The sequence below is a fragment of the Coregonus clupeaformis genome, unplaced genomic scaffold (assembly GCF_020615455.1).
Source record: "Coregonus clupeaformis isolate EN_2021a unplaced genomic scaffold, ASM2061545v1 scaf0135, whole genome shotgun sequence".
NCBI classification, from domain to species: Eukaryota; Metazoa; Chordata; class Actinopteri; order Salmoniformes; family Salmonidae; genus Coregonus; species Coregonus clupeaformis.
The window spans coordinates 543,392-615,480 of NW_025533590.1; the positions used below are offsets into that span (position 1 = coordinate 543,392).

A 72,089-nucleotide genomic window follows, 5' to 3' on the forward strand; every position below is an offset into this window, starting at 1 on the left:
CTACCACTACCTTGTCACAACACAACCGATTGGCTCAAACGCATTAAGAAGGAAAGAAATTCCACAAATTAACTTTAAACAAGGCACACCTGTTAATTGAAATGCATTCCAGGTGACTACCTCATGAAGCTGGTTGAGAGAATGGCAAGAAAAAGCTGTCATCAAGGCAAAGGGTGGCTACTTTGAAGAATCTAAAATCTAAAATATATTTGATATGTTTAACACTTTTTGGTTACAATAACCAGTTAACCCTTTTATTTTAGTTATGGTTCCTGCCTGTGCAGGAATATACATTTTAATCCTGTCTATATCCCTTCTATGTCTTGTTCTTCTGCTCTTTACTATTATCAGTACCCCTTTCCCTCAGGGAACTAGTCAAGTGCAGAGAAATCAATGATGGGGATATCTGGTGCGTCTTGAATGTCTGGAATATCTCGAAGATCTAGAAGGTCTTGAAGTTCTCGAAAGTCTCGGTGGTCTGCCCCTCCGCCGAGGGCATCAGCAAGAACACGTAGCTCATCAGTAATTGCCATTCTCCCCCATCTGATTCTCGCCAGCATCCTCAGCTCTCTCATCTCTCAGTCATCGGTTCCCTCACTCTGGTACAATGGTTTAGATGATACCAGGTCACGTTCCCCTCTATCCGTACCCCCGTTGGTGTAACCTGGATGATGATATATGGTCACTTTAGCTGTTAACCTTCTTCCGTCACTAGGGTCTCCGGATCAGCCAGAGTCCCTCTCAATCTATCGACATCGGTCTGCGAAGAGTGTCCTATCAGCCTACCCATAAGGAAGCTCGGAGTTACTGCTGTAAGGACACACAAGCACAGACACACACAAAAGACAACAATGCTACCCAATGGTGGGGCCATCTTCCTCTCCTGGGGTTGGAACACTCCTATAGTGGGAAGCATGGATCTAAGTATCTGTCTCTGCCACTTTTTACCATCATTGAGGTAGCCAACACCACCTGGTACGGGCCCCTCCACATAGGGTCTTTCCAACTCTTTCTTCCGTAGACTTTGACCATCACATAGTCTCCAGGGCGCAGAAAATACTCAGATTATCCTACTCCGTTGGCCAGAGTTATCTTCACCCATGAAAATAATATAATAATATCTTAAGAACATTGTTAGGTTAGGTGAGACACAGTATGCTACTTATGTCCTTTCATCCGTCAGGAGAAGCCTTGAGATTATGAAGCGCACCTCCTTCCAGCTTGTTGTAGTCCACTCATTTCATAGACAGACCCCCTCTACACCCTGCCTCCTATCACAAAAACAAAAAAGATTTAACCTAACCCATAACACATTATTACTACTGCTCATATCCTTAATACAATTTGCATATTTTACCACAAAAACATTAAAAACATTAAAACGCCTGTAAGCCCAAAAACCATTAAAACCATTAAAACCCCTGTAAAACCCCTGTAAGCCCCCAAAAAAACCATTAAAATCGTTAACAACTTCCCCCCCTTTGGACACATGCATCACATCGTGATTCATGTGTTCAAAACACAAAACAACAACAATATTGCTTGTTAAACCAAAAATAATAACTGAACTTAAAATGATGATATCTTAACCCAATTGCATTCCATAACATTATTCAAGGATATCTCTCCTTCAAGACTAACTCTCTCACTTCATCATTGTCCTGTTTGAAATGATATATAGGAAACTAGATTTCTCTCTCCTTTACGTTAGTAAATGAATATCCACTTACTATTAATTATTCTCTCCCTAATGCATGATTGGGCTTTCCCTTTCTCCACCAGCCTTAGAAGCTTCAAACGACCTAAAATATAGTCCCTTTCCTTACACTTTCTCCACAAAGGAAAGGCTATTATTTACAGGATTTATTTTTGTTGACCGATCACCCACACAGATAAGCAGCCACTTGTGCTTAAATGAATCACTGAATGACTCACAGCCGCTCAAGCTAACCATTCACCCATACGAGATGAGCAGACCTACTCTATCTTATTATTTCTCTATACTTTGAAGCCCTGGTGGCGTTCACAACCGTTCACCTACTTGAGATGAAAAGCGCGACTTCCAATTTATGGTGTCACCTACTCAGGATTACCTACTTTTTTACCTGATTAGCTGTCTAATTTGTGCATCCCCTCATCCAGGATAATGCACACCTACTCCGGACGAGCCAACCTACGTATTAGCTTGCTCGTCCACTAGCTTGCGTGTATGCTAGCCTGCTTGTCTACCAGCCTGCGTCTATGCTAGCCTGCTTGTCTTATTTACATTGCTCTTCTACTAGCCTGCGTCTATGCTAGCCTGCTTGTCTTATTACATTGCTCTTCTACTAGCCTGCGTCTATGCTAGCCTGCTTGTCTTATTTACACTCATTTACATTGCATGCATGCTTATTCCTCATTCCAACAAAAACTATGTTTCTTCTGCTAAATTTGGTCCTTAAATTCTGGAGAGAACCCTTCCGTACCCTACCCTCAGATTCAGCTTGATCGAAACACACAGTTTAAGTTTGAACGTCGCTTACCTTTGTTTAAACAGTGGCCACTGATTGTGTGATTCGTCAAAACCTCCTCCGATGGCAAAGCACTCAAAGATCTCTTATAACCAGTCCCTTCGTGGTCGCCAATTATATTGTGGAAAATAACCACTATACTTTATTACAAATAAGGTCTTACAGAGTTTTTGTTGCATCAAGAAATTACTTTATTAGAGTTTCAACAAAGCCGATACCAGTCTGCAGAATGGCACCCTGCCTTTCACTCTCCCTCCATCTTATATAGTCCCCTCTTCAGTTTTCTCGCTCTTTTATTGCTCCGCCCACTTCCTTTGTCTCTGAGAGCAGCTAAACTCGACTTTCATTAAGTTCAGAGTACTACAATCAATCAATCCTTATCTTGCAAAAACACTCATGTTTAGTTTAAACTCTGTTCAACCCCGGCTCTTTTCACTGTGTTTGAAGACAGAAACAAAAGGCCCAAGCCAGTTTCAGTCTTTGATATGATAAGACAACCATGGATCTAAGTAAGAGCAAGCAATCTGACCCTAGGTCAGATTCCCTCTTTACCACCACACACACAGTGAAATGACCCAATAACATTCCTGGCCCAGTAACAAATAATTCTAACTCTATGTTCGTGATTAACCCAGTTTTATCTGATAATCCATTAAAAAATACACATCACTGCCAATGCTTGTCTATGGAGATTGAATTGCTGTGTGCTTGATTTTATACACCTGTCAGCAACGGGTGTGGCTGAAATAGCCGATTCCACTAATTTGAAGGGGTGTCCACATACTTTTGTATATATAGTGTATCTCTAGCTTAAACTGACAGATTTTTATGGGGATTTTTTTATTATGCTAAATAGATTTCCATAGACTACACTATGGATGCAAGGACTGACCATCCATGACAACAAAATTATAGTTTTAACCATGTTTTTAGGCTATACAGTGGTTGTTTACATTTACTTTGTTTAAAAACATTGTAATAAAACAAGCTTAAATTTTGGGTTCTGATGTGGTATGACAATTTAACTAAGCTCATGAGGAAAAATTTGTTATATTCTTCAAGAATCAATGGGTACATATCATTAATTTATAAGTCAAATAATGTATGTAGAAACTAAGGATTGCCTCTTTAATTTTCAGTGACTTTCATATAGCAGAACTATGTTGCATTTGAACATGATCCCTTAACCTGCCACCAAAACATTTATTCTGTCAACTGTCCTGCGAGTGTACCACAAAATCGTTCCCTTGTCCTGCATTTGGACTTTTTGGATGTGGTCATCCTAATTCCACCGGTGGAAACATTGCTACTGCAACATGTTAACACCATATTTTCATATGTGAGGAGAATAACATTATTTCACCCCCACCTGTGAAAATCTGTTTTCACATGTGAAAGTTTTTAACATGTGAAACTGCAATTCACCTGTGAGGTGAAAACATGTTATTCTCCTCACATGTGAAAAGGGGGTGTTAACATGTGAACTGTTGATTTAATACATGTGAAAATATGGTTTTACACGTGAAACTGCAAATTTGACATGTTTTCTTGTAAGGGTGGCCACAATTATTTATCTCACTGTAAAATCTGTGTGTGTATCCTCTCTCAGGTTACGTTGCCGTGGGAGATGGCTGGGCGGGCGTGGCCCAGGTGTGTTTTGACTCTTTGAACAGCGGTGGTGTAAGGGTAATATCCACAGCCTCAATGAAGAGATTTCACTCGACAGGTTTACATATTTCTGTGACTAGGAGAAACAGACTACGTTCTCTCTTAAAAAATTAATAATGGAGTGGAATTGAAGCAGAATCTTTGTCAATGCTATAATCACACAGAGTATGTATATTCTACACTTCAATGTAGCACACACTGATTCATAAGAGGCCCTGTTATGCTTTAGTTGAGGTCCTTTTCTCTATCGAAAGGCCTTATTTTAACTAGAGCCAGTCTGTGCCATAAAGCCACACTCATTATTACTGGAAATAATGTTTAATGCGTCAGTCCCAGAGAGTTAGAGAGGGAACAGAAAATGTCCATCTGACGTGCCATGGTGCCAGACTAGGAGCTAGGAGCTATCCTACCACGTCAGGCCAGCTCTGCTGCCAACCATGCAAAGAACTACTGGAAAACTGCAGAGACCATTAACATACTGTATGTAAACACACACACACAAACATACACTCAAACAACCACACAAACATGTCATGAAAATACACAAGCAAGGCCTCCCTGGTATCTGTACCCCGCTATGTAAACCACCATCCACAAACATACATGCATACATGAACATAAACAAGCTTACACACAGAACGAACACAAATAAACATACCCTTAAATACACACACACATACATATACAAACACCCACACAGACACACATGATAGTCCATGAACATAAGCAAACATACACTCAAGCACACACACACTCAAGCACACACACGCTCAAGCACACACAAAGAGAGACACACACACACACACACACAGAGAGAGAGAGACACACACACACCTCAGGCAGATAAAAACTGTCACCGAAAGTTCAAGTGCAGTGGTCCTGGAATGCACTCTCTCCTCCATAGAGGGAATGTAAACTAGGAGAGGTATGTGACAAAAGCCCTAGGTGTTTCTCATAATCACGCTAGGGATCACTCTGCTCTATGCTCAGGTGAAGGTCATGACAGAGTGGAACGATAGGGTTTGCATCACAAATGGCACCCTATTCCCTATTTTGTGCACTATTTTTGACCAGAGCCCTATAAATTGTACACTATATTGGGAATAGGGTGCCATTTGAGACAAACCATGGGAGAGGCGGTCCTCTCCTCTGGGGTCCGTCTCAATCCAACAGGATGTCCCCCATCCACAGTGAGTGCGCTGATATCATTGTTCCCCCTTCCCCCTGTCCCGTAATTTGTTACTCATTAAACCAGAGGAAGCCCTCAACACCGTTCCAGTGGTTCCACATTAGGACACTGGTCCTCTGGGGACCACTGGAAGTCCTGGAATGCGGTGGCTTGGTGAATTCATCGAGCGTTCACAGAAAGGAGCAACCGAATATAATGCAAGCCACAGGAAGGTCAGCGATGATGCTTGTTGTGGAGCCTTACAGCGATCGTCATCCCAGGCATTCATCTGTTGGTCACATTAGCAATACAAAGGAATGGAATAATATGCATGGGAAAACAATAGCTGTGATGTTGTTAGTAGCAGGTGTATGTCCACTTGGGTCTATGAAAAACAATGACCACATACCTTGTCATTTAGGCCTATAACTTCGTACCATGCCAGTGGGACAGCGTTTGTGGTTAGACCCTGTTTGTCTATTTGGTTGTTCACTGGACATTTTTAAACATACAAATACACATTTGGGCACAAAACTGCTTTTTTCACTTCAAAGAGATATTTATTCCCTTGTCGAAACACTTATCATGATGACACTAGTGCATGGAGACTGTAGGGTGCATATTTGAACATGCATATATGTGAACATGCAGTCTTACAGGTTTCAGTTGTTCTCTAAAAGATACTGTGTATTACTGTATGTCACCAAAGTGAACCAACACATGTATTTCTCCCAGGAAGAGGTGTCATACTACTGTATAGTAAGGGCCCAGGGCCTTGAGAGGTATGCTACAGTAGCGCTGTCAGGTATTGATGAGGTGTTAATACCTGGGGTTATGCCTAAATGGGGACCAATGTGGCTAATTGGCTAAACAGCAAAACCTTTCCCTGTAAATTTACATTGTTATTTGGAGGTAGAGTTGCCAGTTAAATACTGTAATTTTGCTTTACAGCAGGGATGCTGTAAAATGTTTTACAGTAAGAAAATAAGTGCTGTATTATAAAAAAAATTACGGTACCAATACTCTTACTGTAATCTTTTTACAGAAATTGTAATGACTGAATGAATGAATGGATCAATTAATGAATTACAGTTTGTTTTAATCACTTTGGTGCAATTCTTACAGAACTCTAATCAGATCATTAAAAATAAATCTTGAAATACATGTTTCACATTGCAATACATGTTCATGTAAAACATTTTCCTTTCACAATGTAATGCTCACATTACTTTTGATATTATTCTCTTCTATTTTGTTAAAATAAATGTTACTATTACTTAATCCGATTGCTCTTAATTGATTATCACTTAAAGTTTTGGTAAACCTATAGATTTGACATGTAAACTGGTTTGTCTACTACAGATTTAGAGAACTACATAATGAAAATGTGTTCACACTGCTTTACTAAAATTACATTGGCCAATACAGTACTGTAATACCATTAGAATGGCTCTGGAGTTAGAATGGCGCCGGAGGGGGTGGCTGCCATTTTACGGGCTCCTGACCAATTGTGCTATTTTGTGTATTGTGTTTTTGAGCTATTTTTAACTTTTCTTGTACATAATGTTTCCACCATAGATTCATTTGAACGAAAAGAGCTTCTGGGCATCAGAACAGCAATAATTACTCACCTCGAACTGGGCAAGGATTTTTTCTGTAACGGGTCGGATGCGAAGGATATACTGCTCTTCCCGGACAAGGCTCAAATTCCCGTTATTCATATGAAGCGGAGACACTGTTTCAGAGGTCGAAGAACCGGATGCCTGGCGAGACTGCATCGACGAGTGGATAATCCACCTTTACCCTCCGTTCTACTGGTGAACATGCAATCACTGGAGAATAAACTGGATGAGTCTCTTTGTCAACAACAGCTGGTGCGCAATCTCTAATATTAAGGAAATCTCAAGGTTTTGCTCGCCTTTTTATTTATTTTATTTTATTTCACCTTTATTTAACCAGGTAAGCCAGTTGAGAACAAGTTCTCATTTACAACTGCGACCTGGCCAAGATAAAGCAAAGCAGTGCGATAAAAACAACAACAACACAGAGTTACATATGGAATAAATAAAACGTACAGTCAATAACACAATAGAAAATCTATATACAGTGTGTGCAAATGTAGTAAGTTATGGAGGTAAGGCAATAAATAGGCCATAGTGCAAAATAATTACAATTTAGTATTAACACTGGAGTGATAGATGTGCAGAAGATGATGTGCAAATAGAGATACTGGGGTGCAAATTAGCAAAATAAATAACAATGTAAATAACAATATGGGGATGAGGTAGTTGGGTGGGCTAATTACAGATGGGCTGTGTACAGGTGCAGTGATCGGTAAGCTGCTCTGACAACTCATGCTTAAAGTTAGTGAGGGAGATAAGTGTCTCCAGCTTCAGAGATTTTTGCAGTTCCTTCCAGTCATTTGCAGCAGAGAACTGGAAGGAATGGCGGCCAAAGGATGTGTTGGCTTTGGGGATGACCAGTGAGATATACCTGCTGGAATGCATACTACGGGTGGGTGTTGCTATGGTAACCAAATATCTAAGATAAGGCAGGGATTTGCCTAGAAGTGATTTATAGATGACCTGGAGCCAGTGGGTTTGGCGCCGAATATGTAGTGAGGGCCAGCCAACGAGAGCGTACAGGTTACAATGGTGGGTAGTATATGGGGCTTTGGTGACAAAACGGATGGCACTGTGATAGACTACATCCAATTTGCTGAGTAGAGTGTTGGAGGCTATTTTGTAAATGACATCGCCAAAGTCAAGGATTGGTAGGATAGTCCATTTTACGAGGTTATGTTTGGCAGCATGAGTGAAGGAGGCTTTGTTGCGAAATAGGAGTCTGGAAGGAGAGTTTACGGTCTAACCAGACACCTAGGTATTTGTAGTTGTCCACATATTCTAAGTCAGACCCGCCGAGAGTAGTGATTCTAATCGGGCGGGAGGGTACAAGCAGCGTTCGATTGAAGAGCATGCATTTAGTTTTACTAGCGTTTAAGAGCAGTTGGAGGCCACGGAAGGAGTGTTGTACGGCATTGAAGCTCGTTTGGAGGTTTGTTAACACAGTGTCCAATGAAGGGCCAGATGTATACAAAATGGTGTCGTCTGCGTAGAGGTGGATCTGAGAGTCACCAACAGCAAGAGCGACATCATTGATATACACAGAGAATAGAGTCGGCCTGAGAATTGAACCCTGTGGCACCCCCATAGAGACTGCCAGAGGTCCAGACAACAGGCCCTCCGATTTGACACATTGAACTCTATCTGAGAAGTAGTTGGTGAACCAGGCGAGGCAGTCATTTGAGAAACCAAGGCTATTTAGTCTGCTATTTAGTTTGGGCTGAGGCTAAACAGATAAACAGGATGGGGTACCGTGTAAAGGAACAGTCCAGCAGGCATTAGCTGTGTAGCTGAGTGATCATAAGGTCCAGTGAACAGCACTAAGTAAGTCCGGGAGCAGATCGTAGGCTGCTAAAGCACAGGCGAGCAGGAGGCACGGCTGTTGATTGCGCATGCTAGCGGGCCGGTGCTAGCAGATTGATCTTCGTGGTCATCGCAACGGGAAGCCTGTTGAAACCACATCAGACGATTACGTCGGCACACCTGTATTTGGGGAGTTTCTCCCATTCTTCTCTGCAGATCCTCTCAAGCTCTGTCAGGTTGGATGGGGAGCGTTGCTGCACAGCTATTTTCAGGTCTCTCCAGAGATGTTCAATCGGGTTTAAGTCTGGGCTCTGGCTGGGCCACTCAAGGACATTCAGAGACTTGTCCCGAAGACACTCCTGCGTTGTCTTTGCTGTGTGTTTAGGGTCGTTGTCCTGTTAGAAGGTGAACCTTCGGCCCAGTCTGAGGTCCTGAGTGCTCTGGTGCAGGTTTTCATCAAGGATCTCTCTGTACTTTGCTCCGTTCATCTTTCCCTCGATCCCAGTCCCTGCCACTGAAAAACATCCCCACAGCATGATGCTGCCACCACCATGCTTCAATGTAGAGATGGTGCCAGGTTTCCTCCAAACATGACGTTTGGCATTCAGGCCAAAGAGTTCAATCTTGGTTTCATCAGACCAGAGAATCTTGTTTCTCATGGTCTGAGAGTCCTTTAGGTGCCTTTTGGCAAACTCTGTCGCAGAAATGTTTGACTCAAAAGTAGTCAACTCAAAAATATCTCTCAAGAAACTGGAGCTTGTGGATCCAGAAATTAGACTTTATTATCGCGTAACAAAGCCGAGCTGCTCCATGGAACAACTACCTCTCCTTGACTTAAAGATCTCCTTTTATACACATACAAACACCATACAGACATTCAGGATTCCCAAATGGACAATCCATTGGTCCTCCTTTAACATTACAAGATTTCCCATATTCATTAACATACTGTCCTGGAGCTCCCTGAACTGGGTGTAGTTCTTTGGCTGAACTAGTAACAATGGTCTGTACAGTCATTTGTTTTACTGTGGTTTGAATCAAAGTGATTTTAACAGAGGTAGTATACAACAAAACACTATTCCCATCACTACGAATGATATACCTATCATTATTGCCATTTTTGTAAGCATTGCACCCCACTTTCCCATAAGTCCATCCAGTCCAAAACAAGAGCATCATGCCCAGCATTGTCCTTAACCTCTTTTCGTAGTCCTTTGAGCTTAGTCATTGCTTCAGTGAATGAACCATCCGGGGCAGTGTTATTGGGGATAAAAGTACAACATTAATCTCCAAACATAACACAAACTCCACCTTTCTACGCTAATAGCCAGTTTAAAGCCTGCCTATTCTGCCATGTCATTCTACTAGTAGCCTGTAGTTGCTCTCCTAAAGCTGATAATGCAGAATATGTGTAATTAATAAACCTTTGTTGATTATAATAAATATAATTGATCCATTCTACGTTTTTGTTGGGTGAAATCCAGACAAATATTGATTCAAATCTTGATTTAATTCCATCCCTCGCCTTATATTCATTTGGAATTCCTCTGGGTTGACCTATTGCATCTAAATGTACATTGGGGTCATGTTAATATGCTATTTTTACCCTTTTATTACTATTCTGTGCATCCCTATTTGTTGTTTTGTCTACCTCCCACTCTGATATAACCACCTCCTGAAGCATTTGTTCTCTAGCACATACTCCCTTCCATCCTTTAGGCAAAGTAGCTCTAATCTTTTGTTCTCCACATACCCAAAATAAATCTGCCACTGCCACCGATTGATCCTCATAAGGAGAAATCAATGGCATTGCCAGTGTTTGCCTCTCATATTCCCCAGGGTCACCAGGCCCTCCATTAGTAACTATTACTCCAGTACTTGATCCTGCTGCCTGGTAAACTGCTCTGTGGGGGGTATCTGCATTCCAGGACATGTTATCACTACTTAGGTGCCATGTGATCTCACACTTCCCCTTACATTTGCCCAAATCATGCTCCCCATCTGTTTTGTTGTAGCATTCATAATCTTGATTATAATCTATACAGTATTTTTCCGGTGCTTCCATATTTCTGGGTTCTATTCTGATATCTAATTTTTTACACCACTTCCCCCATCCTGGTTGATTATAGAATCTGTAATGATAGGGATTTCCCAAAAATTATAAACACTCTGCAGGACAGTAGGACCTTTCTCCTCTTTTAAGATGACAGTAGCTTCATTTAAAGTTACCACAGTCCTTGTAACTGTGTGGATTTGGTATTACTATCAATTATTTTAATGGAGAAGGAGCACATTCTAAAAAATTAGTTTTTCTATTAATTGTTTTAGCTGAATATTGTGCCCATTTGTACCAATCATTTTGCATGGCTCCCTCCCATAGCCTTCCTAATGTTGTTGGTGCTTTCGTTATTTTTGGTATTACTGTTGGGGCTGAGGTAGATTGTCTATTTTCCTGATTTCCCCAATTAGTTGAAGAATCCCATACAATTTGAAAAAAAAACAGTTGTTCCTATTTTTTCTAATCCTGTCTTTGTTGGTTCAACTGCTATAGTAATTAGTGGTCCTTGGGTAGTGGTCATAGTTACATTAACTATTTCAGGTTCTTTTTCCTGTCTAGATTGATGTTTGGAAATAGGATCAATGTCCATTGTTGTTATACTATTCCCTTCTGACCCTTTAGTGCTAACTATTTCCAAAATGTACTTTCCATTATTTTCTTGAGTCAATTCCTTTAAGGTAATTTCCCAACTAGTGTCTCCTTTGTTAATTTCTATTTGGCAGCCATATTCATCCCAGATCGCTTCTCCTCTTGTTTGATGATTGGCCCACCCACAAAGTGATTTTTCTGGCAGAGGTTTTATCCTTCGTATTGAAAAGGATTTTTGAGTTTCCGTAGCTGTCAGTACTTGGGCTGGAATAGAAATACTGGTTTGAGCTATTTCCAAAGGTACCTGCTTTAGTATTCTATTTCTTATTTTAGCTTCAGGAACCAATTTATTAAGTACTGATGAAATCATGAGATGTTTGGCTTGTTTTATATCCATTATTTTTCCATGTCCATTCTCTTTTAGCTCAACTTCTACACACTGATTTTTTAGGCATTTTATTTTAAACATTGCATATCCTTCAATCTGACATTTCCCCAATCTAGGCCATCCTGTGTACGATACTTGTTCTTTATTCAAAACATCAATTCTTCCTGGCTCAGTAAGGCTGTCTCTAGAATATTGTATAGTTGTAGGCAGACTTACCACCATCTCTCCTAGATTAACTGCTATTACCGTTAGAGCAATTTCACAGTTCTTAAGATGTCGGGGACATTGAGAGGGCAGAGAAGTCAATTGTGGGAAAGTCACTTTCCTCATTGACAGGGGAGTCTCTTTCTCAATGGTGGGGAAGTCACCTCTCTCAATGGTAGAAAATTCATTTTCCTCTCCATCACCTGTTGTTCCCCCATTACCTGGGTCTTTGCTTGTGCTTGGGGTATCTGCCAGGACAGGTATCCTATCAGCAGTATTCCCCAAATCATCAGGCCCCACCTCCCTACTCTCCGGATTTTCAGGAGGGAGTGCCTGCTGTCCTTCGACGTTGGCACTTGGACTCGTGCTTGCTTCTTCTTCTTGGACTCCATCTGGTGCCTCGACATCCTCCACTTCCTCATGGCTCGCTGACGGCAGACCGGTTCTCTTCGGGACCCTGGTGCAGTGATTCAAATGGTACCACGTCGTGCTTCCTTCCACCTGTATTGCTGTGGACGTCTCTCGGATCACCTTGTATGGTCCTTCTCTCCTGGGCTCGTTCCACTTTCTGCGAAACACTCGGATGTAGACTCGGTATCCTGGAATCACCGGCCCTGGCTCCTCTGGTCCGGGTTCCGGTTCTCGCCTTTTTTCCTGGAGATAGATCACTTTATGTATAGCAGTTAGTTGTCTTACATATGCTTTTAAGCTCCATCTCTAATTGTTCCAACGAGGGTCCTTTGTAGGGCCCTCTTAGAACTGGCACTGGCATGGGTCGACCCATAAGCATTTCATGTGGGGTTAGATGCGTATTTCTGTTAGTTTGCATGCGATAACTCATCAAACCTAGTGGTAGTGCATCCACCCAATTAAGCTTTGCACTGGCACAGATTTTATTCAGTTTAGCCTTGAGGGTCGCATTAATCCTCTCAACAATCCCCTGAGATTGCGTATGATACACACACCCTAGTCTTTGCTTGATCCTTAACTGCTGTAGTACTTGCTTCACTGTTTTCTGAATAAATGCTGATCCCTTGTCTGAACTGATTTATGTTGGTATTCCAAATCTGGGTATTACTTCTCTGGTTAGAAATGTGATTACTGTCCCTGATCCTAGATCTTCTGATGGTACCGCTTCTACCCATCTACTGAATCTATCTATGATCACTAGCATGTACCTTTTGCCATTCACCTTTTTTATCATATCTACATAGTCCATGACTAAATGTCGAAATGGTCCTTCAGGAACTGGTATGTGCCCTATAGGCATTGTTATTCCTTTCCTTACACTGTTTTGTGCACACACCTTACATCTTGCTAATGCCTCATCTATTGTTGCCTGTAGGGATGGAGACCAATATCCTTGTTTTTTAATTTTCCTTATTATCTCCCCCCTTGCGCAATGGTCAAAACCATGCGCATCAGTTATCAGTAGGTTGAGCAACACACTAGGTTCTACTATGGTTCCTTCATGAGATCTCCATAATCCCTTCACATCTTTGGTGGCCCCTCTTGGTGCCACATGGTCCTGCTCTTTCCTGCATCCTTATAATATCATCTGGCTGTGGTATGGATTCAATAATGACCATTGGTGCTGTTAACACTGGGACGGTTCATCTAGATGCCTTCCTTGCAGCTTCATCAGCTGCATTGTTTCCTTTGGTTATAAATCCTTTTCCTTTCCTATGCGCCTGACATTTCACTATCGCCAATTTAGTGGGATACATTAACGCTGTCATTAATTCCACAATCTGCTCGTGGTGTTGTATGGGTGTACCATCGCTTTTCCTGAACCCTCGCTGCTTCCAGACTGCCCCAAATAAATGACACACACCATGTGCATATGCTGAATGAGTATAGATATTAACTGTTTTCCGTTTTCCCAGGATGCAAGCTGCAGTGATTGCTTTTAGTTCAGCCAACTGGGCTGAGCATGGCTGTGGACAATATTCTGCTATTACCTCTTTAAAGTCTTCTCCTTGCTTTTGTACTACTGCATAGCCTGCATGATTTCCCACATGATCCTTATAACAGGATCCATCCACAAAAAACTATTCTATGCACTCTTCCCCCACACTGGACAACGGGGTTGACTCCAAGTCTGGTCTTAATCGAGTAAATGTCAATGAGTCTGCTATACAGTCATGTGCTTGTCCCTCAAACTCCAAAGGGATTCTTTCAGCTGGATTTACTGTAGTGCATCGTTTAATGGAAACATCTGGATAGGTCAGTAGAGTCATTTATTCTACAGTTCTAGCATTGGTAAGAACAAACTTCCCTTTTTCTATCAGTTCCACTATTTTATGGTGTGTATGTATTGTTACCGGGTATCCCATAGTAATTGTGGACGCTTTGTCATATGCATATTGTAATGCAGCTAAACCTTGATAGCAGGGTGGATATCCCTGAGCAACGGAATCTAGTTTAGAACTATAATAAGCAATGGGTTGTTTCCGTCTTCCACTGCATGTCTCTTGCATAAGTACTGCCGTCGCATACCTATCACATCTGTTTGCCACATACAACAAGAATGGTTTTGTGTAATCTGGGGCTGCTAGAGCCGGAGCTGACTGCATTTCCTTCTTCATTGTTTCAAATGCAGCCAATGCATCACTGTTCCATTCCAGGCTTGCTCTAAGGTCTAGTTGTCCTGCTTCTTTCATGATTTCTCGCAGAGGAGCAGTTTTAACCGCATACTCCTCTATCCAGTCTGAGCTGAATCCAGTCATCCCTAGGAACGTCATCATCTGAGCAACTGTTTGAGGGAGCGGTGCCTTGCTGATTCCTTCCAGTTGTCCTGGGGCTATTGCCTTTGTCCCATGCGCAATTGTTCTTCCTAGATATTCAACTTGAGATTGGCAGTAGTTGAGATCAACAGATCATCCACATACTGGATCAATGTTCCATCAAGTATTAGATCTTCTAGGTCTGTTCTTAACACCTGATTAAACACATGCAGAGAATGCTTAAATCCCTGTGGCGTCCGAGTATATGTGTACTGTTTACCTTTGTAGGTAAATGCAAACAAGTGTCTGCACTCTTCTGCCAGGGGCACACTACAAAATGCTCCACATAGGTCAATCACTGTGTAGTACTTGGCTTCTGGGGGAACATTGGTGAGTAGCGTATGAGGGTTTGGAACATCAGCAGGCCAATCTTGTACTATGTCATTTATGGCCCTTAAGTAATGTACCAGTCTCCACTTTTTCCCATCTGCTTTAAGGTCCGGCAACAAAGGTGTGTTACAACAACTTTGTGTTTCTATAAGTACTCCTGCTTTTATCAGTCCTTTGATTGTGGCGTTGATACCCTCTTCTGCTTCAGGTTTCATATGGTATTGAGCCCTCCAAGGGGGCTTGACATCTGGCTTTGTTTTGACAAACACAGGACTTGCTGATTTTACCAATCCAACATCTGTATCATGTTGTGACCATACCTCGTGAGGTATGTTTTTCTACATTTCCTGTCTGTGCTGGTTTTTTAATTCTGTTGCTTCCCCTAGCTGTGCTAGCTGTTGGGATGTAACTTCCACTTCCCTTGGGTCCCCAGACATTACTGCGGTATGGTGTATCTTGATGAAAGCTTTATCTTTTGAGTGATAAATCAATGGGTTATCTGTCTTGTTCCATTGAATTGTTTTTGCTCGCTTCATCATGGGGCCCAAATCCTTTGCCTCCATTTCCTTGTTCACCAGCAAGGTAAAGTGTGGGGCAGCTTCAGAAACATTGTACCATTTTGCCACAAAGTCTGAACCATCCATGTCCGTCACCTCCATTGCTGCTCCTTGTTTTCCTATAATTATGTACTGAGACATTATTGGTACCGATTTTCCATTTGCATTTAACAACCACAGTTGTTCTAAGAGATCATCACGATGAGGATCATATTGCATGGTGCAATGATATTCTGACTTTCCTCTTTCTGCCTCTGGTATCTGAGCCTGAATAAACCTACTCCATTTCCTGACTACCCTATCTACTTCTGTCTCAATATTCCCTAACCAATAAACATTTGCTGTATCCTGTTTCATTACCATTTGCAAGTTTAACCCTGCCTTGTCTATAATTACCCCTTCGGAGGAACATCAAATTTGTATACCCATTTTGCATAGGACATCTCTTCCCAATAGATTGACAGGGGTGTGTTCCGATACAAGTATAGGAAGGGTTGCGGATTTGTCATCCGCTACCAGGCGAACTGGAGCTGTCATTGGAATTAACTGCGTTTGTCCCGAGAATCCTACAGTTTTGGCATATTTGCCAGACATGGGGAGGTGAGAGGCATTATTTGGACTTACACAGGTGTAAGTGGCTCCAGTGTCGACCATCATGGGTGTGCCTCTGTTCTCTATTTGAACCTGCAGCATAGGTTCTTGATCAGCTTGTGTAGTTAGTACTGGAAACTGACCCTCCCCTGTAGGATTCTCTGGGCACCCCTAGTACCCCTGATTAGGCCCTGCCCATGGGTTCACAGGACCTTTGTTGCTGATTTTGTTGCTAGCCATCAGTTTGCTTCCAATTATTTTGATTTCTGTTCCCCTGCTGTTGCCAGCAAATTCCAGGTGGCCCTTCTGTTCCCCGATTTCCTCCTTTTTGATTGTTTTGCTGATATTTTTGCTGTTTATTGTTATTATTCCATCGTCGGGGTTGTTGTGCATACACATTCACTACTGGTGATGTGGGTTGTACTTGGGCCTGTGGCGCGGGAGGCAGATATGGCCCTCCTGGAGTGACTGCAGCCACCATTCCTGTTTCAGTCATAGGTGCTGTTACTGGGGCCTGGATTTTCTTCTTCCCTCTGTTTGTCAGTTCTTCCAATTGGAGTTGAGTCAACTTCCTCTGAATGTCTCTCCCCTGCTCTGTGAGTCTCTGTTCATCCTTTCTGTGTTTTTCTACTGCATGTATCACATGGTCACAGAATTCATTGTGTGTCTTTGAGGTTAGTCCCACCACATCCTCCAGCCTGCTTCTCACTGGTTGGGGCATGGCCTCTATTATTGAGTTTCGGAATAGAGTTGTCATCAGTGGGTCCCCCTCTGGATCTCGTTCTATCTCCAGTCTCCATCGTTTCATCTGTTCATGTAGATAGGCAGCTGGATTCTCAGTTTCTCCCAGTGTCCCCCCTTTCAGTGACTTGGGGTCAATTCTTGCCGGATATTCCAGTCTCAGCGCTCGCCAGACTTCAGGGCGGTGTGAATCAAAGTCCATCCCATCTCCTTGTGGGTCACTCACTTCTCTCCTCAGGTCACTGTTCCCCAGTATATCCTCCATTTTTGCCTTTCCAACCACCCTTGCCAACAGTGCCTTCAGATCCCCCACAGCCAGCAGTTTCCCCATGGTTTGTTCCTCAAAAATCCTTATCCATTTTCCTGCCCCATCATGCAAATCTGGCAGATGGGCAACCAATCCTTCCAGGTCCTGTGATCCCCATGGAACATAGTGAGCCTGGGTACCTTTTATTAGAATTGGATATTGTCCCTTGTATTTTTCAGGTCTTCTCAATGTTCTCCTATTCCGCAATCTTTCTTCCCTTACGCCTTGGTTGCAATCTCCCCATATTTCAGCTGCTGCTCCTTCTTCCTCCTCTAGCTCTGCCTGTCCGCTGTCTTACCACTACAATACATAAGTACATTTACATTGACATTTACATTTTAGTCATTTATCCAGAGTGAATAGTAATGCACGCTCAAGTTTTCTGTTTTTTTGTCTTATTTACTGTTTGTTTCACACATTTGGCATCTTCAAAGTGGTAGGCATGTTGTGTAAATCAAATGATACAAACCCCCAAAAACTCAATTTTAATTTGAGGTTGTAAGTCAACAAAATAGGAAAAATGCCAAGGGTGGTGAATACTTTGGCAAGCCACTGTATCTGTCAGTGCTGAACATCTCTCTCGTCAAGTGTGATGCAGAGTTTGGCGAAGTCGATCTATCCCACTTCTCGGAGCAGGTGACTTGTTCAACTTCACCACAGAGACTGGGCAGAGGTGGTTAGGCGGAAGAGCCCGAGGGAGTCACGACCTGGACGGTCCTTTCCTGACTTGGAGGATCTGCTCCGCCTGTCAAACAGCTTTGCACAGCTGGAGGTGGACTGTCCACCCCCAGGAGCCCGCTCTGGTCCTGGAGACCCCAATGCCAGGCAAGTGATTGCCAACATCAAACAACAGAGTGACAACATCAGCCCCTCTACCCTTGTCCACCCGTCTGGTCCGCCTTCAGCTGGCAGCCAGACTGTGCCCCCTTTCCCCAAAAGGGGACTGCCTCACCACCAGACTTCCGTGACTTCGGACCACCGAGCCAAAGGAGGAAATGCACCTGGAAATCCACAACCTCCCCCTCCCAAGATAGCCATTGTTGGGTGTTACATTTTAAGGAATGTGGTGGTTGATGGCGCAAAGACATTCTGCTTCCCTGGTGCCAGAGTGCGTGACATCACTCGGGAGCTTACGGTCATTCTAGACCAAAACCCAGAACTGCACACGGTGGTTGTGCATGCTGGTACAAATGACATCAAGCTGTGGCAATGGGCTCAGTTGAGACAGGACTTAGAATACCTGAGAGACAGACTATTGTCTACGTACAAGCAGATTGTTTTTTCTGGCCCTATCCCAACACACTGTCATGGAATTGATCGCTTCTCCCAGCTATTTGCACAGGACACTCCAGTTCCTAAAAAGGGATGGCCTGCACCCGAACAGGAGAGGAGCTTGGATGCTTAGTGCTAACATTGAAAAGGTACTAAAAAGGTGATGGGATATCAGTCCTTGCCCGAAAGAGGTAACCCTCATTGAGTCTTGTATTAATCCAGGTTCTCGTTCGAGGCATAGACCAAATGGCACAGTTCTAAGCAATCTAGTATCTATACCTGTTACGGATACAGGTATCCTGTGTGTGTTTTTGTGTTTTTCCTCTCCTTCTGCCCTAATCACAGGTGTCCTTTGTGTTCCTGATTGGCGGTCGTTGGGGTGTCCCACCTGTCCGACATCCGTTTGTCTGCTGATTGCTGAGGTGGACCAATCAGTGGACATTCCTCAGTATTGCACCACCTGTTTCTGGTTTTTCACTCACACCTCCCATTGTTTTAAAAGCCAGTCAGTTGTGTTTGTTGGAAGAGACTATTTTCGTATGTGAGTGTGGATACTGTGGTGTCCAGTTTTTTTGTGTACTCACTCATTTGCTGGTTACTCTGTATGGTAACTATGTTGTGTGTTTCTGGGAAAAGGGGGATTTAGCAAGTTGCCCTTGGGCATACATTACCCGTAGGAAGAACATTGTCTAAAAACACTAGTTAGACCTGAGCGGACCACCCACTGTAATTTTTGTATGGTTAGCAGTAGCTTAGCGGTTCTTGAGGCAGGCAAGATCACTTTAGGGGTTTTTGACATTATTGTTTCATTCCTTGGGTCCTGCTCAGCCCTTTTTCCCAAACCTTTACCGTGTGTTCAAAATAAACATTTTATGTTTGACGGTAGCTTATGGTTGTCGGTGTATTTTTTGTTCTCACTGTTTCCATGTCACGATTCTAATTTGCATGAATTATGTTACGGGTCTCTTTTCCATCCACCCTAGACTTTTAAAGCCACAGGGTTCGTAACAATACCATTTCAAGCCAACCCCATGGCTATTTCATATAGAAGGTTACCTACTGATCATAGCATGTGTGTGTTAGAGACTCCGTATGATCTGAAATCCTGCAGCTGTGGCCTTGGACTGGTTCATGTAAATGTCAGAAGTTTGATTTCGAAAATGGATCTTATTGTAATTCTGGCTTCTCAAACTAACACAGACATTTTGATAATTACTGAGACTTGGTTGAAAAAGTATGTGCCAGACTCTGATGTGTCTCTGAATAGATATAATGTCTATAGATCTAACAGAGCTGGCAGAGGTGGGGGTGTGACCATATTGATAAAGAACAACTTGAATGTTGCTCTGTGTATTACCACCTCTGTCCCCAAGCAATTTGAATGTCTTGTCCTTTGTAATAATGCCCAACTAATGTTAGTGGGAGTTTATCACCCTTGCTCTTAGCAAATTGTCTGACTTGCTGTGTAACTATGCTAAATCTGAATTATTAATACTGGGTGATCTTAACCTGGATTGGTTGATGCCATTATCAGTTAGAACGATTGATATTTGTACTGAGCTAAATATAACTCAACTGATAACTGAACCAACCCGCACTAACTTAAAACACCCTGAAAACTCGACTCTTTTGGATATCATTCTGACAAACACCCCTCATACAGTGAGGGAAAAAAGTATTTGATCCCCAGCTGATTTTTTACGTTTGCCCACTGACAAAGAAATGATCAGTCTATAATTTTAATGGTAGGTTTATTTGAACAGTGAGAGACAGAATAACAACAACAAAATCTAGAAAAACGCATGTCAAAAATGTTATAAATTGATTTGCATTTTAATGAGGGAAATAAGTATTTGACACCCTCTCAATCAGAAAGATTTCTGGCTCCCAGGTGTCTTTTATACAGGAAACGAGCTGAGATTAGGAGCACACTCTTAAAGGGAGTGCTCCTAATCTCAGCTTGTTACCTGTATAAAAGACACCTGTCCACAGAAGCAATCAATCAATCAGATTCCAAACTCTACACCATGACCAAGACCAAAGAGCTCTCCAAGGATGTCAGGGACAATATTGTAGACCTACATAAGGCTGGAATGGGTTACAAGACCATCACCAAGCAGCTTGGTGAGAAGGTGACAACAGTTGGTGTGATTATTCGCAAATGGAAGAAACACAAAATAACTGTCAATCTCCCTCGGCCTGGGGCTGCATGCAAGATCTCACCTCGTGGAGTTGCAATGATCATGAGAACGGTGAGGAATCAGCCCAGAACTACACAGGAGGATCTTGTCAATGATCTCAAGGCAGCTGGGACCATAGTCACCAAGAAAACAATTGGTAACACACTACGCCGTGAAGGACTGAAATCCTGCAGCACCCACAAGGTCCCCCTGCTCAAGAAAGCACATATACAGGCCTGTCTGAAGTTTGTCAATGAACATCTGAATGATTCAGAGGAGAACTGGGTGAAAGTGTTGTGGGCAGATGAGACCAAAATCGAGCTCTTTGGCATCAACTCAACTTGCCGTGTTTGGAGGAGGAGGAATGCTGCCTATGACCCCAAGAACACCATCCCCACCGTCAAACATGGAGGTGGAAACATTATGCTTTGGGGGTGTTTTTCTGCTAAGCGGACAGGACAACTTCACCGCATCAAAGGGACGATGTACGGGGCCATGTACCGTCAAATCTTGGGTGAGAACCTCCTTCCCTCAGCCAGGGCATTGAAAATGGGTCATGGATGGGTATTCCAGCATGACAATGACCCAAAACACACGGTCAAGACAACAAAGGAGTGGCTCAAGATGAAGCACATTAAGGTCCTGGAGTGGCCTAGCCAGTCTCCAGACCTTAATCCCATAGAAAATCTGTAGAGGGAGCTGAAGGTTCGAGTTGCCAAACGTCAGGCTCGAAACCTTAATGACTTGGAGAAGATCTGCAAAGAGGAGTGGGACAAAATCCCTCCTGAGATGTGTGCAAACCTGGTGGCCAACTACAAGAAACGTCTGACCTCTGTGATTGCCAACAAGGGTTTTGCCACCAAGTACTAAGTAATGTTTTGCAGAGGGGTCAAATACTTATTTCCCTCATTAAAATGCAAATCAATTTATAACATTTTTGACATGCGTTTTTCTGGATTTTTGTTGTTGTTATTCTGTCTCTCACTGTTCAAATAAACCTACCATTAAAATGATAGACTGATCATGTCTTTGTCAGTGGGCAAACATACAAAATCAGCAGGGGATCAAATACTTTTTTCCCTCACTGTAAGTATACAGCCAATGGAATCTTTGCTCAGTGACCATTGTCCCATTACCTGCATTAGAGATACTAAGCCACCTAAATTGTGTCCACACATTATTACAAAGATACATTTTAGAACTTTCAATGAGCAACATTTCCTGTATGACCTGGGGTTGTATGATTGGGAGGGTGTGTTCTCTATCTCTGATTCAGATCAGGCCTCTAATGTTTTACCTCTCTGTTTACCTCTGTTGCAGATAAGCATGCTCCATATAAGATATTAAGGGTAAAGGACAGATCTAACCCATGTTTCACGCATGAATTGTCTGAAAGATTTTATGAAAGAAACTTAGCTTGGGCTAAGGCTAGAGTGACTGATTATATCTCTGACTGGCAGTCCCTCAGACTTTGGTTAGAAAAGCAAAGTCAATATAATTCTTGAATTGTGTATCTGAGAGTGGTGGAAATCCAGCTAAATTCTGGAAAGTGGTCAAACCTTTGGAAAAAAATTACACGCCCCCATTGCCCCAGCAGTTTATGATCGCCTCAGCTGCCCATCAATTTGAGAGAATGGTTTCTGAAAATACTTAAAGTTCCACTAAAGGGAGTCCTTTATTCACCGCTAAACAGACAGCAAAGAATGATGCACTTCCAGGCACTCACTCTTTATTTTCATTTGAATCAAATCAAATGAAACTTTATTTATACAAAACCTGTAACATTCTATTATGTACGCTATTGCCCCTACGGCTGACCAGGCTATGTTGGAGCTGCAATCTGATTTTGTCGCCTTGCAGAAAGTCCTTGTTGAATTAAAATTGTTACTTAGTGCAGGAAAAACTAAACCTATGCTGTTTTCTAATTCTCTTAGAAATATTTCAGATGGCTTACACATTTATGCATTGGATGGTTCTTTCATCGAGCAGGTTTCCGCCTATAAATATCAGGACTTTTGGACTGACAATAATTTGACGTTTAACAAACATATGGATGAGCTAGTTAAGAAGCTGAGATTTAAACTAGGCTTATTTTATATAAATAAATCATGCCTTTCCCTAAACAGCAGGAAGCAGATTGTACAGTCAACTTTTCTGCCAGTTCTTGACTATGGTGACACCATTCATCACAATGTAGCAGCCACTACTCTTAAACCTTTGGATGCCGTCTACCATAGTGCCCTTCCTTCGCTTTATCACAGGTAACAGTTTTAATTCGCATTGATGCACCCTGTATCAAAAGATCGGCTGGTCCTCATTCAAGTAATGTAGATCACTTCATTACTCAATTTTTGTTTACAAAACTCTACTACTCAAATTCTGACCCACTTGACTTCACAGTTAAAATAAAAAATATGAGACAACAAACCCGTTCACGGTGATGATTAACTCTCAAGGTTCCACTAGTACATGGTTTCCCAAACTCAGTCCTCGGGACCTCAAGGGGTGCATGTTTTGGTTTTTGCCCTAGCACCACACAGCTGATTCAAATAATCAACTAATTATCAAGCTTTTATCATTTGTATCAGGACGGAGTTTGGGAAACGCTGCACTAGTACATACTGATCTTCAGTTTTAGTGCCCAACATTATTGGAATAGCCTAGAAAACTCCCTACATCTTGACTCTCTGGTGCTTCTAGGGCAGTTTAGGACTTTATTGTTAAATGAATTTAATGAGAATTGCAACTGTTTGAATTTAATGTAAATAATTGTATTTGCGGTGTTTGAAACTGTAGTGTTGGTTCTGTAATTTATATTTTATTTTATTTATCATTTTGTATTTGTTGTATTATTGTCCTCAGGGCACCATTGTAAATGAGACCCTGGTCTCAATGGGTTTCCCTGAATAAATCAAAGTTAAATAAAATAAAAAATAAAACTCTCACTCAAACTCAACTCTGTGCAAAGCTGTCATCAAGGCAAAGGGTGGCTACTTTGAAGAATCTCAAATATAAAATATATTTTGATTTGTTTAACACTTTTTTGGTTACTACATGATTCCATATGTGTTATTTCACAGTTGTGATGTCTTCACTACTATTCTACAATGTAGAAAATAGTAAAAATAAAGAAAAATCCATGAATGAGTAGGTGTTCTAAAACTTTTGACCGGTAGTGTCGATAAACAGTGTGTGAGTTTAGCTATTCTCTGCTTGAGATGACAGATCCCCATAAGGCCAGTAATACAATCATATTGTAGGCCTATAGCTGCATTGGCGATGCATACCATATGATAAGCAGCGAAATGGATTCAGATAGCTGATATACTGAGACAGAGTGACAATCCAATAAAACAGATTGGAGATCTTACAACTAGACAAAAAGGAAATGTTCATTTGAGAATACAACACAGAAACACAGACATATTAGAGACAGAACAAAACCCCTTCCCTCTTTATTGCAGGATTGTGATATGTAATTAATCAACATTGACCCTAGTTAATTTTGAATAATGGTTTAACAATTAAATCAAGTTTAAACACCACTTCAAAGAATCAACCCTTCATCACTACAAAATGTACAAATAAGCTAACTCGTATGTAAAAGAATAGACATCTTAGTCTAAACAACGTTAGGTCATTGAGTAGTAACATTTAGGCAATTATTACTAAAGCATAATTTCAGGTGAAACAAAAAAAACTCCATATTAGGGGTGGCCAACCTTGCTCCACTGATCCCTGATCTACTGGCTGAGGTGTTCCAGTTAGCGTTGTATACAAAAATACTGCTGGCATACACAGTTGCTTTGTGAAAAGGTGTTAAAGTTCACAGCTAGCCATTGTTATGTAAATGAAAGCGCTACCAGTGGCCTGGCTTTGATCCCAAATGAGAGCAGGTCCACCGGAGCCATGGCCCAGTGAGACACGGGTGCCGGTCCGCGTAAATGGAAACAGAAAAGACTGAGCCTTTTGGGTAAAACACTGGGGTATATCGTGTATGGAAATGCTCTATTAGTCTCGTGACCTGTCTCTTCATCTGCAAACACAGTCTTTCACAGCTTTCCATATCTGAGGACAGAAAACATCACAAAGAAACAGGCTTTATTATACTCAAATTAGGCAGCATTGAATATTATGTTGCTATTATCTCTCTGTCCTCAAAGTTTTCCCCTCTAGGGACTGGAACTGGAGAATCTTTTCATAATGTCCTCCCACAAAATTGCCTGCCCTATCCAGTAGCTAGCCTAGGCTGCCAATTGTGCAGATCTAGCGCCCATGCAATATCAGCTGCCTAGGCTATCCAGTAGCCTACACTCTCCCTTTACTGGCAGATGGAGCTGCAATTTCCACCTCTTCCATGGCTGTTATCTACAAATGCATTTGCAGACTGTGTTTTTAATTTACAATGATTACATCAAGATAGCTAGCTAAAAGAAAGTTAGCTAGCTGTTGACATTTAATTAACTTAGCTAAACAGTGTGTAAAATTATCTAGCTAGCTAGCAGCTCAGTTGAGTTAGCCTACAAAGTGGCCTACTAGTACTGTAATACATAATTATTTTAACATTTTCCAAATGTATTTACTTAGTTGAACAGCTTTTTGGGTCCTTACAAAAACCAAATAATATGCAATCTTCAAGATTTTTCCGGTGATAGCAAAGCGCATTCAACAGCCTTGTGGACAAATGGAGACAAGGCCCAAAGTGTGTTTGTCACCAGAGCAGTTTAGAGCGTGTTGTGACGTTTGACTTTACCAGCGTAATCCAATTTCAGTTTCAATAAATTTAAACCGCAGACTGTCGACCACACTTGATAACTTAATAACTAGAACTTAAAACTAGCATAGGCAACAACTACCTGAATGGAAAACAGTGACGCACATAACACGCAGCACCCCTTCTAAGGGGGAAGGGTTCTTGAAATGTAACATCCAATCAAAATCTTGACCATTCAGCGGACCATTCAAACCATTTTTGCAATAGAAAATTCTCCAGACCTCCAAGGGAGGCGTGACAATGACATGATTCTGGAGGTACGGCAATGCGAGACTAATTACGAGAATACACACTGTCATGCAACCGGCCCTCACCACACTATCACTGGCCGGCTACCCTCCACCCCTACCCCAGCCAACCAGCCAGCCGGGCCTCCCTCGTTGAATGCTTGGCTGTCAGAAAAGCCCTGTGTGTTTAATCCTGGGGATTGTGGGTTTGTATTGTTGCACCACGCTGGGGGCAGAACTCCTCTCTGTTGTCCCTGCTGACTGGATTCCTGCCTTGCTGTCACAAACACACACACACAAACACACTCAAAACACACACACTCACAAGCACAAACTAAGCTACCTGCCGACGCACACAGCCCTGGCCTACAAAGCAGGGTTGTGCTCAATTTAGAATTTAATTCAGAATGCCTTCTAAATTCCAATTCAATTCTTGAATTTGAATTGAATTTGAAATGAAATAGTAAACAGGATACAGAATTGAAATTTGAATTCGAATTAAAGGAAATATAATTTAATTTCATTGAAATTCAAATGCCTCTATTCTATATTAGGTGTAGTCTCTACCAATATGCATCTTGTAGGCTACATAAAACTTCAAACATGTCATTATATACACTACTGTTCAAAAGTTTGGGGTCACTTAGAAATGTCATTTTTTTCGAAAGAAAAGCAAATTTTTTGTCCATTAAAATAACATAAAATTGATTAGAAATACAGTGTAGACATTGTTAATGTTGTAAATGGCTATTGTAGCTGGAAACAGCAGATTTTTTATTGAATATCTACATAGCCGTACAGAGGCCCATTATCAGCATCCATCAGTCCTGTGTTCCAATGACACGTTGTGTTTGCTAATCCAAGTTGATCATTTTAAAAGGCTAATTGATCATTAGAAAACCCCTTTGCAGTTATGTTAGCACAGCTGAAAACTGTTGTGCTGATTAAAGAAGCAATAAAACTGGCCTTCTTGAGACTAGTTGAGTATCTGGAGCATCAGCAATTGTGGGTTCGATTACAGGCTCAAAATGGCCAGAAACAAATAACTTTCTTCTGAAACTCATCAGTATATTCTTATTCTGAGAAATGAAGGCTATTCCATGTGAGAAATTGCCAAGAAACTGAAGATGGCGTACAGCGCTGTGTACTACTCCCTTCACAGAACAGCACAAACTGGCTCTAACCAGAGAAAGAGGAGTGGGAGGCCCCGGTGCACAACTGAGCAAGAGGACAAATACATTAGAGTGTCTAGTTTGAGAAACAGACGCCTCACAGGTCCTCAACTGGCAGCTTCATTAAATAGTACCCGCAAAACACCAGTTTCAATGTCAACAGTGAAGAGGCGACTCCGGGATGCTGACCTTCTAGGCAGAGTTGCAAAGAAAAAGCCATATCTCAGACTGGCCAATAAAAAGAAAAGATTAAGATGGGCAAAAGATCACAGACTCTGGACAGAGGAAGATTGGAAGTGTAATGGACAGACAAATCGAAGTTTGAGGTGTTCAGATCACAAAGAAGAACATTTGTGAGACGCAGACCAAATGAAAAGATGCTGGAGGAGTGCTTGATGCCATCTGTCAAGCATGGTGGAGGCAAGTGATGGTCTGGGGGTGCTTTGGTGGTGGTAAAGTGGGAGATTTGTACAGGGTAAAAGGGATCTTGAAGAAGGAAGGCTATCACTCCATTTTGCAACGGCATGCCATACCCCGTGGACGGCGCTTGATTGGAGCCAATTTCCCCTTACAACAGGACAATGACCCAAAACACAGCTCCAAACTATGCAATAACTATTTAGGGAAGAAGCAGTCAGCTGGTATTCTGTCTATAATGGAGTGGCCAGCACAGTCACTGGATCTCAACCCTATTGAGCTGTTGTGGGAGCAGCTTGACCGTATGGTACGTAAGAAGTGCCCATCAAACCAATCCAACTTGTGGGAGGTGCTTCAGGAAGCATGGGGGGAAATCTCTTCAGATTACCTCAACAAATTGACAACTAGAATGCCAAAGGTCTGCAAGGCTGTAATTGCTGCAAATGGAGGATTCTTTGACGAAAGCGAAGTTTGAAGGACACAATTATTATTTCTATTAAAAATCATTATTTCTAACCTTGTCAATGACTACATTTCCTATGCATTTTGTTATATTTCCTATTCAAACTAATTTCATGTATGTTTTTCTTGGAAAACAAGGACATTTCTAAGTGACCCCAAACTTTTGAACGGTAGTGTACATGAATGATCAAGGAAAACAAAACTGTACGCAAATATTCTAAGTTGTTATATTTCATACATTTTGTTCAATATGGGGAAAATGCTACATTTCCAGAATGCATTAGTTTAACCCTAAAGTTGACCCTAAAGCCTTCAGAAAGAAGCCAAACAAATGCAATGGTTGGTGGGAATATATTTGGCTATTCTAAGCACTAAGGTTGAAAGAGTATATGAACATTGTTTCCAGAGAAAAGTGATTTTTCTTTGTTATAAACTGGGTGGTTTGACCCCTGAATGCTAATTGGCTGACAGAGGTGTTATATCAAATAAACCACGGGTATGACAAAACATTTCTACATACTGGTCTAATTACATTGGTAACCAGTTTATAATAGCAATAAGGCACCTTGGGGGTTTGTGGTATATGGCCAATATACCACGGCTAAGGGCTGTATCCAGGCAATCCAAGTTGCTTCGCAGAAATTAGCAAAAATTTATAAAATCCTGTTTTTGCTTTGTCATTATGGGGTATTGTGTGTAGATTGATGAGTGGGAAAAAAAAAAAACAATTTAATCAATTTTAGAATAAGGCTGTAACCTAACAAAATGTGGAAAAAGTAAAGGGGTCTGAATACTTTTCGAAGGCACTGTATATATGATTATTAGAAATGCATTTGGGTCAGTGTGACAATAATCCCAACACTTGAAAAATATGTCTATATTCTATGTAAGTATATCCTGGCTTCACAGGAGGTAGCTGTCACCTTAATTAGGGGGAACGGGCTCGTGGTAATATCTTCAATGGAATGGAAACAAATACATCAAACACATATTTTCAAAGGTGTTCGACGCCATTCAATTTGCTCCGTTCCGGCCATTATTATGAGCAGCCTCATGTGCCTGGCTTTAAAAATATGAAGACTGAGAGGGATTCTAAAATTGCTCCAAAGTATGTTCAGTATCGGCAGAAAGAAAGGTCACTGAACTCAATAAATAAGTGCAATAAATCTGCAAGAACCTCATGAAACATGCACAAAATGCACTCAATGTTCCTTTACACACACACACACACGCACACGCACACACACACACACACGTTTCCCAAACTCACATACACATCACTCTTATTTCATCCTCCTCTCATCTCTCTCCTCCACATCCCATTTAATTGGAGAGTGTGATAGTGGAGGAGGAGGGAAAAGAGAGCCAGAGGAATTGAAGGAAGGAGACTAATTTTATCAAACAGGCAGCTGTGATTATTGTGATGATTAAGGCCTTTTGTGACTTGGCACTCAGACACCTCATGCTTATCTGAAAGGTGAATGGTGCATGAAGAGGTCTTGCGGTGGCAGGTACCCTAGTGGTTAAAAGTGTTGGGCCAGTAACCGAAAAGTCGCTGATTCAAATCCCGGAGCTGACTAGGTGAAACATTTGTCGATGAGCCCTTGAGCAATGGAGTTAACCCGAATTACACCTGTAAATCGCTCTGGATAAGAGCGTCTGCTAAATGACTAAAATGTATAACATAATGACTAGGGTGTAGAGCCTATACAAATGTTAGGATATAAACAAATAATCTCAAATGGTTAACTAACGTCAATTACAATTTTGCAAAATATAGCCGAGTTCATATTATTTTATAAATCTGACCAATTCTTCAACAAATACAGAGTCAAACAGTGCAAATAGCATGGGGACGTAACTTTGCTTGTTGTGTCTACCCTACGCTGCGCGGCTATCCGCACTGGGCGTAGGTCCGTTTCATGCGCGCAGGCACAGTCTCAAATGCAGAGAGCTCTCCACTGCTCACCGCGCCGCCAGTGAAGTGAAAATGGGTCTCGAAAAGGAGAATTACGAGACGAGTATTATCATGGACGAGGACGAGTTCAACAGATCAATAGAACCGATTTTGTCGAAAAAAGACAAAGTCTACGCGGAGATCCCAGACCGAGATCCCAATGACATAAACGCGCACTTAAAGGTAAGCTACCATATCAGTGTATCAGCGCACGGTGCGCTCCGGTTTTCACAAAGTAAACACCAGTGTACTGATAAGCGTTTATCAAGCTGTAGATCAATACTTTCGTTATTGTCGCTTTGCCATATGTAATAAACTAATCATAGCAATACTTTTATTCATGTATAATAGCTGCAGATTTCATGCGGTATTGCCTGTGGGTTTAGTTTCCAAGTTGGCTGTAAACTCCTGATTATATGTTCGTTTGGACAGAATATGACAAATGGGTATGTGAGCGAGTCCATGACTGATACCTGACAAGCGCTTGTCTCCTTCCCCAGGTTGGTTTTGATGATGTGATCGCAGAGCCCAGTTCCAGCCACAGCTTCGACAGAGTATGGATAGGAAGTCACGCCGTCTTCGAACTGGTCAAATATGTATTCTACCGAATACTGACCACAATCCTCGCTGTTCCCATGGCATTTATCATCGGGATAGTCTTCGGGGTCCTCAGCTGTATTCATATTTGGTAGGAACACATCACATGCTATCTTGTTGTTTCAGAGCTTGGCCAAGGGCCACATTTTCCATTGCCTGCTCTGCTGCCTATTTGTTTTGACCCATTGTAGACAGTTTGCACAGAAAGACTGGTAGGCATACTGACATATCTATTTATACCATTAAATGTAATATGTAGGGTACAACTATGAATGTGTTGTCATTGTTTTTACTTTAGTTAGGCAATTATGTCATAGCTTTTCCATATATAGGCCTATTTTCCAATATGTACGGTATGCATGCCAGTGGACACAGTGGTTAGGTTGAAGGCAAACCATGCAACTCCTGACATTCACAAATTCCGCCTAAGAGTCACTTAGCTAAGGGGCTGCTTGCTAAAAGAACACCAGATCTGTGTACAAAAGTGAGGCACTTTATGGAAAGTTAAGAGGAATGCACTGTTCAGCTGGTAGTGGAAAAAAGCCCCCTAACCCCTGCCAGATAGTTGGCATTCTAGTCTGCTTTGCACCACCGTAGGCCTATTTTCATAGGAGAGTGGGACATTCCACTAGAATAGATAGGCTACAGATTGCTTGTGGGCATGTTTTGTGGGCATGTCACAAAGTAACTCTAATACGACCTTTAGTATAGTTTATGGACTAGGTTCTCAATGTCTCAGTCTCTGTTCAGAATTGCTTTTGCCAAAAATCAATGCTGTATCTCAAATGGCACCCTGTTCCCTACATAGTGCACTACTTTTGACCAGTGCCCATTGGGCTTTAATAATGTTTACACACTGTTTTACCCACGTCATATGTATATACTGTATTCTAGTCAAGGCCATCCTTTTCAACCATTACTGTACCAGTGGAGGACAGTGCAGTTTATGATGAGGGAGGACCATTTTTTAAAATGAGCATGGCCTTATTTCTATTACAGCATGTTGGATGACTGTCGTTCCTATTCTATTCACCCAGTTCAATGTAACATCGATAGGTTTAGACTACTACATGATACTCACATTTTCCCTATACCCATCATGAGGTTAATACCTAGCCTATGAATTAAAGTTTACAACGTAGGTGCACACAGGTCCAGAGAAATATTTGAGATGACAGACAGTGACACATTCGATACTGCCTTGCACACTCTTGCCTGCATCTAGCTTATCTAGTTAGTCCAACAGTTGCAAACGAGAGTTTCTATTGGACAAATTCAGGTATTTTTATCCCCATTTTTGTTTGCTTCCGTTTAAGAAACATTTTCCAACAGAATCGGCGGAATGAATACACCCCTGATCATGCATAAACAGAGTTCACTTTCATAACAGCCATGTTGTATTCATTCTAGCCTCTATGCACTCTCCTCCTCTCACCTTTTCCCTTCGTTTGTGGACTTCAATGAACAACACATCAGCTGTATGTGACCAGGCGAAAAAACCTTCCCAAGCCAAACCATGTCATAACCGCTACACACAGCCTACATCGTTGTCCCCATATTAGCTTAAGTAACGTCCTAGTCAACATAGCTAATATAACTAATGCGTTAGTAAACCTGCTACGATCATGCAGTAATGTTACAGTGTATGGTCAGTAAGCAGTTAGACTGGCGGGCCCCGGTGGCAATAAATTAAGAAAACCAAAAGCTTACCTTGACTTGGAAGAGTTCCAATGTTGTGTTGGATAGCCATAGCCTTCTAGCTAACATAGCATCCCTCTGTTTGAGCCGGGTGTTTGAGTAACTAAACTAGCCAGCTGCATTTGCTAGCTAAGTAAGTGAAACTGAAAGTGAAAAAAATGATGAAATCTCTCTCTCTCTTGCTTCTCCTTCGTTTTTGAAGACATTAATTTGTTGAAAACTGTTCAACTATTGTCTTTCTTTCTCTTTGAGTCAACTACTCACCACATTTTATGCACTGCAGTGCTATCTAGCTGTAGCTTATGCTTTCAGTCCTAGAGTCATTCTCTGATCCTTTGTTTGGGTGGACAACGTGTCAGTTCATGCTGCAAGAGCTCTGATAGGTTGGAGGACGTCCTCCGGAAGTTGTCATAATTACTGAGTAAGTTCATGGAAGGGGATGAGAACCAAGAGCCACCTAGGTTTTGTATTGAAGTCAATGTACCAAGAGTAGGATGGAAGCTAGCTGTCCTCCAGCTACACCATGGTGCTACCCTACAGAGTGCTGTTGAGGCTACTGAAGACCTTCATTGCAAAACAGTGTGTTTTAATCAATTATTTGGTGACGTGAATATATTTAGTATAGTTTTATCTCAAAAGGATAACTTTTTCAATGTTGTAAAACATTTTTTTAATGAAGTTCACTGAGGAGGATGGTCCTACCCTTCCTCCTCTGAGGAGCCTCCACTGTGCTGTAAATATACTATTCTTCAGAAATACTACATATTCTATCCAAATACTGCCCATATTGTCTACACATCCCATCAAATATATATGTACAGTACCAGTCAAAAGTTTGGACACACCTACTCATTCAAGGGTTTTTCTTTATTTTTACTATTTTCTACATTGTAGAATAATAGTGAAGACATCAAAACTATGAAATAACACATATGGAATCATGTAGTAACCAAAAAATAGTTAAACAAATCAAAATATATTTTATATTTGAGATTCTTCAAATAGCCACCCTTTGCCTTGATGACAGCTTTGCACACTCTTGGCATTCTCTCAACCAGCTTCACCTGGAATGCTTTTCCAACAGTCTTGAAGGAGTTCCCACATATGCTGTGCCCTTGTTGGCTGCTTTTCCTTCACTTTGCCGTCCGACTCATCCCAAACCATCTCATTCGGTTTGAGGTCGGGGGATTGTGGAGGCCAGGTCATATGATGCAGCACTACATCACTCTCCTTCTTGGAAAAATATCCCTTACACAGCCTGGAGGTGTGTTGGGTCATTTTCCTGTTGAAAAACAAATGATAGTCCCACTAAGCCCAAACCCGATGGGATGGTGTATCGCTGCAGAATGCTGTGGTAGCCATGCTTGTTAAGTGTGCCTTGAATTATAAATAAATCACAGACAGTGTCACCAGCAAAGCACCCCCACACCATAACACCTCCTCCTCCATGCTTTACGGTGGGAACTACACATGCGGAGATCATCCATTCACCCACACAGCGTCTCACAAAGACACAGCATTTGGAACCAAAAATGTCAAATTTGGACTCCAGACCAAAGGACACATTTCCACCGGTCTAATGTCCATTGCTCGTGTTTCTTGGCCCAAGCAGGTCTCTTCTTATTATTCATGTCCTTTAGTAGTGGTTTCTTTGCAGCAATTCAACCATAAAGGCCTGATTCACACAGTCCCCTCTGAACAGTTGATATTGAGATGTGTATGTTACTTGAGCTCTGTGAAGCATTAATTTGGGCTGCAATTTCTGAGGCTGGTAACTCTAATGAACTTATCCTCTGCAGCAGAGGTAACTCTGGGTCTTCCATTCCTGTGGCGGTCCTCATGAGAGCCAGTTTCATCATAGCACTTGATGGTTTTTGTGAATGCACTTGAAGAAACTTTTAAAGTTCTTTACATTTTACATATTGACTGACCTTCATGTCTTAAAGTAATGATAGACTGTCATTTCTCTTTGCTTATTTGAGCTGTTCTTGCCATAATATGGGCTTGGTCTTTTACCAAATAGGACTATCTTCTGTATACCCCCCTACCTTGTTACAACACAACTGATTGGCTCAAACGCATTAAGAAGGAAAGAAATTCCACAAATTACCTTTTAAGAAGGCACACTTGTTAATTGAAATGCGTTCCAGGTGACTACCTCATGAAGCTGGTTGAGAGAATGCCAAGAGTGTGCAAAGCTGTCATCAAGGCAAATGGTGGATATTTGAAGAATCTCAAATATAAAATATATTTTGATGTTGTTTAACACTTTTTTGGTTCCTACATGATTCCATGTGTTATTTCATAGTTTTGATGTCTTCACTATTATTCTACAATGTAGAAAATAGTAAAAAATTAAGAAAAACCCTTGAGTGAGTAGGTGTGTCCAAACTTTTGACTGGTAGTGTATATAAAGAGTTTGTTTTCTTGGGTATGACACTTCAAGCTTGGCACACCTGTATTTGGGGAGTTTCTCCCCTTCTTCTCTGCAGATCCTCTCAAGCTCTGTCAGGTTGGATTGGGAACGTTGCTGCACAGCTATTTTCAGGTCTCTCCTGAGAAGTCCAGGCTCTGGCTGGGCCACTCAAGGACATTCAGAGACTTGTCCCGAAACCACTCCTGCGTTGTCTTGGCTGTGTGCTTAGGGTCGTTGTCCTATTGGAAGGTGAACCTTCACCCCAGTCTGAGGTCCTGAGTGCTCTGGAGCAGGTTTTCATCAAGGATCTCTCTGTACTTTGCTCCGTTCATCTTTCCCTCGATCCTGACTAGTCTCCCAGTCCCTGCCTCTGAAAAATATCCCCACAGCATGATGCTGCCACCACCATGCTTCACCATAGGGATGGTGCCAGATTTCCTCCAGATGTGATGCTTGTCATTCAGGCATAAGAGTACAATCTTGGTATCATCAGACCAGAGAATCTTGTTTCCTTTAAGTGGGCTTGTCACGATCGTCTAAGGAGGAGGACCAATGCGCAGCGTTGAAGGTGAACATATTTATATTTATTAGGGTATGATCACACGATCAAAACAACAGACGAAAATGTGATGTCTACGGTTGAACACAAACCAAATAAGAACAAGAAACCACAAAGAATGAGTGCCAAACGGCTACCTAAGTATGACTCCCAATCAGAGACAACGAGCTACAGCCGTCTCTGATTGGGAGCCACCCTGGCCAACATAGAAAAGCAAAACTAGACCCACAACCTACAACACAAAACATAGAAACTAACACCCTGGCTCAACATACGAGAGTCCCCCGAGCCAGGGCGTGACAGTACCCCCCTAAAGGCGCGGACTCCGACCGCGCCAACCAAACACAACAGGAGGGACCGGGTGGGCACTCCGCCTAGGCGGCGGATCCGGCTCCGGGCATGATCCCCACTCGCTCTCTAACCCCCAAAGTACCCCTGGTCCGGTCTGGCCCTGCTGACCGGAGCTGGACTGCACACTGGTGGAGCGGATTGCTCTAGCTCCGGCGTGAAGCAGCTGACCCGTGCCGAACCAGGCACCAGTGGAACAGGCACGGGCTGTGCCAGACTGACGACGCACACCACTGGCTTGGTGTGGGGAGCAGGGACGGCCCGAGCCGGGCTGACGAAACGCACCCCCTGACTTGGTGCGGGGAGCAGGAGCGGGCCAAACCGGGCTGACGAAACGCACCACTGACTTGGTGCGGGGAGCAGGAACGGGCCGAGCCGGGCTGACGAGCGCACCACTGACTTGGTGCGGGGAGCAGGAACGGGCCGAGCCGGGCTGACGGGCGCACCACTGACTTGGTGCGGGGAGCAGGAACGGGCCGAGCCGGGCTGACGAAACGCACCACTGACTTGGTGCGGGGAGCAGGAACGGGCCGAGCCGGGCTGGCGAAACGCACCACTGACTTGGTGCGGGGAGCAGGAACGGGCTGAGCCGGGCTGACGAAACGCACCACTGACTTGGTGAGGGGAGCAGGAACGGGCCGAGCCGGGCTGACGAAACGCACCACTGACTTGGTGCGGGGAGCAGCAACGGGCCGAGCCGGGCTGGCGACGCACACCGTAGGCTTGGTGCGGGGAGCAGGCACGTGCCGTGCCAGACTGACGAAGCGCACCACTGACTTGGTGCGGGGAGCAGGAACGGGCCGGACCGGGCTGGCGAAGCGTACCACAGGCTCGATGCGGGGAGCAGGAACAGGCCGGACCGGGCTGGCGACGCGCACCACAGGCGCGATGCGAGGAACAGGAACAGACCGGACCGCACTGGGGACACACACCCCTGGCCCTACGCGGGGATCAGGAACGGGCCGGACCGGACTGGTAACACACCCCAGTACCTCTCGCCGTGCCTCCACACTTTCCTTCCCCTTAGTGACCAGTGGCCCCCTTAACCTGGCGGCCTCCTCTGCCAACCCGCTGGACCGCTCCATCGCGGCCTCCTGCTGCCCCGTCGTGAGCCCCCCCCCTAAACATTTTCTGGGCTTGTCTCTCCCCCGTGGACCAGGCCTCCAAGGTTCTCGCCCAACTCTCACTCCACTGCTCCCAATTCCAACCTCTCTGCTCTTCACTTGGCTTAGCCCAGTCGAGACCCCTACTCCATTGATCCCAAGTCCTTCCTCTCTCCTCTTTACGCTGCTTGGTCCAGTTTTGGTGGTTTCTTCTGTCACGATCGTCTAAGGAGGAGGACCAATGCGCAGCGTTGAAGGTGAACATATTTATATTTATTAGGGTATGATCACACGATCAAAACAACAGACGAAAACGTGATGTCTACGGTTGAACACAAACCAAATAAGAACAAGAAACCACAAAGAATGAGTGCCAAACGGCTACCTAAGTATGACTCCCAATCAGAGACAACGAGCTACAGCCGTCTCTGATTGGGAGCCACCCTGGCCAACATAGAAAAGCAAAACTAGACCCACAACCTACAACACAAAACATAGAAACTAACACCCTGGCTCAACATACGAGAGTCCCCCGAGCCAGGGCGTGACAGGGCTGTCATGTGCCTTTTACTGAGAAGTGGTTTCCGTCTGACCCTCTACCATAAAGGCCTGATTGGTAGAGTGCTGCAGAGATGGTTGTCCTTCTGGAAGGTTCTCCCATCTCCACAAAGGACCTCTGGAGCTCTGTCAAAGTGATCATCAACCCTCCCTGACCAAGGCCCTTTTTCCCTATTGCTAAGGTACCCTTTTTGGTACCCTTCCCCAGATCTCTGCCTCAACACAATTCTGTCTCGGAGCTCTACATATGTAAATAAGGAAGTTCTGTTTTTTATTTTATTTGTTAAAAAAAATCTAAAAATCTGTTTTGCTTTGTCATTATGAGGTATTGTGTGTAGATTGATGAGGAAATGTTTTGATTTAATCCATTAAGGAAAAGTTGTTATTTAATAAATTTTTGAATAAGGCTGTAACGTAACAAAATGTGGAAAAAGTGAAGGGGTCTGAATACTTTCCGAATACACTGTATTCGCTCGTCCTAATATTTTAATATTTCGTGTGTATTGTTGTGTATTGTTAGATATTACTGCATTGTTGGAGCTAGGAACACAAGCATTTCACTACACCCGCAATAACATCTGCTAAATATGTGTTTGCAACCAATTAAATGTGATTTGATTTGATTTGAAAAGTAGTGCTTTATATAGGGAATAGGGTGCCATTTGTGTAGAGGAATAATCATTGTGTAGAGGAAGAGTCAGTCTGCACTGTCTGTCACAGCTTTTATGTAGGATAAGCAATTTAAATATGGCTTTGGTGACATAGGCAGAGATCAGTAGAGGATAGAATGGTAGCTATGAGAAACAGTTGACCCTGTGGTTGGTCAAAAGACGTGTCTGGTAGATAGTATCACAAGATGTAGTGGCAAAAAGAAGGCACTCTTATAAAAACACATTCCGTAGCCTTATACAGTTCAATCAAAAATACAATTTCACCAGATAGGTGCAGTGAAATGTGTTGTTTTACAGGGTCAGCCATAGTAGTATGGCGCCTCTGGAGCAAATTAGGGTTAAGTCCCTTGCAGAAGCGCACATCGACACATTTTTCACCTTGCCGGCTCGTGTATTCAAACCAGTGACCTTTCGGTTACAGGTCAACAGCTCTAACTGCTAGGCTTCCTGCCGCCTTTTGTACATACTGCAGGCTCCAAGCATTCATAAAGTCAGCATTAACTGTTTACGCGTATCCCAAATGGACAAAGTAAGAGGATCAAGAAGGCTGTGTTAGAATTCATGTTACAAGGTACTCTGGACTCTGCAGCAACTTGTTAGGAACACCTCATGCAACTGATATTACACCCAACACAAGGCTATATGTTCCTCGTAATGTAATATGTATGCAGGTAATACTTATGCCTACACATTCTGTGCATTTGAAGAATACTGTATGTGTGCGATGCGAAGTTAAACCTGCTTTTGTCGTCCTCTCCTTCCAGGGTGTTGATGCCGGTGGTGCGGAGCTGTCTGATGGCCCTGCCCTCTGTTCAGGTGGTCTGGAGCAGCCTTACAGACATTTTTGTCACCCCCCTCTTCCACAGTATGGGCCGGTGTCTGTCCTCTGTCCACGTCAAGGCCATGGACAACTGATAGGGGCTTTCCTTCCCTGTTATGGGGGAGGGGGGGGTGTGGGGGGTTAAGAAGTTAAAGGATATCTTCACTTTTTGACCTATATCTAAGTGGAAAAATTAGTAAATAATTTGAGGTAAGTCTAAAAGAAAGTGACGATATCCTTTACTCATGTTTGCGTTGAAATATATAAGCTCTTTATATGATGTAATTATGGGAGAACATATAAGTGTAACTGATAAGATACGAGCGCTCATAAAGGATGATTAGGGTCAACTTCCCTTTGACAACACCACAGCACCATCTGGGTAATAAGATGATCCAACATGATCATTTATGTCATTTGGAATTTCAAGATTCACAAGATAAATCATAACGTCCATGTTTATAGAAGTGGTTGTGTAGCGTTTATAAACAGCTTTGAATTATTCTACCAAAAGGAAAATTGTGAAGTGACCAAAATAAATCATTGTCATTCCATTATTCTGATGCTAAAATAACAGTTTTAATCATATTTGATCAGATCAGGGCAACAGTATATTGGCCGATTAGGCATCATACCATTCCTGGCATCAGACATGTAATGTTTGTGTAGTTTCTGCTTTTTATGTGATGTGTATATATAGCAGAGGATTCAGATGGAAGTTGAATTAATGAATTACTTCATATGTTTTCTGTAATAGAATGTAGACAGATCCTAGATGCTGAGATGCAGCTTATTGCATACTTCTGCAGCCTTATTCTGCTACTGCTGTGTTTATCTCAGCGCTTTGGATACATTTTGGGCATTTGCTTTTATACAAAGACAACCTACCTAGTAAAAACCTAAGACTGTTGTATACATTTTGAACAGAAGCTGGACTTTTACATTTCTAATATAATAAACAAAAAGGGTGGGTTGTCTGAGTATTGGCTTTCTAATTAATTATTTATGCACAATTGCCATGTTTCTGTGAGTCGTGAAAAAACTGGACAGAACTTGTATGTTAAGTATCTAAGATGAGTTGACTACTCTGGTTTATTCTATACAGTCAGGTACATGGTTGTAGGCCTAGGTGCTGCTGAGCTTGCTATAAAAGCCATAGAGCAGCTAGCTTGATTTATTGTTTGACGTCAGAACCCAAATGTGGAGAGAATCTGGCAGACAGTGCCACCAGTTCTTCACAACGAATCATATAATACGTCACACAAGACCTTGGCTTCATCCAAAAGGGCACCCTATTCCCTAAAAAGTAGTGTACTATATAGGGAATAGGGTGTCATTTCAGACGCATCCTTGTGCTTTGTTTTAAAGGACAACCAAGCGCAGCGATTCTGTCTGTGACTTCTAATCCTTTGGCTAAGCGAGGCGGTTGACAGCCTGCCAGCCAATAGACCATGTCTGTACTTGGCTGAGTTATCTCTTCGGTGCAGAGATGAAATTGGAGGTGTAATTGTGCAATAGAACACGCAGGTATGGCGTTTGGGCTGGAGTTTCTTTTTCTTTCCCAAATGTATGTAGCAGAAATGGTAGATGGCATGATGTGATTCTAATTCAGCTCAACAAACAAGACTTATTCTTGGATTTGTAATAAGTACCAAAAGTGTTCCTATTCTGCACCAAATAAAGATTATTATTTCTAAAATGTTCTGAGTATTGCTGTGTGTTTCTCTGTCATAGAAAATTATGAGAACTGTGATAGGGAGGCGGGGATATATTTCTCAGTCTCAGTGAGAGAGAAAAGTTGTAAATCACTAAATGAGCTGGTCTGATTGAATAAGACACTTTCCTATACAGAGAGAAGAAGAACTGCCTCTGCCTGGCCCTGTGGGTCTATAGGAACATGACCTGGGGCTCTGCTGATAATCTACAGGTTTACACAGCACAATACTGATTTGGTATAATATGGAAGAATATTCCATACTAGAATATTCCATACTGATAATAACCTACAGGGTTACACACATACAGCATTCTACTGACTTGGTAGAATATAAAGAACATTCCATACTGATATTTAGGGACAGTTTGAAATGTACTGGGGTGGGGGGGTTGGTCCAAAATAGGGGAGGGTTGTGTGGTTTTTTATTGGATACAGGGGAGGATAGTGTGTTTTTTCCCAGGTTTACATTCACCATTTTGCAGGTTTTACGATATAATTTATTCCATCCTAGACAAATTTCCTCATCTGCTTGCCCACGCCTCCCATATCAAGGTGATTTGGTACTTCCCTTATGCACTACGCTTTTCCGCTCGCTTACTATACCGCAGGTCAATATAGTCTACCAGTCTAACAGTCCATCCTGCCCTCTATCCACCATTCATAGTGACAATAGTGGTGGGTGGATCGTTTGTCCAGATCTGCAATATGCTAACTAGAAATTATACCACACATAAAATTATTAAAGGTTGCAACTATTTTCAACATAAATCCACAAGAACATAGAGGAATGGCTGATCAGCAGCGGAGAGGTTAGGTGTGTCATTGTACATGAAAGAACATTGAAGACATGAGACACGCAGCTCAAAAAGCTCCCCCATTGATCTTGGTTAGGGACAATAAAAAGATCATACCTATAAACTAGCCTACAACACCACAATGCAATGAATAATAGCATTATTGTTTCCAAGTGAGTACAAAATTCTACTCTACGCTGTAAACTGCAGTTAAAATGTCATTTGAATAACGGCGCAAAATCCCTGTGATTTGAATGCTTCATTCCATTTGGATCGGTTGTGAGTCTACTCTAGACAGTTTATACGGTCTAGAAAGGCAGAGTAGCAGGCCAGCCTGTCTGTATTTTTACTTTAATACTGAATGCCTATTGCGGATCGTCCTTCTCCCAGGTCGTCCTATAATAATGTGGCCACATACAGTGCCTTCAGAAAGTATTCACACCCCTTTCCACATTTTGTTGTGTTAAAGCCTGAGTTTAAAATTGATTAAATTTAGATTTTCGGTCACTGGCCTACACACAATACCCCATAATGTCAAAGTGGAATAAAAAAAATACAAATTAATTAAAAATAAAAATATGAAATGTCTTGAGTGAATAAGTATTCAACCCCTATGGCAAGCCTAAATAAGTTCAGGAGTTAAATATTGCTTAAAAAGTCACAGAATAGGTTGCATGAACTCTGTGTGCAATAATAGTGTTAAACATGATTTTTGAATGACTACCTCATCTATGTACCCCACACATACAATTATATGTAAGGTCCCTCAGTCGAGCAATGAATTTCAAACACAGATTCAACCACAAAGACCAAGGAGGTTTTCCGATGCCTTGCAAACAGTGGCGGCTCCTGAAAAAATTCTCAGGGGGGGCAATTTTTCTGATGATTTAGGTGATTTAAAAAAAGATATGTCCAGCAACAACATGAAGACAGGGGCAGCATATAAGTCAATACCAGAAGCATTTATTGACTGATCTCAAAAGTGTTGGCTTACCAGGGTTGGTGGAGCACTCAGTTTCATCTTTGCCTCGCAAAGCTAACTCAAACACTCCGCAAAACTTCACACACTGGATTAGCCGGCTGAGGATGTGGCGGTTCTTGCTAATGTCGTAGTAAATATATTTGTTATAGTGAATATGGAATATGATATGTTGAGTAAAATGTTGTGCTAAGATCTATTTAGGTCAGGAGCTGGTTATAAGTTCTGTTCCTATCCAATAACAATGGACAAAAGGGTCCTATCTTGTCAGCCTTGTCAGCAGGTGGCCAAGGACAACACCCACGCCATAGGCCTCTCAGTTCTTCCAACTCACGAGTTCTTGCTCTGAGGACACACACACACACACACACACACAACACACACACACACACATCATCACTGTTAACACACACACACACACACACACACACACACACACACACATCATCACTGTTAAACACACACACACACACACACACACAAAAAAATCCCCTCTCTTAGGCTGAACATTTGAAGACAGAGAACCCGACTCAGAGCCAATGCAACAGTGACAGTAGCCTGGAGGGGACCTCGCCCAACTCATCAGGACCAATCAGAAGATCAGAACTACTAGATTCAACCTACTTCATTTATTGCATAAAATGTCTGCACACAATGTTTCGGGGCTCTCTTCAGATAATAATAATAATAATAATAATATGCCATTTAGCAGACGCTTTTATCCAAAGCGACTTACAGTCATGCGTGCATACATTTTTGTGTATGGGTGGTCCCGGGGATCGAACCCACTACCTTGGCGTTACAAGTGCCGTGCTCTACCAGCTGAGCTACAGAAAGTGGATACTCATGGATGCGCATCGCAATTGTAAAATGTCAACACAATTGGAGACACCACGTCATTTTTGGAGACATGTTATTGACAGTAAACTATTGTAGATGCGACTGCTAACTAAATAAAACATTTTAGCTGGCTAGCTAATCATCTTAGCTAAATGTGGGGCAAACAATTCAGTTATTTACCGTTAATTTGAGGGATTGGGATGAAAGAAATCGAGTTACATAGTGATACTTTACGATATACTGTATTGACAATATCGCAATATTTTAGCGCTAGTTGGCTGTACCTGCACCAAAACACCATTATTGTTCCTTCATAGCTTGTTCTCAATCTTTTCACATTGGGAGCCAATTTGTTTTCAGCACTTTTATTTCCATGACTGATCAAAACTTCGTTCTCATGGCTTTCTGATCCCTCTGCAACAGACATATGGTGCGCAATAAAATCACAGTATCGAATCGCAATACGTATAGAATCATGAGACTCGCAATGCATATATCTTATCGTGAGGTTCCTGGCAATTCCCAGCCCAAGTTCATTTGCCACAACAAATCTCTTCGCTAGCAAACGCGATGTCTTCTCCAAAACGGCAATGTGTCTCCAGCAATGTTTACTTTTTTGACGTTCTATGGCATCTCCACTTTCCAAGCATATATGACCACATGTAATATTTTGGTAAGTGATGCAAATAGTGAACTATGTAGGGCCAGGATGTAAAATATATGTAGCTGCAGCAATTTCTCTTATCTGATATGGTAAGTAATGGGGCTTAATGTATAGCTCCCTAAGAGTTTGACGAACGGGTCCGTGCACGCGATTCCAGATATCTTTACCTCTGAATAAACTGCCTTTATTATACCATATCCACCCTGTCCAAAGTCTCTACTTGGTCTCAGTTCTCCAGTAAACTTGTGATTATCAACACTAACCTCATCGTTGTGGCGGCGGACAGCTAGCCTGTATCCCTCATCCAGTTGAGTGGCAATGTTATTTTTTCGTTCGTACCAATTTTTGGAAAATCCTCGGGTGTAGGACTTTCCGCCTTTAGTAGAAACCTGTTGAATTATTAAATTTGGTCTGGGAGGTCCTAATTGTTTCGTTGCCAATTTATCTTCATTTGTTCGCCGACAAAAAGGAACTTCTTTCAAAGACACAATCCGCTCTTTTCTTAGTTACGTTCATGGTTACGTTACGTATGACGAAAGCGCGTAAGTGCAAGCCCTCAGACACCCATAGAGATTGTATTGAAAGCTCTGAAATTTGAAAAAAATAGATTTTACATGGGAGTCTATGACAGACTTCTGGGCGATTTTCAACCTGACTGAAATCGCCCCAAAAGGGGGGGGAGCCATTTGAAGCACGACTTTAGCCTGATTGGACATTACAACACTGATAACTACTGTTGCCGTGATAAAAAAAAATCCCTTCCTTTTCCCGTTTGGCAGTGCGTCGCCCATATCGCCCTATTGAACACACCGCCCCTGCTTGCAAATAAGGGCACCTATTGGTAGATTGGTAAAGATAAAAAAGAGCAGACACTGAATATCCCTTTGAGCATGGTGAAGTTATTAATTACACATTGGATGGTGTATCAATACACCCAGTCACTACAAAGATACAGGCGTCCTTCCTAACTAAGTTGCCAGAGAGGATGTAAACAACTAAGGGATTTCACCATCGTAGTTACTCCACAATTCTAACCTAATTGACAGAGTGAAAAGAAGGAAGCCTATACAGAATACAAATATTCCAAAACATGCATCCTGTTTGCAACAAGGCACTAAAGTAATGCAAAGTGTTATGTTTGGGGCAAATCCAATATATCACATTTAACTAAGTACCACTCTCCATATTTTCAAGCATAGTGGTGGCTGCATCATGTTATGGGTATGATTGTAATCGTTAAGGAATGGGGAGTTTTTTAGGATAAAAAAGGAACGGAATGGAGCTAAGCACAGGCAAAATCCTAGAGGAAACCCTGGTTCAGTCTGCTTTCTACCGGACACTGGGAGATGAATTCACCTTTCAGCATAACCTAAAACACAAGGCCAAATCTACACTGGAGTTGCCTACCAAGAAGACAGTGAATGTTCCTGGCCGAGTTACAGTTTTAACTTAAATCTGCTTGAAAATCTATGGCAAGACTTGAAAATGGTTGTCTAGCAATGATCAACAACCAATTTGACAGAGCTTGAAGAATTCTGAAAAGAATAATGGGCAAATATTGTGCAATCCAAGTGTGCAAAGCTCTTAGAGACTTACCCAGAACGACTAACAACTGTAATCACTGCCAAAGGTATTGACTCAGGGGTTTGAATAATTATGTAAATGAGATATTTATGTATTTCGTTGTCAATAAATTAGCAAACATTTGTAAAAACCTATTTTGAAAAATAATCTATTTAATCCATTTCACTTTCTGAAAGCACTGTATGCTCACAGCAGTCCCAGTTATTCAGGAAAGCTTAGGCACATTCTGCCTCCTTTCCGATCCAACCTGCTATTCCCCGCGCACCTAGAACCTAATATAGCCTACATATTTGTTATTTAACTTTTAAAATGTATTGCCATTTACCTGTGGCATAAACACAACCACTCACAATGTTTTAATCTGAATAGGCTACCTGTGCACGTTAGTCCACTCCACTCTAATATAATTCCAGCATCCATTTGATGAATGGATAGAGACATCTAATACAAAACACCAAAACGTTGAATGACAATCAGAGATTGTCAAGCCAAGCCTTCGATACTGGGTACAAGTTTGGGAGGGATGCATTTTCTGTTTGTCGAGAGAGGACTAATAAAATATATAAAATGAACATGCACAATGTAATCATGTATATCAACATGTGTCAAATATGTACAGTGGGGAAAAAAAGTATTTAGTCAGCCACCAATTGTGCAAGTTCTCCCACTTAAAAAGATGAGAGAGGCCTGTAATTTTCATCATAGGTACACGTCAACTATGACAGACAAATTGAGAAAAGAAAATCCAGAAAATCACATTGTAGGATTTTTAATGAATTTATTTGCAAATTATGGTGGAAAATAAGTATTTGGTCACCTACAAACAAGCAAGATTTCTGGCTCTCACAGACCTGTAGCTTCTTCTTTAAGAGGCTCCTCTGTCCTCCACTCGTTACCTGTATTAATGGTACCTGTTTGAACTTGTTTTCAGTATAAAAGACACCTGTCCACAACCTCAAACAGTCACACTCCAAACTCCACTATGACCAAGACCAAAGAGCTGTCAAATGACACCAGAAACAAAATTGTAGACCTGCACCAGGCTGGGAAGACTGACTCTGTAATAGGTAAGCAGCTTGGTTTGAAGAAATCAACTGTGGGAGCAATTATTAGGAAATGGAAGACATTCAAGACCACTGATAATCTCCCTCGATCTGGGGCTCCACGCAAGATCTCACCCCGTGGGGTCAAAATGATCACAAGAACGGTGAGCAAAAATCCCAGAACCACACGTGGGGACCTAGTGAATGACCTGCAGAGAGCTGGGACCAAAGTAACAAAGCCTAACATCAGTAACACACTACGCCGCCAGGGACTCAAATCCTGCAGTGCTAGACGTGTCCCCCTGCTTAAGCCAGTACATGTCCAGGCCCGTCTGAAGTTTGCTAGAGTGCATCCAGAAGAGGATTGGGAGAATGTCATATGGTCAGATGAAACCAAAATATAACTTTTTGGTAAAAACTCAACTCGTCGTGTTTGGAGGACAAAGAATGCTGAGTTGCATCCAAAGAACACCATACCTACTGTGAAGCATGGGAGTGAAAACATCATACTTTGGGGCTGTTTTTCTGCAAAGGGACCAGGACGACTGATCCGTGTAAAGGAAAGAATGAATGGGGCCATGTATCGTGAGATTTTGAGTGAAAACCTCCTTCCATCAGCAAGGGCATTGAAGATGAAACGTGGCTGGGTCTTTCAGCATGACAATGATCCCAAACACACCGCCTGGCCAACGAAGGAGTGGCTTCGTAAGAAGCATTTCAAGGTCCTGGAGTCTCCAGATCTCAACCCCATAGAAAATCTTTGGAGGGAGTTGAAAGTCCGTGTTGCCCAGCGACAGCCCCAAAACATCACTGCTCTAGAGGAGATCTGCATGGAGGAATGGGCCAAAATACCAGCAGCAGTGTGTGAAAACCTTGTGAAGACTTACAGAAAACGTTTGACCTGTGTCATTGCCAACAAAGGGTATATAACAAAGTATTGAGAAACTTTTGTTATTGACCAAATACTTATTTTCCACCATAATTTGCAAATAAATTCATAAAAAATCCTACAATGTGATTTTCTCGATTTTTTTTCCTCATTTTGTCTGTCATAGTTGACGTGTACCTATGATGAAAATTACAGACCTCTCTCATCTTTTTAAGTGGGAGAACTTGCACAATTGGTGGCTGACTAAATACTTTTTTTCCCCACTGTAAGTTGAAAACATTGTCAAAAGCACTGTGTGTGTGTAACTACACTGAATAAAAATATACATGCAACAATTTCAAAGATTTTACTGAGTTACCGTTTCAAAATCAGCCAATTGAAATGAATTCATTAGGCCCTAATCTATGGATGTCACATGACTGGGAATACAGATATGAATCTGTTGGTCACAGATACCTTAAAAAAAAAAGGTAGGGGCGTTGATCAGAAAACTAGTCAGTATCTGGTTCGATCACAATTTGCCTCATGCAGCGCGACACATCGCTGTTGAATAGAGTTGATCAGGCTGTTGATTGTGACCTGTGGAATGTTGTCCCACTCCTCTTCAATGGCTGTGCGAAGTTGCTGGATACAGTGCCTTGCAAAAGTATTCATCCCACTTGGCGTTTTTCCTATTTTGTTGCATTGCAACCTGTAATTTAAATTGATTTTTATTTGGATTTCATGTAATAGACATACACAAAATAGTCCAAATTGGTGAAGTGAAATGAAAAAAATGATTTGTTTTAGAAAATGCCCAAAAATAAATAACGGAAAAGTGGTGTATGCATACGTATTCATCCCCTTTGCTATGAAGCCCCTAAATAAGATCTGGTACAACCAATTACCTTCAGAAGTCCCATAATTAGTTAAATAAAGTCCACCTGTGTGCAATCTAAGTGTGACATGATCTCAGTATATATACACCTGTTCTGAAAGGCCCCAGAGTTTGCAACACCACTAAGCAAGGGGCACCACCAAGCAAGCGGCACCATGAAGACCAAGGAGCTCTCCAAACAGGTCAGGGACAAAGTTGTGGAGAAGTACAGATCAGGGTTGGGTTATAAAAAATATAGCAGAAACTTTGAACATCCCACGGAGCACCATTAAATCCATTATTAAAAAATGGAAAGAATATGGCGCCACAACAAACCTGCTAAGAGAGGGCCACCCACCAAAACTCACAGACCAGCCAAGGAGGGCATTAATCAGAGAAGCAACAAAGAGACCAAAGAAAACCCTGAAGGAGCTACAAAGCTCCACAGCAGAGATTGGAGTATCTGTCCATAGGACCACTTTTAGCCGTACACTCCACAGAGCTGTGTTTATGGAAGAGTGACCAGAAAAAAGCCATTGCTTAAAGAAAAAAATAAGCAAACACGTTTGGTGTTCACCAAAACGCATGTGGGAGACTCCCCAAACATATGGAAGAAGGTACTCTGGTCAGATGAGACTAACATTGAGCTTTTTGGCCTTCAAGGAAAATGCTATGTCTGGCGCAAACCCAACACCTCTCATCACCCTGAGAACATGGTGGTGGCAGCATCACGCTGTGGGGATCTTTTTAATCTGAAACCTGAAATGGCCCACCTACACAGAAATTGTGAGGTGAAGAAGGCGCAACAATGCCTCTTCAACTTCAGGAGGCTGAAGAAATTCGGCTTTGCCCCTAAGACCCTCACAAACTTTCACAGATACACAATTGAGAGCATGCTGTCGGGCTGTATCAGCGCCTGGTACGGAAACTGCACCGCCCGTAACCGAAGGGCTCTCCAGAAGGTGGTGCGGTCAGCCCAACGCATCACCGGGGGCACACTGCCTGCCTTCCACCCACGGCCTGTTCACCCCGTTATCATCCAGAAGGCACGGTCAGTACAGGTGCATCAAAGCTGGGACTGAGAGACTGAAAAACAGCTTCTACCTCAAGGCCATCAGACTGTTAAATAGACATCAATAGCCGGCTACCATCCCGGTAACTCAACCCTGCACCTTAGAGGCTGCTGCCCTATGTACATAGACATGGACTCACTGGTCACTTTAACAATGGAACACTAGTCACTTTAATCATGTTTACATGCATTCGGAAAGTATTCAGACCCCTTGACTTTTCCATATTTTGTTACATTACAGCCTTATTCTAAAGTTGATACAATTATTTTTTTCCTCATCAATCTACACAGAATACCCCATAATGACAAAGCAAAAACAGGTTTAAAAATAAAAAACTGGAATATCACATTTACATAACTATTCAGACCCTTTACTCAGTACTTTGTTGAAGCGCCTTTGGCAGCGATTACAGCCTCAAGTCTTCTTGGGTATGATGCTACAAGCTTGGCACATCTGTATTTGGGGAGTTCTCCCATTCTTCTCTGCAGATCTTACATTTACATTTTACATTTTAGTCATTTAGCAGACGCTCTTAGCCAGAGCGACTCACAAATTGGTGCGTTCACCCTATAGCCAGTGGGATAACCACTTTACAATTTGGGGGGGGTTAGAAGGAACACTTTATCCTATCCCAGGTATTCCTTAAAGAGGTGGGGTTTCAAATGTCTCCGGAAGGTGGTGAGTGACTCCGCTGTCCTGGCGTCGTGAGGGAGCTTGTTCCACCATTGGGGTGCCAGAGCAGCGAACAGTTTTGACTGGGCTGAGCGGGAGCTATGCTTCCGCAGAGGAAGGGAGCCAGCAGGCCAGAGGTGGATGAACGCAATGCCCTCGTTTGGGTGTAGGGACTGATCAGAGCCTGAAGGTACAGAGGTGCCGTTCCCCTCACTGCTCCATAGGCAAGCACCATGGTCTTGTAGCGGATGCGAGCTTCAACTGGAAGCCAGTGGAGTGTGCGGAGGAGGGGGTGACGTGAGAGAATTTGGGAAGGTTGAACACCAGACGGGCTGCGGCATTCTGGATGAGTTGTAGGGGTTTAATGGCACAGGCAGGGAGGCCAGCCAACAGCGAGTTGCAGTAGTCCAGACGGGAGATGACAAGTGCCTGGATTAGGACCTGTGCCGCTTCCTGTGTAAGGCAGGGTCGTACTCTCCGAATGTTGTAGAGCATGAACCTGCAGGAGCGGGTCACCGCCTTGATGTTGGCGGAGAACGACAGGGTGTTGTCCAGGGTCACGCCTAGGCTCTTCGCACTTTTGGAGGAGGACACAGCGGAGTTGTCAACCGTGATGGCGAGATCATGGAACGGGCAGTCCTTCCCCGGGAGGAAGAGCAGCTCCGTCTTGCCAGGGTTCAGCTTGAGGTGGTGATCCGTCATCCATACTGATATGTCTGCCAGACATGCAGAGATGCGATTCGCCACCTGGTTATCAGAAGGGGGAAAGGAGAAGATTAGTTGTGTATCGTCAGCGTAGCAATGATAGGAAAGGCCATGTGAGGATATGACAGAGCCAAGTGACTTGGTGTATAGGGAGAAAAGGAGAGGGCCTAGAACTGAGCCCTGGGGGACACCAGTGGTGAGAGCACGTGGTGCGGAGACAGCTTCTCGCCACGCCACTTGGTAGGAGCGACCGGTCAGGTAGGACGCAATCCAGGAGTGAGCCGCGCCGGAGATGCCCAGCTCGGAGAGGGTGGAGAGGAGGATCTGATGGTTCACAGTATCAAAGGCAGCAGACAGGTCTAGAAGGACAAGAGCAGAGGAGAGAGAGTTAGCTTTAGCAGTGCGGAGAGTCTCCGTGACACAGAGAAGAGCAGTCTCAGTTGAATGACCAGTCCTGAAACCTGATTGGTTTGGATCAAGAAGGTCATTCTGAGAGAGATAGCAAGAGAGTTGGCTAAAGACGGCACGCTCAATAGTTTTGGAAAGAAAAGAAAGAAGGGATACTGGTCTGTAGTTGTTGACATCAGTGGGGTCAAGTGTTGGTTTTTTGAGAAGGGGGAGCAACTCTCGCTCTCTTGAAGACGGAAGGGACATGGCCAGCGGTCAAGGATGAGTTGATCAGCGAGGTGAGGTAGGGGAGAAGGTCACCGGAGATGGTCTGGAGAAGGGAGGAGGGGATGGGGTCAAGCGGGCAGGTTGTTGGGCGGCCTGCAGTCACAAGTCGCAGGATTTTATCTGGAGAGAGAGGGGAGAAAGAAGTCAAAGCATAGGGTAGGGCAGTGTGAGCAGGACCAGCAGTGTCATTAGACTTAACAAACGAGGATCGGATGTCGTCAACCTTCTTTTCAAAGTGGTTGACGAAGTCATCCACAGAGAGAGAGGAGGGGGGTGGAGGATTCAGGAGGGAGGAAAATGTGGCAAAAGAGCTTCCTAGGGTTAGAGGCAGATGCTTGGAATTTAGAGTGGTAGAAGGTGGCCTTAGCAGCAGAAACAGATGAAGAAAATGTAGAGAGGAGGGAGTGAAAAGATGCCAGGTCGGCAGGGAGTTTAGTTTTCTTCCATTTCCGCTCCGCTGCCCGGAGCTCTGTTCTGTGAGCTCGCAATGAGTCATCAAGCCACGGAGCTGGAGGGGAGGACCGAGCCGGGCCGGGAGTATAGGGGACACAGAGAGTCAAAGGATGCAGAAAGGGAGGAGAGGAGGGTTGAGGAGGCAGAATCAGGAGATTGGAGGGAGAAGGATTGAGCAGAGGGAAGAGATGATAGGATGGAAGAGGAGAGAGTAGTGGGAGAGAGAGAGCGAAGGTTGCGGCGGCGCATTACCATCTGTGTAGGGGCAGAGTGAGTAGTGTGGGAGGAGAGCGAGAGAGAAAAGGAAACAAAGTAGTGGTCGGAGACATGGAGGGGAGTTGCAGTGAGATTAGTAGAGGAGCAGCATCTAGTGAAGATGAGGTCAAGCGTATTGCCTGCCTTGTGAGTAGGGGGACGGTGAGAGGGTGAGGTCAAAAGAGGAGAGGAGTGGAAAGAAGGAGGCAGAGAGAAATGAGTCAAATGTGGACATAGGGAGGTTGAAATCCCCCAAAACTGTGAGGGGTGAGCCATCCTCAGGGAAGGAACTTATCAAGGCGTCAAGCTCATTGATGAACTCTCCAAGGGAACCTGGAGGGCGATAGATGACAAGGATATTAAGCTTAAATGGGCTAGTGACTGTCACAGCATGGAATTCAAATGAGGAGATAGACAGATGGGTTAGGGGAAAAATTGAGAATGTCCACTTGGGAGAGATGAGGATTCCTGTACCACCACCCCTCTGACCAGATGCTCTCGGGGTATGCGAGAACACATGGTCAGACGAGGAGAGAGCAGTAGGAGTAGCAGTGTTTTCAGTGGTGATCCATGTTTCCGTCAGCGCCAGGAAGTCGAGGGACTGGAGGTTGGCATAGGCTGGGATGAAGTCAGCTTTGTTGGCAGCAGAACGGCAGTTCCAGAGGCTGCCTGCGACCTGGAACTCCACGTGGGTGGTGCGTGCAGGGACCACCAGGTTAGAGAGGCAGCAGCCACACGGTGTGGTGCGTTTGTGTAGCCTGTGCAGAGAGGAGAGAACAGGGATAGGCAGAGGCATAGTTGACAGGCTGTAGCAAATGGCTACAAAAATGCAGAGGAGATCGGAATGAAATGAGCTAAGCATCTGGGAGCGGAGAGAGCAGGGCCTCCCTCACCAAAAACATCTACCTCAGAAACTAAAATTGTTTCACTGAACCACCCGAACAAAAACTCTCCCAACTTCCGCCTTTAGAAATCAGAATTGTTGTGAACCACAGCGGTTCAATGTTTAAAGGAATAGACTCAACCCACTTTATTCAGCTAGCCAACTATGACACCATAGCTAACTAGCAAGCTAGCATCCAATAACAATAACACACCGTTTAGCACCAACACTTGGTCACAACAAACCACCAATAGTGTGATAACACACTAAACAGATCATTCGTGTCTGTGTCAAGTTCCTTTCATGACGCAGCAATGATTAGACGTTGGCTAGTTAGGACAAGTATATTGTATTTAGCTACTACCGTACAGTTAGCTGGTCGTGTTGGGTAGTTAGCAATGGCCACTGTGTTGACTTTGTTTGAAGAACGGCTAGCTAGCTAGCTTCGTGCTACACCCGGCACACAATGGCTATTGTGTTGACTCTGACTCTGTTCGAAAAAACGGCTAGGTAGCTCGCTTCGTGCTACAGCCGGCACTGCCAAGACACAGTAACTACACACAACAACCCACGATGCCTAGCTATGACGCCGTAGCTAACTTGCAAGCTAGCATCCATTAACACACAATTTAGCATCAATACTTGGTTACAACAAACTGCCAAGAGTGTGTTAGCACACTAAACAGATAATTCAAGTCCGTGTCTAGTTCCTTTCATAACGCATAACGCAGCAAAAAATTAAACGTTGGCTAGCACTACATTAACATTGGAACCAGCTCTCCAGCGTTGCTAATCGTTACCAGTAGCTACCCGCTAGCTAGCTAGCCTCGTGCTTCGATACTAACCTACAATTACCTACGGAAACCTACAATAACAACAATACTAACCTATAATAAATACAATACCTAACTACGGCTAACTACCTACCTACGATCTAATGCATGGTTAAGCAAAAATTAAACGTTGGCTAGCACTACATTAACATTGGAACCAGCTCTCTAGCGTTGCTAATCGTTACCAGTAGCTACCCGCTAGCTAGCTAGCCTCGTGCTTCGATACTAACCTACAATTACCTACGGAAACCTACAATAACAACAATACTAACCTATAATAAATACAATACCTAACTACGGCTAAACTACCTACCTACGATCTAATACATGGTTAAGCAAAAAATTAAACGTTGGCTAGCACTACATTAACATTGGAACCAGCTCTCCAGCGTTGCTAATCGTTACCAATAGCTACCCGCTAGCTAGCTAGCCTCGTGCTTCGATACTAACCTACAATTACCTACGGAAACCTACAATAACAACAATACTAACCTATGATAAATACAATACCTAACTACAGCTAACTACCTACCTACGATCTAATACATGGTTAAGCTTTACTCAACACCATATGAGAAGCTTACCTCCTGCTTACCTCCAGCTAGAGAGGTCAGGTTGGATGAGGAGCGTCGCTGCACAGCTATTTTCAGGTCTCTCCAGAGATGTTCGATCAGGTTCAAGTCTGGGCTCTGGCTGGCCCACTCAAGGACATTCAGAGACTTGTCCCTAAGCCACTCCTGCATTGTCTTGGCTGTGTGCTTAGGGTCGTTGTCCTGTTGGAAGGTGAACCTTCATCCCAGTCTGAGGTCCTGAGCGCTCAAGGATCTCTCTGTACTTTGCTCCATTCATCTTTCCCTCGATCCTGACAAGCCTCCCAGTCCCTGCCGCTGAAACACATCCCCACAGCATGATGCTGCCACCACCATGCTTCACCGTAGGGATGGTGCCAGGTCTCCAGGCGCTTGGCATTCAGGCCAAAGAGTTCAATCTTGGTTTCATCAGACCAGAGAATGTTGTTCCTCATGGTCTGAGGTGCCTTTTGGCAAACTGAAAGCGGGCTGTCATGTGCCTTTTATTGAGTAGTGGCTTCCATCTGGCCACTCTACCATAAAGGCCTGATTGGTGAAGTGCTGCAGAGATGGTTGTCCTCTGGAAGGTTCTCCCATCTCCACAGAGGAACTCTGGAACTCTGTCAGAGTGACCATCGGGTTCTTGGTCACCTCCCTGACAAAGGCCCTTCTCCCCTGATTGCTCAGTTTGGCCGGGTGGCCAGCTCTAGGAAGAGTCTTGGTGGTTCCAAACTTCTTCCATTTAAAAATGATGGAGGCCACTGTGTTATTGGGGACCTTCAATGCTGCAGAAATATTTTGGTACTCTTCCCCAGATCTGTGACTCGACACAATCCTGTCTCGGAGTCTTTATTATCGAAGATGCCCAAATAATAATTTATAGTTGAACGAAAATATGATACAAGTTGAGCCAACTGAACATTTTAAGTTCAGGTAACACATTGATCGAAAAGTTGAGTAAACTGAAAAAGTATGTGGAATCAGTTACTTAATAATAATGAGTTGGAACAATTAACAAATTCTTACAGTGCTTCTTGTGTCTGATTTACGATAATCCCCCGACAACCCCCCTGGTCACAGGTCTTCAGTCTAATGTGAAGTGTATTTATCTACTTCACTCTGTTCCTCTAAGCCAAGCACAAGAGAAATGGTTGATTCTTCTACATCTGGGTATTCAGTGTGTGTTCTGGAGCCAGAATGCATATTTTTCAGAACCTCACACAAATTGCACTGATATAAACACTGATAAGAAAAAGCAAGCTGTCTCCCTCCTTTGTATACAGCAGTACAGTGTCTAAAGACAATTTTCTCCTTTGGGACATTAAAATATCCTAAAGACAGTGTTGTGATTGTGACTCATTTGCATGTATTTTGCATAGTCTCACACACCTCAGCTGACTCTGCAGTAGATTCCCACTGATCCGGTTCTCTTCCCTAGAGAATGGCTACAGTCAACTTCTAGGCAACTGGATGGTGCAATTTCTCTCTCTCTCTCTCTCACACACACACACACTGATTTCCTAAAATCAAGAGGTGGAAATGCAATTAAGTTTTAGTGTCTTTAGTGGTGCCCCACCCATCAAACAATGAATGCAATGCATGAACACCCATACGAAAGGCTATCTCCAGGCTGAAAACAACCCGGACAGGACTGTTGTGTCTCTGGGGCTTGTGTCATTTCTTAACCAAGGTGAGTTGTTGCCCTGGGCAGAGAATCAGACAAAGGAATGTAAACAGACTAGAGTGACCAGAGCCATAAGTGTGGTATTTTATATCACTTGCACTTCTAGAGGCCTAACAAAGGCTTCCAAACTGGTATTCACTGATTTGCTGTAATATGTAAACACAATTCCAAGCGGCCAACCTGCTGGCACCAATCCCATACAATTATGGTAAAATACTGTAAAATGCAAACCCCATCTCCTTAATTAATTTAATTAATTTATCCATCATTAATTAATTATTTACAATTACCATACAAATATTACAGTAATGCACTGTACTGTTGTTTTACAGTAACTTACAGGCAGACAGTTGCTTGTAAGCTACCATAAAAACGACAGCAAAAAAGATCACAGTAACATTATTGGATACTGTAAAATATGGTACAGTAACATACTGTACCTTTTTTATGGTAACTTACAGGCAACTGGCTGCCTGTAAATTACAGTAAAAACAACAGGAAAGGTTTTACAGTGTACACAGGTGACTGCTCAATGAATATGAAACACATTAATTCAGTGCATGCAGAGGCGCGCCGAGATTTACACGTAGGTCTCTACAGCGGCTTAACAAACGGTGCTTCCAATGTGCGCAACGTAAAGATAAGGCGACAGTATTTGGTAATATCCCCGGAGGAGCCCTCCAAGTCGTCACCATAGTCCATACGCCTCCTGTTGTTGCTTTACTTCCTCTGTTAAACTGATATTGTCTTGCTTCAACAACACACTGGTCTGTTCGCACTTCAGGCGCGGGACAGCATGACTGGCGGACTCAAGGACGGCGAAACTGACGAGGTATGGTTCTCGGTTCTCTTCTGGACACTGCTGTCCTATCATATTCGGTGTATAGCTGTTTTATTATGTATTTGTACGTTTTTAGAAGATATGTCATCATCTGTGAGCAATACAGTTTCTCTGGCTCATTCTCATTCTGACATTTATCGAAAATGCCCTTGGAAAATTGGGAAACCTTTTAACTCCAAAGCATATTTGCCAATAGTTATCTTTTTTGGCACCTAGTTGTGAACGTTACTCCCGCTCCTACTGGGCGAATGTGCAAGCCCCCTCTCGTTCCATTAGCACTGGCATGAGACATTTACAGTTATTTATTAACCTGTATTTTGTATTGTTTTGTGAGTATTTTATATTGTGGCTGTGTAATTGCCCTTACCTGCCCTGGGACTATGGGTGCAAATTAGCTTTTAGCTAACACCGGCACATTTACATGGATGTTGCATTATTGTAATATTGATGTTGATTAATGTGCATTGTCCCCTATAAATAAATTAAATAAATAAACTACACTTCTTACATTCTGAGCGTTATTTCTTTTTTAATCCACATAGATAATTATCTATGTGCGCACAAAGTTTGTCAAAGTTGTGTTTTCTTAGAATGTTAATTCTATTAGACTAGCTAAGTCAATCGAAAAATGCACATTCCAGTAAAACTTGATGACAGTTTACATGAGTGAAAATATGCTTGCGATGCCTTATGTGAGACAGGTTCTCAGTGTACAGAGCATACAGCCATCCTAATAACCATCGTTAACACGTATTGTGTGAGCGCTTGGTGACGACCCCTTGCGGTGAGAGACGATATCTGCTACTAAGGGGTGTGGTGCACTCCCGTACCCATTTAAAACCATCTCAGGCTGGGGTAGGCTGCTAACTCTGGTGCGCTCAGTCCTGCTATCCTCTGCTCTCTACCCGTCTCTCCACTAACTTATCCCCCGCTTCTCTTCTTTCCCTCCGGACTACAAGGGATTTCTGCATTCGCCGTTCATCAGGAAACAAGGGAACATATACAAACCTAATAACAAAGACATGGATAACGACAGTATGAGCGGGATGAAGACGATGCAGGACATCCACACGAAAGAGATCGACCTGGTGAACCGGGACCCCAAGTACTTAAACGACGACGTTGTCAAGGTGAGTTCAAATCCGAACGAGTCCGTAGACGAGATTTTTACGCACTTTGGACATATTTATTTACTTTATTTTACTTTGTTTATTGGACTGGTCTGGTTGCATGATTATTTGACCAAATAGTGCGTCATGGAAATTATGGTGTAAACTAGAATAGTTCAGTTCCAATATTGCATGTGAGGCGGGTTTGTACTTGGACACATCAACCATTTGTTTTATTATGCATGGTACCATGTCACTTGCACGATTATTGGGTAGGAGCAGTCAAATGTGCACAGTAAGCTGCGTGCGTCAAGGGTGCACCAATGTAGCCTACTGCGTGTGTTCAAGTTCAAGTTTGTTTATTGGTCAGATACACATTATGTAAGTGGAGTACACAGTGCAACAAAATGCTTACTTGCAGGTTCACCTCTCGACAATGCAACAACAATAGAAACGTAAAAAAGCCTAATTAAGTGAATACAAGAATTTCACAAAAACCCTAAATGATTAAAAAATAGGATAAACATTTAGCAGAAAATATGCGAAGTGGATGGTGAGTCGCATAGCATTCTCGCGTGTAACCTATACTATATGTCAGTTTGAGCTTTTTCGGGTTCATGACCCCTGTTTACAATGGTTTACAATAGGTTTGTGAAGGGGCTCAACACGTGCGTAAAAGTTGTGAGTAAGCAGCAGAGCATATCCTAAATAAAATGTATTTGTCACATGCTTCATAAACAACAGTGAAATGCTTACTTATGGGTCCTTTACCAACAATGCAGAGTTAAAGATAAAGATAAAAAAATAAAAATAAAATACATATTGTGACATGAGGAATAAATACACAGTGAATAGGGAATAACAATAACAAGTAAAAATAACATGACTATATACAGGGAGTACCAGTACCTAGTAGATGTGCAAGGGTATGAGGTAATTGAGGTAGCTATGTATACTGAACAAAAATATAAATTTTCTGAGTTACAGTTCATATAAGGAAATCAGTCAATTGAAATAAATTCATTAGGCCCTCATCTATGGATTTCACATGACTGGGCAGGGGCACAGCCATTGGTGGGCCTGGAAGGGCATAGGCCCACTCACATGGGAGCCAAGCCGACCCACTGGGGAGCCAGGCCCAGTCAATCAGAATTCGTTTTCCCATCAAAATGGCTTTATTACAGACAGAAATGCAATGCATGAAAGTATAAGAAAGTGTATGTGTGTGTTGAGGTGTGTATGTGTGTGTTGGGGTGTCAGTGTAAGTAGGTGTGAGTTTGTGTGTGTGCAGAGTCAGTGCAAGAGAGTTAGTGCAAAAAAGGGTCAATGCAGGTAGTGCAGGTAGCCATTTGATTAGCTATTTAGCAGTCTTGTTCAGCAGTCTTATGGCTTGGGGGTAGACTCTGTTCAGGGTCCTGTTGTTTCCAGACATGGTGCACTGGTACTGCTTGCCTTGCGGTAGCGAGAGAAAAGTCAATGGCTTGGGTGGCAGAAGTCTTTGACAATTTTCTGGGCCTTCTTCTGACACTGCTTGGTATAGAGGTCCTGGGTGGCAGGGAGCTCGGCCCCAGTGATGTACTGGGCTGCACTCATTACCCTCTGTAGTGCCTTGCTCTACAGCTGTATAACTTTTTGAGGATCTGAGGGCCGATGTTGCTGCGGCTGCTGTCATTAGAACAGAGTGGAATGGAGGAAATATTACTAATTTCCTGTTGTTGGAACAAAACATTTCTCACAGTCCTTGTTTAAAAGTTACACCGCATCTGTTATTAAATTAGTGAGTTATTAAAGAGAATAATTATTTCCAAAGTAGACACAAACCACACTGTGCCCATTTTGTGTGCTTATAGTGCCACCAGAAAGTATTCACACCCCTTGACGTTTTCCACATTTTGTTGTGTTACAACCTGATTTTAATGGATTAAATTGAGATTTTGTGTCACTGGCACACAATACCCCATAATGTCAAAGTGACATGACTACCTCATCTCTGTACCCCACACATACAATTATCTGTAAGGTCCTTCAGTCGGCAAGTGAATTTCAAACACAGATTCAACTACAAAGACCAGGGAGGTTTTCAAATGACTCGCAAAGGGCACCTATTGGATGGGTAAAAAAATAATATAAACACACATTGAATATCCCTTTGAGCATGGTTAAGTTGTTAATTGCACTTTGGATGATGTATCAAAACACCCAGTCACTACAAAGACACAGGTGTCCTTCCTAACTCAGTTGCCAGAGAGGAAGGAAACCCCTCAGGGATTTCACCATGAGGCCAATGGTGTCTTTAAAACAGTTACAGAGTTTAAGGGCTGTGATAGGAGAACTGAGGGTGGATGAACAACATTGTAGTTACTCCACAATACTAACCTAATTGACAGAGTGAAAAGAAGGAAGCCTGTACAGAATAAAATATTCTATAATATGCATCCTGTTTGCAACAAGGCACTAAAGGTATACTGCAATAAAATTGGCAAAGCACTTCACTTTTTGTCCTGAAAACAACGTGTTACGTTTGGGGCAAATCCAATACAACACATTACTGAGTACCACTCTCCATATTTTCAAGCATAGTGGTGGCTGCATCATGTTATGGGTATGATTGTAATCGTTATGGACTGGGGAGTTTTTCAGGATAAAAAAATAAAATAAAAATAGAGCTAAGCACAGGCAAAATCCTAGAGGAAAACCTGGTTAAGTCTACTTTCCACCAGACATTCTTGAGATTAATTCACCTTTCAGCAGGACAATAACCTAAAACACAAGGCCAAATCTACACTGGAGTTGCTTACCAAGAAGACCGTGAATGTTCCTGAGTGGCTGAGTTACAGTTTTGATTTAAATCTACTTGAAAATCTATGGTAAGACCTGAAAATGGTTGTCTAGCAATGATCAACAACCAATTTGACAGAGCTTGAAAATGTTTGAAAAGAATAATGGGCATATGTTGCACAATCCATGTGTGGAAAGCTCTTAGAGATTTACCCAGAAAGAATCACAGCTATAATCGCTGCCAAATGTGCTTCTACAAAGTATTGACTAAGGGGTATGAATACTTATGTAAATTAGATATTTCTGTATTTCATTTTCAATAAATATTCAAAAATTTCTAAAAACATGTTTTCACTTTGTCATTATGGGGTATTGTATGTAGATGGGTGAGAGAAAACATATATTTAATCCATTTTGAATTCAGGCAGTAACACATCAAAATGTGGAATAAGTCAAGGGGTATGAATCCTTTCTGAAGGCACTGTATGTAAAAGATGAGTTTGTTGAGAGAAAGCTTGGCTGAAAGAGCGCTAATGTAGGCTATAGTGAAAACCACCTGTTGTATGTGGTGGGAACAGAACAGCTGCTGCCACAAAGACAGAGGCTGCTTCCCAAATGGCACCCTATTCCCTATGGCCCTGGTCAAAAGTAGTGCACTACATTTGAAGTAGTGAACTTTGCGTTCATAAAACATGGAAACACGAAAATAGCTGCAGGGGCAGTGGCAGGCCAAGGGATTCTCCGTAAACAAATTATCAATAGACTTTCAGCATGCTTACAGAGAAGGGAACTCAACATGTACTGCACTGACACAAATTACTGATGATTGGTTGAAAGAAATTAATAAGAAGAAGATGGGAGCTGTTCTGTTAGATTTCAGTGCAACCTTTGACATTATTGACCATATCTTGTTGTTGAGAAATGTATGTGTTATGGCTTTTCAACCTCTGCCATATCATGGATTCAGAGCTATCTATCTAATAGAACTCAGAGGGTTTTCTTTAATGGAAGCTTCTCTAATGTTAAACATGTAAACGTGTGGTGTACCATAGGGCAGCTCTCTAGGCCTTCTACTCTTTTATATTTATACCAATGACCTGCCACTGGCATTAAACAAAGCATGATTCAACCATATACGCATCAGCAACCACAGCTAATGAAGTCACTGAAACCCTTAACAAAGAGTTGCAGTCTGTTTTGGAATGGGTGGCCAGTAATAAACTGGTCCTGAACATCTCTAAAACTAAGAGCATTGTATTTGGCACAAATCATTCCCTAAGTTCTAGACCTCAGCTGAATCTGGTAATGAATGGTGTGGCTGTTGAACAAGTTGAGGAGACTTGGTGTTACCTTAGATTGTAAACTGTCATGGTCAAAACATATAGATTAAATCATTGTAAAGATGGGGAGAGGCTCTAGTTTTATATTTTTCTTGTTATTGTCCAGGCATATGGTCAAGTGCTGCAAAGAAAGACCTAGTTAAGCTGCAGCTGGTCCAGAACAAAGCAACATGTCTTGCTCTTCATTGTAATCAGAGGGCTAATATTAATACTGTGCGTGCCAGTCTCTCTTGGTTAAGAGTTGAGGAAAGACTGACTGCATCACTTCTTGTTTTTATAAGAAACATTAATGTGTTGGAAATTCCCAATTGTTTGCATAGTCAACTTACACACAGCACTGACACACACACTTAACCCAGCAGACATGCCACCAGGGGTCTTTTCACAGTCCCTAGGTCCAGAACAAATTCAAGGAAACGTATAGTAATATACAGAGCCATGAGTGCATGGATCTCCCTTCCATCTTATATAGTGCAAGTGAACAACAAACCTGGTTTCAAAAAAATAATAAAGCAACACCTCACAGCACAACGCCTCTCCCCCATGTGACATACTTGTTGTGTGCAAGAACTGACATTTATGTGTAACTGATAGATGACACACACACACACACACACACACACACACACACACACACACACACACACACACACACTACATGTTAATGTATTAAAATGTATGTCAATTGTAAAGTATTTTGTCTGTAATGTATTTTTCGTTATGTGTCGGACCCCAGTAAGACTAGCTGTCGCCACTGGCGTCGGCTAATGGGGATCCTAATAAATCAAGTCAAAACCCTCTCTCCTACTAGCCTTTCCCCTTTCAATGGGTTCAGTCATATGAGAAGAGAACCATATGTAAATATTATAACAGGGAGGAGAATAACGTTATTCCAACCCCACATGTGAATCTCCAATTCCACATGTGAAAGTGAGATTTTCACGTGACTGTTTTTCATGTGTGAACTTGCAATTCCACAGGTGACAGTAAGATTTTCACATGAGGAGTTTTCTTACATGTGAAACGACAAATGTGATTTTCACATGTGAAAATGCAATTCCACATGTGAAAGTGAGATTTTCACATGTGATTGATTTTCACATGATTGATTTTCATGTAATTGAATTTTCACATGTGAACTTGCAATTCCACAGGTGAAAGTGAGATTTTCACATGTGAAAGTGTTTCACATGTGAAAATGCATATCCAATTTTCACATGTGAAACCACACATTTTTGAAACTACCATTCACATGAGGTGAAAACATGTCATTCGTGAAAAGGTTATGTTAACATGTTAATTCTAAATGTAATACATGTGGAAAATATGGTTTCACATGTGAAAGTTAAGCTCAACATGTGAAAACAGCTATTTCACATGCTTTTTTTTGTAAGGGACACACACACACAACAGACCCGCATACATACAGACATACAGTCACACACACAAACACACACACACACTACTCTCCTTCTGCAGAACCAGTAGACTGTTGACTTTCTTTAGCAGTGATCTTATAGTTAGAATGTCGGCAGCTGCACTCAACTGACCACATCAAAGAATCAACATCACTGGAATCCATGCAGAGTTTGCCTTGGGAATATAATATTTTCCTCTCATAAAGCTGAGTTCTTTATATAGCCCAGTCAATGGAGTGGAGTGGCTCTAGCAGTGGGCCTAAAGCCAGGCAGCCTTCTGTTAAACCATGATGGGGCTAAGCTGGGCAGAGCAGACACACCCAAAGCCACGCCGCACGGACATCACAGCAGTGATCGGCTCGCTAACCAGCCACCAGCTAACCCTGCCAAATTCTCCAGTATGCCGGGAGGTGGAAGGCACATTATAGTGGGAAATTAAGATGTTCAGGCTCAATGGAGTAGCTGAGTCAGGGATTCCCTTAGATTGTCCAGGCGGGGTGCAAACAAAGGCCCCAAATCAACATGATTTATTAAGCAACAATTTCAATTCAATCAATTAAAGACACATGAAACCCCTTTAGGTGGGAGGAAGCAGAGCTAGGCAGGGGTTGTCCGCTCCACCTACAGTGCCTTGCAAAAGAATTCATCCCCTTGGAGTTTTTCCTACTTTGTTGCATTACAACCTGTAATTTAAATTGATTTTTATTTGGATTTCATGCAATGGACATACACAAAATAGTCCAAATTGGTGAAGTGAAATGAATAACAGAAAAGTGGTGCGTGCATATATATTCACCCCCTTTGCTATGAAGCCCCTAAATAAGATCTGGTGCAACCAATTACCTTCAGAATTCACATAATTAGTTAAATAAAGTCCACCTGTGTGCAATCTAAGTGTCACATGATCTGTCACATGATCTCAATATATATACACCTGTTCTGAAAGGCCCCAGAGTCTGCAACACCACTAAGCAAGGGGTACCACCAAGCAAGCGGCACCATGAAGACCAAGGAGCTCTCCAAACTGGTCAGGGACAAAGTTGTGGAGAAGTACAGATCAGGGTTGGGTTATAAAAAAATATCTGAAACTTTGAACATCCCACGGAGCACCATTAAATCCATTATTAAAAAATGGAAAGAATATGGCACCACAACAAACCTGCCAAGTGAGGGCCGCCCACCAAAACTCACGGACCAGGCAAGGAGGGCATTAATCAGAGGCAACAAAGAGACCAAAGATAACCCTGAAGGAGCTGCAAAGCTCCACAGCGGAGATTGGAGTATCTGTCCATAGGACCACTTTAAGCCGTACACTCCACAGAGCTGGGCTTTATGGAAGAGTGGCAAGAAAAAAGCCATTGCTTAAAGAAAAAAATAAGCAAACACGTTTGTTGTTCGCCAAAAGGCATGTGAGAGACTACCCAAACATATGGAAGAAGGTACTCTGGTCGGATGAGACTAAAATGGAGCTTTTTGGCCATCAAGGAAAATGCTATGTCTGGCGCAAACCCAACACCTCTCATCACCTCGAGGACACCATCCCCACAGTGAAGCATGGTGGTGGCAGCATCATGCTGTTGGGATGTTTTTCATTGGCAGGGACTGGGAAACTGGTCAGAATTGAAGGAATGATGGATGGCGCTAAATACAGGGAAATTCTTGAGGGAAACCTGTTTGTCTTCCAGAGATTTGAGACTGGGACGGAGGTTCACCTTCCAGCAGGACAATGACCCTAAGCATACAGCTATAACAACACTTGAGTGGTTTAAGGGGAAACATTTAAATGTCTTGGAATGGCCTAGTCAAAGCCCAGACCTCAATCCAATTGAGAATCTGTGGTATGACTTAAAGATTGCTGTACACCAGCGGAACCCATCCAACTTGAAGGAACTGGAGTGGCTAGATGTGCCAAGCTTATAGAGACATACCCCAAGAGACTTGCAGCTGTAATTGCTGCAAAAGGTGGCTCTAGAAAGTATTGACTTTTGGGGGGGTGAATAGTTATGCACGCTCAAGTTTTCTGTATTTTTTGTCTTATTTCTTGTTTGTTTCACCCCCAAAAATATTTAGCATCTTCAAAGTGGTAGGCATGTTGTGTAAATCAAATGATACAAACCCCCCCCCAAAATCCATTTTAATTCCAGGTTGTAAGGCAACAAAATAGGAAAAATGCCAAGGGGGGTGAATACTTTAGCAAGCCACTGTGATAACAACCCTCTATTAATACCAAATATTTTCCATCTTGTGATCTTATGTTTATGTCTTTCTAAATTGGGCTTCAAAAAAACATAGGCACTCTCGCTTACAATTAAAATATTCATATTTTATTACCCAAAATAATACATTTACATTAACATTCTGCACAGAGCTCTCATTTATTTTCCATTCAAAATTATGAAAACTCTGTGTCTGTGTCTTACCCTTACATAAAAAAAATACATAAAAAAATTACGTGAAAAAACGTGAGAAAAAATACTTCTGGTCTTCGGACACGTTGACTTTTTCCACATTTTGTTACATTACAGCCTTATTCAAAAATTGATTAAATCGTTTTCCCGCCTCATCAATCTACACATAATACCCCATAATGACAAGCAAAAACAGGTTTTTAGAAATGTTAGCAAAATAAATAAATAAAGGAAATATGACATTTACATAAGTATTCAGACCCTTTACTCAATACTTTACTGAAGCACCTTTGGCAGCGATTACAGCTTCGAGTCTTCTTGGGTATGACGCTACAACCTTTGCACACCTGTATTTGGGAGTTTCTCCCATTCTTCACTGCAGATCCTCTCAAGCTCTGTTGGATGGGGAGCGTTACTGCACAGATATTTTCAGGTCTCTCCAGAGATGATCGATCAGGTTCAAGTCTGGGCTCTGGGCTCTGGCTGGGCCACTCAAGGACATTCAGAGACTTGTCCCGAAGCCACTCCTGCATTGTCTTGGCTGTGTGCTTAGGGTCGTTGTCCTGTTCATCTTTGCCTCAAACCTGACTAGTCTCCCAGTCCCTGACGCTGAAAAACATCCCCACAGCATGATGCTGCCACCACAATGCTTCACCGTAGGGATGGTGTCAGGTTTCCTCCGAACGTGACACTTGGCATTCAGGCCAAAGAGTTCAAATATTGGTTTCATCAGACCAGAGAATCTTGTTTCTCGTGGTTTGAGACTCTTTAGGTGCTTTTGGCAAACTCCAAGCGGGCTGTCATGTGCCTTTTACTGAGGAGTGGCTTCCGTCTGGCCACTCTACCATAAAGGCCTGATTGGTGGAGTGCTGCAGAGATGGTTGTCCTTCTGGAAGGTTCTCCCATCTCCACAGAGGAACTCTAGAGCTCTGTCAGAGTTACCATCGGGTTCTTGGTCACCTCCCTGACCAAGACCCTTCTCCCCCGATTGCTCAGTTTGGTCGGGCGGCCAGCTCTAGGAAGAGTCTTGCTGGTTCCAAACTTCTTCCATTTATGAATGATGGAGGCCACTGTGTTCATTGGAGACCTTAAATGCTGCAGAAAGGTTTTGGTACCCTTCCCCAGATCTATGCCTCGACACAATGCTGTCTCGGAGTTCTACGGACAATTCCTTTGACCTCATGGCTTGGTTTTCACTCTGACATGCATGTCGTTATGGAGTATTGTGTGAATATTGCTGAGGAATTGTTGTTATTTCATCCATTTTAGAATAAGGCTGTAATGTAACAAAATGTGGGAAAATTCAAGGGGTCTTAATACTTTCCGAAGGCACTGTATAAACACACGTATGAACAAATCACGTGAAAAATGTCAAACGTTTAAAAATGTAATTGAGTTAATCACAAGATTTGGAATTTGCTCAAATTAAGCTGTCATTTAAGATTTGTTTTATATAAATGCTGTCCCGTGTAGCTCAGCTGGTAGAGCATGGCGCTTGCAACGCCAGGGTTGTGGGTTCGATTCCCACGGGGGGCCAGTATGAAAATGTATGCACTCACTAACTGTAAGTCGCTCTGGATAAGAGCATCTGCTAAATATGTAAAATGTCCAAAGTAAAGGTTAGCAAAATCAGGTAAATTGATAAAGCACACTTTCTTTAACCTCAATGTCAACTTGTCTTGAGATCACATTGTTGTTTTTAGTTGTATAGGCAATGTTTTCAGTGTATTTCAAACCCTTTCAGACAATGCAAATAATTACGATAAAAAAAAAAAAGTGTGCACTAAAGTTACAAAAAGTTAACTCAAGTTAACTGATTAACTCTGACAACTCTAATTAAAAATAATATATTTGTAGGAAAGCATCTGTTAACATTAATTCCAATAGCATACACATTCAAATACTTTTTTGACGAAATGGTAGGCTAGCTATCGCCTATCATTGAGCTAGCTAGCGATTAGCAATTGGCATGTGAACATTAGATACACATTTCATTAAAAGTAACCTTCTAAAATACATATCATTAGTGTGGTTCATATGTACATGTAAATACACTCAATATGAGCCGTCGTTTGTAAAAATAAAACTATTTAATTGCCAAAACATTTATAACGGAAATAAAAAATAATCCAAAACGCCATCTTGTTCTCATTGACTTCTATACAAAGCTAGCTACTTAGCTTGGATGTAGTCGTGTAAATGGGAACATTTTACTTGTTTTTCACTCAGTCAAAACATTTAAATTATACATAAAAAAAAAAAAACCAAAAAGTTTAGTTAAACATGTTATCTCTAGATTTTGAAAACGTAACCATGCGTACAAAGCGGAAAAAACTGTCACAGAGCGACATACAAAGAACTGAGGCACGCGTCTGCAGCAGTAACACTCCGAATGCCTCCACCTAGTGGTAGCGCTAAGTATACATGTATATCAATGCAACACCATAATAATGGAGTGGATGGCTCAGAAATAATAAATAATTATTCTTAACGCACTTGTATTATTATACTCAGGTAGGCTAGGTAACCTTTTTGAAAACAACCATTTCACATGTGAAACTGCAAATGTCACCTTTTTTTTGTAAGCCTCTGGAAAATTAAATGGACGTTGCTGGGTTTTGTGGCTTAAAATAATGATACAATTTATATTGCAGGGCTGTACCACCAACTGTTATTTTATGCTATAAGTTTAGCCTGTTCAGTTTAGGAAGTCCCTTGTGTACACAGTAAGAACTGGTAGGAATGTCTCCTGAAAAAAACGTTCAATTTGATATCGAAAATGCACTTTTACTCTGCACTAGATACAGGTGATGCTAAACCCTCTGACAGCAACACTTCTCTCGCAGACAAAATACACGCAATTAAGTAACTGTAAAATAAATATTTGCTCTATCATGGGCCTGGTAGCGAAGGGGAGAGTGAAAGAGAAAGAGAGGTAGCGAGAGAGGGGTAGTGAGGTAGCGAGAGAGAGCAAGTGTGCTAGCATGCGTGTGTGTGTATAATATGCGTGTGTGTTTTTCCACTTTACAGTCTGCACTAAAACGTCTATGTGGTCATGGGTACTTGGGAGGCATGTAGCAAACCCGTCGACCACCTAAGAAGTATTTTTACACTGAAAATAAATACATTTCATGGTTTACCTGGGGCCCATCCGCCCACTCTTGACTAGAGTCTTCATGTACAGATGTGGGATCTTCATTTGATCACCCTGTTGTTGCAGAACATTTCTTGATTTGATTTGCCCTAACAAAAAAATTATCAACCCCTATAAAAATGTCCATGAATTATAATCCACACAATAATTCAAATGTCCTGTTGCTGCAGGATTATTATTTTCCTGCTGTGAGAAACTGGTTAGTGTTGCACCATCTTGGGAATATGGGGCTGTCTATTTGCCCTCTGACTCAGACAGTTCTGGCACTGTGGCTCTGTCTTTTGTATCAGCTCTGTCTGTCAGGAATTGTGAAAATATGTTTTAGGAGGGTAGAGAGAGTACAGAGGCAAGGAGGGCATCACTAAAATGTTTGTTAAGAGGGGTGGGGGTGTGTGTGTGGGAGGTTGACCTGGTTTGACCTTCCGTACCAGTCACTATGAGGAAGCATAAATCTCTTGTAAAATGTGTACCTCATGTCTTGTGCAACTTCAGAACATCTGCACAAATGAATGAGAAGATATTGAACTCAAATGCAAACATTTTAGATATAGGTTATATTCTTTATCTATGTTAGTTGCTTTGACTGTGGCTGTCTAATTTACCATTATTGATTCAGTGATTCTCCTTTCTCGTCAGGTGGAGTTTGAGGATGTGATCGCCGAGCCTGCAGGGACGTACAGCTTTGACGGCGTGTGGAAGGCTAGCTTCACCACCTTCACGGTGACCAAGTACTGGTGCTACCGTCTCCTCACCGCCCTGGTGGGCATCCCGCTGGCACTGGTCTGGGGCATCTTCTTCGCCATCCTGTCATTCATCCACATCTGGGCAGTGGTGCCTTGCATCAAGAGCTATCTGATCGAGATCCACTGTGTCAGCCGTGTCTACTCCATCTGCATCCACACCTTCTGCGATCCTCTGTTTGAGGCCATGGGCAAGTGCTTCAGCAGCGTCCGCATCAGCACCACCAAGGAGGTGTAGAGAAGAGGATGAAGGAGAAGAGGAAAAGTAATGGAGGATGAGGGGAGGATGGTGGGAATGAGGTGAGGGCTGGAAACCATAACATATTGTAAAGGGAGAGAAGTAACCTGAAGAAACAGAAATAAAAGAGAGGGAGCAACCTTTTTGATAAAAGAAGAGGTGAGACATTTCTAGAGCTGTGGGCGGGATGTTGGCGTTGAGGGGGTAGAGTCACAGAGAGAGCACCTGGTCCCGCCGCTCTTTCTCCGTCTCCCTCGACGACGATGGTTTCTCTCTCCAGTGCTGGTTTAACCAACAGGGACACAGGATTATGTCGAGGGTCATTCCTTGGGGTCTTTGTTTTTATTTAGTTTTTTTGTTAGGGTTGTTTATAATTGCAGGAGCACCACCACGCTAGCCCCCCTAACCCCACCCCCATCCCCACTCCATTATTCCTTCCATTGTTCCGAAATGTTGTGTGATCCACTCTATGATTATAGCTTGTTGAATGAAGGGTATGATTGATTGAATTATTGACTGATTGATTAGTTAGTTAATTGATTGATAGGCTCATATGATGGATGTTGGTGTCCTCTCTGCTGGGCTTGTGTGCCTATTTTTGGGAGGGTAATGGTTTGGGTGCGGGAAAGGAAAGGGATATCCCTATGCCTGTTTGGAGAGAGTTGACAAATCCCACCTGACACAGCACAAAATCCTAGAGACAAAACCCTCTCAGTCCCCCTACCCCCACCTGACCCTCTCTCACACCCTCCACCCCCCTATGCCTGCCCTGCCTCCCAGTCTGAAACACTGGACCTGCCCTTGTTTCTGCATGCATCACCACCCCTCTACAAAGCCACCGAGCCAACCAACACACTGCTGTCATTCTGTATGCCCTGACAGACAGACAGACAGACAGCTATAAGACAACCTCGCTCACAGAGCCTGCATTCTACTCAGCCCAGTACCACATAATGATATCAAAATCACTCTCTCCATCAACACTCTGTTCTGTTCCAGCTCCAATCCAAGCAAGAGAGACGAAATTCTATGACAACAATCAAGTCTTCGATCGAAACAGCCTTCATGGTATATACTGTTTTTCTATGTGACGGAGAATGTTTGCCTTTGAATCTCAGAGAAATATCACTTGAACTTTGTTTCATTGCATTCACACCTAGGGATCTTGTGCTTTGTTTGCCCAATGTATGCACATTTTGAGTTGCATTGTCATGTCTTTTTTTTCATTTCTTTTTTTTATTCCCCAATGAGTTTTGAGTTTAATCCCTGATTGAATAGTTTGGTCTGGTGTAGAGTTCTGTTTATTGACTGTCGACCACAGGAGGCTGCTGAGGGGAGGACGGCTCATAATAATGTCTGGAATGGAGTAAATGGAATGGTATCAAACACATGGAATGTGTTCAATACCATTTATTCCGTTCCAGCCATTATTATGAGCCCGTCTTCCCCAATTAAGGTGCCGCCGGGACACCTGTGCTGTCGACACTGCCAACCAAGGACTATCAGCTAATAGGTCTCCCACCTCTGAAATCACTGCTGTTTGATAGCGAATGGGGGCATGTTTTTGTTCTATACTGACATGAAGCTCAATTAGTTTGCTTCCCAAATGGCAGCCTATTCCCTATACAGTGCACTATATAAGGAATAGGGTGCCATTTGGGAAGCACTTTTTGATTGTCACGTTTTTCCTACATGCTCTCTGTGAGGATGGTAAATATTAGCACGTTGCTTGATTGAATGAAAAAGGTCATATGTATTTTTATATTAAAATGACATTTTCCTTCCCTTGCTTTTACTGTACAATCTCACATCACGCTGTGCACATTAAAATGTAATATAATCCAATCTGTTAGTAATGCTTGTGATGCTTGTTTGTTAGATTTGTTTTGGTTTGTAAATCAGTCTCTCATTGAGGAGAGCTGATTTATTGTCATTTGACACTGACCTTCGTTTGTCCATTGTCCATATGATGTTAGACTACATTATGCAAATAGACCAACATACAAAATAACAACAAACACAGAGACACTTTAGCCTATAAAGATTCATTTTGCTCACCTTCCCGATGGTTTAAGTCTTTTAAAAAGACAACCATTTTATGTAGGCCTCCTTGCTGCTCACACTTGCAGACTGTTCCAAAGAGGAGCTGGGTCAGAAGACTATCCCTAAGGTATAAACACTGGATGTTGAGGCTACCAGTGGCGGACTTACCATTAAGCAGAAGAGGCAATTGCCTCAGGTCTCACATCATCAAGGGCCTCGTGAACTGGGCATAATATTTTAGAAAATACAAGTAATAAAACATGTTTTAGAAACTCTGTTTGAGACCCCCATCCTCCCCT

General features: G+C 42.5%; 2 protein-coding genes and 1 long non-coding RNA gene across 3 annotated transcripts; 2 read left to right on the forward strand and 1 right to left on the reverse strand.

Moving 5' to 3' along the window:
• Positions 1 to 24,200: 24,200 nt before the first annotated feature.
• Positions 24,201 to 30,373, reverse strand: LOC121531535. Its single transcript, XR_005994160.2, has 2 exons — positions 30,257 to 30,373; positions 24,201 to 24,842 (listed from the first exon to the last, which is right to left on the reverse strand). It is a non-coding gene; the product is annotated as an uncharacterized LOC121531535 (long non-coding RNA).
• LOC121531534 (caveolin-2-like) lies at positions 29,369 to 40,256 on the forward strand. Its single transcript, XM_041836784.2, has 3 exons — positions 29,369 to 29,966; positions 30,284 to 30,471; positions 38,498 to 40,256. Exons 1-3 carry the CDS (start codon positions 29,817 to 29,819, stop codon positions 38,646 to 38,648), a joined length of 489 nt encoding a protein of 162 aa, XP_041692718.1. The 5' UTR covers positions 29,369 to 29,816; the 3' UTR covers positions 38,649 to 40,256.
• Positions 40,257 to 54,855: 14,599 nt separating this feature from the next.
• Positions 54,856 to 71,136, forward strand: LOC121531536 (caveolin-1). Its single transcript, XM_041836785.2, has 3 exons — positions 54,856 to 56,553; positions 57,522 to 57,692; positions 69,406 to 71,136. The coding sequence occupies exons 1-3, from the start codon at positions 56,518 to 56,520 to the stop codon at positions 69,745 to 69,747; spliced, it is 549 nt and encodes a 182-aa protein (XP_041692719.1). The 5' UTR covers positions 54,856 to 56,517; the 3' UTR covers positions 69,748 to 71,136.
• The last annotated feature ends 953 nt before the right edge of the window (positions 71,137 to 72,089 follow it).

Coding starts and splice junctions, on each gene's coding strand:
- LOC121531534 (XM_041836784.2), top strand. CDS start 29,817: ATGGGTCTCGAAAAGGAGAATTACGAGACGAGTATTATCATGGACGAG. Junction 29,967..30,283: donor ACATAAACGCGCACTTAAAG/GTAAGCTACCAT, acceptor CTCCTTCCCCAG/GTTGGTTTTGATGATGTGAT. Junction 30,472..38,497: donor CTCAGCTGTATTCATATTTG/GTAGGAACACAT, acceptor CTCTCCTTCCAG/GGTGTTGATGCCGGTGGTGC.
- LOC121531536 (XM_041836785.2), top strand. CDS start 56,518: ATGACTGGCGGACTCAAGGACGGCGAAACTGACGAG. Junction 56,554..57,521: donor AGGACGGCGAAACTGACGAG/GTATGGTTCTCG, acceptor CCGGACTACAAG/GGATTTCTGCATTCGCCGTT. Junction 57,693..69,405: donor TAAACGACGACGTTGTCAAG/GTGAGTTCAAAT, acceptor CTTTCTCGTCAG/GTGGAGTTTGAGGATGTGAT.